This window comes from Coffea arabica, chromosome 11c (assembly GCF_036785885.1).
Source record: "Coffea arabica cultivar ET-39 chromosome 11c, Coffea Arabica ET-39 HiFi, whole genome shotgun sequence".
In the NCBI taxonomy this organism is placed as follows: domain Eukaryota; kingdom Viridiplantae; phylum Streptophyta; class Magnoliopsida; order Gentianales; family Rubiaceae; genus Coffea; species Coffea arabica.
Window position 1 is genome coordinate 28492317 of NC_092330.1, and position 71554 is coordinate 28563870.

Here is a 71554-nt window from a genome sequence, read left to right on the forward strand (position 1 = left end):
AAATTTCTGGTTTTCATCTTGGTTTGAAGTGATTTGGTGAAGTTTTTATTTTATTGATGATTTTTCTGGTTTAATTGGATTATGATGGTGTGGTTGTTTATGATGATTGGCAATGGCCTATAATGACACTAGTAGGTGTGAATTGTTGATATTTGCAATCAATTTTGGGTTTGGAATGAATTGTGAAAAGTTAGGGTTCATAAACCCCTAATTTTGTCCGGTTTTAGATCATAGGGTTAGAGGCCGAATTGGACTTTGCTCAAAACATGAAAGTTGTAGGTATTGATGAGTTTGAAGTGCCTGCAAAATTTCAGGTCATTTGGATTAGTGTAGAGTGAGATATGTCGATTTTACTGTTGCTGATCTGGGTTGCTCAGAATGTGAAAACTGCGCTTGTAATCGTTTGTTTTGACTGGAATTGGTTTGGATTTTGTTGTTGGTGTCTTCTGAGGAAATGTATCTGGATGTCTTAGCTAACATATGCCTTTGGAATTTCGTCATTTGGACCTGTATAGACTGAGTTGTGTTCATTACAGCATTGTCCGATTTGTAAACCTGTTTTTGGTGGTTCTGGTGTAGTATTTGGCATATTTGACCTAGTTGTGCTAGGATTTGGATTGAGTGGCCTTCTACATTGTTGTAGCCCTGTTTCATAGCTTCGAAACGGTGGGTCTTACACCCCCATCCGATAATCATAGTGAAATTGACACCGTTACCGCAAAATGACGTCAAAACTATTTTTCTGGTTTTGAGCTTAACCTTCATTTCCGGACTTTTTCCTAGCTTGACTTGTACTAGTACTACTTGGAGCTTGCTGAATGGATATTAGATGAACTTATTTGTGTGACTTTGGGACTGGCTGAAGAAATAATGAAGCCATGATGGCTGGGAAAGTAAGCAAATTTAGGGGAAGTGCTATCCGAAGTTTTAAAGGACTTGTTTGCATTGAGTTTGTGATCTAAGACTTGGATTTGAGCAAGGCAATGTTATGTGATGGATGATTTCTGAGCCGTGGAGGTGAGTGACCTCAAACTACTTCTAAAGTTATTTATGAACCGTTTCTTACATTATTTACTTTTGAACTGTTTCCAAAGTTACTTTTGAAATATTTTCTTGCATATCATGCGTGCTGGCATGTGAGTGTGCCTTGTTTGCTATATTTCTTGACTTCATGACTTGTATTTTGGTTGATAACGTGTTAAGCGCTTATAATGATTTCCAAAACGAGTTTTCGAGGCGAGTGTGTACTTTATCGCACTCGACCTCGATAAATGTGAAATTTTCGATTGAAATGTTACTTGCGCATGAATGTAAGCCTTTTGGGCTGAACTGGCCATTGCCCCTTGTTACCGGTCGTCTTGAGCCAGAAGCGGACTCGGTCAGGCGATTAGGAACTTGGGTGAACGTTTGGTATACTCGAATATTACCTATGTAGGTTGGTGGAGCCTGACCAAAAGCCAGGGACGGGGTGAATGAAATGAAATGAATGATCAAATGAGCGAGGAAATGTCAGGAGAATGAATGTATCCTTTCATGAATGTTACTATCGCTTTCCATTGTACATGTTTCTTGAATTATTGATACTCCATATTTAATGTTTTGCAAATGATGTAATCGTTTCTGGACTTATCATTTGATTTATGACATCATTGAAAAGAAATATTGTTAAACCAATTTGATTACTGATTTTCTGGTTACTCGCTGAGCTTCTAGCTCACCCCAAAAACTATTTTATTTCCCCCCCCACAGGGCTCAAGGTGAAGAAAAGCTTGGAGTGCTTATTCACGTGACTAGATGGCTTATATCGTGTACAGTTTAAGTTTGGATCTATTTTATGTATGAGTTGGTCTTGTGTAAATATTTGAAATTGATATGGATGTAAGTATACGTTCCACGATTGGAATCAGTTTCCGCTGCATTTGTAATATGTAATCATTGGAGAATTTGATGTAATTTTGAGATTTATATTGTAATTGGGTTGAGAACTGTAGTGAGCGACTGAGTCCCGGCGAGAGTTGGGCAGGCGGTCCGCCGAACCCTCTGGTTCGCCTTAGGGGGAGGTGGGGCCGTCACATAGCATCTGGGCCTCTATAACATAAAAACTTCTGAAACACGTGACCTTTTAATTGAATATTAAAATTCAAATACAAGTTACCTCTCACCTACTTTACACATGGCTCAATCATGTGCTTTCTAAGGGTTCACGTGGCAACAATCCAAACAAACACAGAATAATTGAATTGAGTTACATCTTTTGTGACTGATTAGTCAGTTAGCACAATATTTTTTTTAAGATGTTGGAAACGTACACGATTTTTTTTTAGTATCTTTTCTTCAGTTACGACATCGGTTAATTGGCAATACAGTTCTGTGTGGTATTTCGCTGCATGTAACATTTTTAAAAAAAACACATTTGCATTTTAACTAAACTAGAAAAGAAATTTTTTAATGGACATCTGTTGCTGCACAAGAGATATGTTTCTTTTTTATAATCTCGGTTGCCGCACCAAGCATGTGTGACAACAGAGCGTCTTTTTTATCTACACTCTGTTGCTACATGAAGCATGTGTAGTAACAGAGTTTTTTTTTTTCAAATTTGTCCCATTAAAATTTATTTGCATATTTGGTCTTAGTTGCCATGCACCTAGTGCAGCAACATTGTATCACTAAAAAATTAAAAAAAAAAAAAAACAAACGTGTCTATTTACTACACTTGACCTGTGTGGCAACCATGGATACAAAAGCCAAGTCAGAAAATCCACACTCGACAGATAAACATATTTTTAATATTAAACTAAGAAATTTGCCCTACTCATTGGCAAGTGGATTGTTCTCGGAGTTGGGCCTATGAAATTCTCTTCTTGATGGTGGACTGAAGTGTTGAGGAGTTTGGTTGGTATTCAACTAGGTGCACTAGAGCTTTGGTAGGATGCCTGGTTAGCGTTAGACCAAAGAGCCTCTGATTTGGATGTTGAAGAAGAGTGAATCCATAATTGAGAGAAGAAGTAGCATTAGGTGTTAAGATGGACTTGTATTGAATATTACAATGGACTCAAAGAAGAGCCTATAAAGAATTCAATATGAAAGGCAATTCATGAAGGGGAAGATTGTTAGGTTCATGAGTAGGGGATTGCATTCCACATTGGTTCAAAAGATGGAGAAAGAGTGGTTCATCTATACGTAAAGACCTAAGATCTAATAACTTAAATTTTTGGGTCAATGTTATATCGCTAACATACATATTAGGTCTCTCTAATGAGCTCTCTCAGGTTTTTTCCTCCCTAACAAGCATGTGTGATGTTTGAAAAGATGAAATAAAAAGTGAAGGTTTGGAGGCCACATATATTTCCAGGACAAAATAGTATACCATTTCACTGCCAAATTTAAGTCAAAATTTAAGTTTGAATTGGCTAATAAGATATTTATATTTATAATTCTTGATGTAAAGTTTATTTTGGAATTTAATTGTCTTAAAGGACATATACGGCATCCTCCTAGGGTTTCTCATTGGCCATGGCCATTCCTTAAAATTTTGGGGGAAACCCACGGCCTCTGGACTTTCATGGGACTAAATCCTTTGTTTCGATTCTAGCTGGTTCAACTTCAGCTCCACCAGGATCGCAGTATGGCAAGTTATCAACTTTCAAGGGGGAATCAGTGTTTATGATCTCCAGACAAGAACTGCAACTGATTGCGAAACCTTTCTAGAATGCACTAGTGGAGAAGTTCTCGATAGGGAGGCCTTCTATGGCCATGATACATAAGTTTGTGACTGTGTTAGGGCTAAAAGGAGACTGTCTAGTCGACTTATTGAATGACAGACATATTCTTATCAGGCCGATGATGGAAAAGGACTTCACAAGATTATGGTGCAAGCACGTGTGGTATCTCATGAATAAGCCAATGACTCTGTCAAAGTGGATAATTGATTTACGTCCAAATCAGGAATCATCTCTCACTCCTATTTGGGTGACATTTCCCGACTTTCCTCTACCTTTTTTTGACAAGGAATATTTGTACAACCTAAGCAATTTGATTGGCCACCTTTATAGGTAGATGAAGCTACTACTCAGCTGAAAAGGCCGTCGGTTACAAGGGTACTCATGGAGTTGAATGTGGCGGCTCAGCCTAAGTCTCCTATCTGGATTGGGGACGAGAATTATGGGTTCTAACAAAAAGTTGAATATGAAACATGGCCGCATTACTGTAAGTTTTGCTAAAGATTAGGACATTCTGAGGAGTTGTGCTTCAACAAAAATTTAGAGTTGTGTCCTTCTTCTAGGGCCAAAGACACGGGCAAGAGACAAGATATGATTAAGAAAAATAAGATTTAGCAAGCTTGTATTCCCAAAGCACATCAAGGATGGGTCACAAATATGGGAAAGGACCCGAGGTTGCAAACTTTAACAGAATGTGGTGGTGAGAATACCGATGGCATTAAGAGAGATGATGAGGTTGCTGTCTTGTCACATAACCATATGCTAGATGATGCTGCAATGGTGTGCAAAGCTAATCGTTTTGACCCTTTGATGCTGGGGGATAGCCTGGCCAGTATATCTCGACAGTAACAAGGTATAGATTCCTCGCAAAATGAGGGAAAAAGGGCTGAGGTGATTTTAGCTCCAGTTAAGGACAGCACGGCTCAAACCTCTGACTTGGGAAACGGCTTATTGCTAGAGTCCATGGAGCTTCACCAGCCTATATGGTCTGGGTTTTTTGCGGAGGCGGAAGGAGTGCTCAAGGATATTGTTCAACAGCTCAAGCGTTAGAAGTAAATCGTTTGATAACAAAAGTAGGAGATCAGTTGATTTGATAGATTTGCTAATGTTTCAGAAGCGACTAGAGAAATGGATGAAGGATGGTCCAACTAAAAGAAATATCTATAATGATAGGTGTGCAAGTGTCAAGTCAGGGGGCATAAGTAGACACTGAGAAGGTACAGCAGGAGCTTATGCAAGTGATAAAGAAGAAAATGAAAAGGAGGCTATGGAAGAATCCTAAGGCTACTATAGCACAGGTGAGTGATGCAACAACTGCATTTTCTATGGATAATTAATGTGTACACCACTCATTTATCTGGTTTGGAACATTCGTGGGATTTCCAGGAGTGATTCCTTCAGTTACTTCAAAAGTATATACCATGATTATGATATTGGCTTTCTGGTTCTTATCGAACCAATAACATCTAATCAACAACTTGATATCATTAGAATTAGGTTGGGTTTTGATTCAGCTGGGTCATTCATTGATGATAAAATTTGGATTTTTGGAACAATGAACTTGCATGTTCTTTCGTACCATTAGTGAATCAATTGTTTTATGTATCGGTCACTTTTTCTTCGGGGACAAACATTTGATTGTGCATAGTCTACGCTAAGCACTCTCAAGTGGCCAGACGCCTCTTGTGGGCTGCACTGGAGATGCTAGTAGGTTCGATAACCCAACCATGGGCAATCGTCGGGGATTTCAATGTTGTAGCTTTGGCTGACGAACGTAAAGGAGGTGCCGCTCCAAGAGTTGGGGAGATGGACAAGTTTAGGGAGGCTATTTTCTAGATGGGGGTAGACTCTTTAGACTTCGATGGCTTATCATATACATGGACCAATGGGCATTTGTGGCAAAGGCTGGACCTAGTATTAGTTAACCTGCAATGGATGCAATTCTTTGGCTCTTCTCATGTATCTTATTTGGGTTGTGGTCGTTCTGACCATTGCCCGTTATTAGTGAAATGCGCAGTGGATGCACGAGCAAGAGGGATATTTTCAGTTTCTAAATGTTTACGTAAAGCACCATGACTTTTTAAATGTGGTTCATGAGTTCTGGGCTCAACCGATTCAGGCGGTGGGAATGCAAGGATTTTTTAGGAAACTAATGAGGTTATGAAAGGTTCTGCGGGAATGGAATGCCAGAATTTTCGGTGAAGTGGGGACTGCGGTGAAAAGGGCGGAGGCCGAGATGATAGAATGCCAAAATGCATTTGATATGCATGGGTAGTTAAAGTGCGACTTAACCTGAGCGAAGCCACCGCAAGACATGCGAGGCAATTGGCTATTAAAACAGAATTTTGGAGACAAAAGTTCTCAATCAAATGGATTCAAGTCGGGGATGCAAATACAGCTTTTTTCCCATGCTACAGTGAAGGCAAAGAGAAGCAAAAATTTCATTGCTACAATTCGAGGTGAGGATGGTGCGTGGTTGGAAAATCCAGCAGAGATTTCGCGCTCGAGAGTAAAATACTTCACTACTTTTTTTGGCTACGACCCAGCAGATCAACGTCATGGATACCACAACTACAACTTCCCTAAAATCCCTCCAACTTCTATGGCATCCCTAGAGGTTTGTCCATTGGAACAAGAAATTAAGAATGCAGTTTTTCAGATTGATAAGAATACTGCTGTTGGGCCTGACGATTTTTCATCGTTGTTTTATCAAAGCTGTTGGAATATCATTAAAGACGATTTATGTCAGGCTATTTAGGAATTTTTCCAAGGTGTAGCATAGCCCAGAGGTTTCACCAACACGGCGATAGTTTTAATTCCTAAGAAACAAGGGGCGACTCATTAGAGAGATTCCCATCCTATCAGTTTGTGTAATGTTAACTTAAAGATTTATCTAAAATCTTGGCTAACCATATTAATGTAGTGTTTCTATCGTTAATTGTGCCTTATCAAACGGGGTATATTTCGGTCCGCAATATATCTAAAAACATTCTAATAGCTCAGGAACTAGTGTTGGAAATTGACAAAAAATTGAAAGAGCCCAATCTTACCTTAAAACTAGACATGGAGAAAGCCTAAGATAGAGTTGATTGGACCTTTCTCATGCACATGTTGAGGGAATTCAGTTTTTCTACTGTATTTATTGACTTGGTATTTAGAACTTTCTCTAATAATTTGTTTTCAGTGGTTATCAATGGCGTGACTAGTGATTTCTTTAAGTCGTTTAGAGGTGTTAAACAGGGAGATCCTTTATCTCCTGCTCTATTTGCCATGGTAGCGGAATATTTAGGCAAGGGATTGCAAATATGGGTGCAGAATAGTCCCAGATTTGCATACAATTCTTCAAGCGGGGCGATATCGTATCTATCCTTCGCAAATGATACAATAATTTTCACATGCTTGTCTAGAAGGTCAGTAGTGGGGATTAAGAAAATATTGGATCACTATCAAGTGGTAGCAGGACAAAAAATCAATATGGGGGAGAGCTCTTTCTTATGTTCGAACAAAGTATCTCTAGCCAAGATTAGGTTGGTGGTCGACGTCATAGGATTTCAATAGAAGTAGCTTCCATTTAAATATCTTGGCATGTCTTTGTCCAAGGGTCGGCATAAGCGGGCTACATTCGACGGGATTTTAGGGAAAATACAAGCATGGATAATGGTCTGGAATAATTATTTTTTGTCGACTAGTGGTAAATTGATTTTAATAAAGCATGTGTTGAACTCGATCCATGTATACCTATTCCAAGTGATACAGCCTCCAAAGTCAATTGTCCAACAAATGGGCAGGTTATTCAATAAGGTTTTTGTGGGATAAATGGGGTGATACACGGATGCACTAGAAGTCCTGGGATGATCTGTGCTTTTCGGTTCATGAAGGAGGTTTGGATTTTAGATCTTTTACTAACGTAGTGGACTCGTTTAGTATGAAGTTATGATGGAAACTGAGGTGCAATGATTCCTTTTAGACATCGTTCATGTATCAGAAGTATATTACGTACTCTCACCCAATGGAGAACTTTTCTAGGGTCGGATCTCCCACTTGAAGGTGGCTACTCCGTGTTCAGGATAAGGCAGAGGAGCACATCTTCTAGCAGTTCGGTTACGGAATGGTTGACTTCTGATGGGATAAATGGGTGATGGATGAACCTTTGTATTTGGTATGCAGGAAAGATAGTCCACCCTTTGAGTTGGTGGGTGAGTTTTTCTTGCAAGACTCCTGGAATAGGGATAAATTATCCTTGGCTGTTCTAGACTTTCTAGTAGGATTGATCTGCCAGTTGGCTTTCAATCCGATAGAAGGGGATGTTGCGGTATGGAATCTGTCCTCTTCAGGCAACTTCACAAATTCATCAGCTTACAACTCCCTAAGGAAGAGGAAGATGAGATCTTTGGTGTCTCGTATTATTTGGTCCCTGCTTGTTCCTAGGAAGATGGCTTTTTATCATGAAGAATCTTAAACAAATGTTTGCCAATAGATGATGTATTGATGCATAAGGGCTTTGCTATTGCCTCACGATGTGTTTGTTGCTCGGCAGATGAAACCATAAGGTATATTTTTTTTACAGCCAAGGTGCTCGGCAAGTTTGGGAAAACTATGGTAGAATTGTTGGGTTGCTGGAAACTTCGTCGACGTGTCTATCTACTATCTTGATGACTTGGTATTTGTTTGAAGGTTCAGGGAGGGTAGATCATATTAGGTGTGTAGTTCCACTGATCATTCTATGGTTCCTCTAGTGTGCCAGGAATGAGAGTAAGTTCTATGGTATTACTTTCTCTCCAGCGCAAATCATCTTCAAAATTGATTGCTTTCTAGTTCTATTGGGTTCGTCTACTGCTATCAACACTGCTCAGTTGAAAGGCAATGAAAGTTCAGCAATAGCAGTTTGGTTTAGAGTTAATCCTCCTAAGCCTACAAGGATTCTCCCTATTTATTGGACTCCGCCATCCGTTGGGTTCAAGTTGAACACGGATGCAAGTTTTAGAGACGAATTGGCAACGGGAGCTGGTTTAGTGTGGGGCCATCACGGGGAGGTTGTCTTCATGTTTTACAAGGAATTTAGAGATTTGAATGTGTTGTAGGCAGAGGCAAATGCATTATTATTTGGCTTGACTCAATACTCGACCCGTGGCTTTCACATCTCATCGATGGAGGTGGATTCTTGAATTCTGGCACACCTCATCAATTCATCTTCTTCGGCGCCTTAGCCTTTATGTTTGGTTCTTCAGCGTATCCATAACCTTCTACAATAACTGTCAACTTGTGCAGTTCACGTGTTTAGGGAGGTAAATACGGCAGCTGACTCACTTGCCTCTTTAGGGAAGGATCTCCAACAATTTTTTATGTCTCAAGCGGACTTGCTCAGAAAATGTAGAGCGCTAGTTAGATTAGATATGCAAGGATCCTTGTTTTGATTTGGCCATGTATTGGAGGTGTTGGTTCGATCCCCCTCCACTTTTTTAGTTCTTTGGTATCAAATAAAACAGGGCTGGCATCCCTCTCCCGTGTATGTGGTTTGCCAAAAAAAAATGTAAAGTTTATTTTTATTTTTAAAGTGTATTCAAGATGTGTTATATTTATTGATAAAGTACAACATAAGTTTGACATATCTTTCATAAAATTTTCAAGAGGAAAGAGTGCATACCATATCTAGACTAACAATTTCTTATTCGCGAAAAAAAAGGTTCCATCACGCTTCCATACCTTATATTTGATTTTTGACCGACAAAACTCCAGCTACCTCCTCGAAGACTTCTTATTTGGGCATTGCAATCTCCAATCACTAGGGTGACTTCATTTAAGAGCCATTTCAGAGTTTAGCCGCACAATTTAGTTTCCTTTCCTATCTCTAAGCGTATTCAGATGTAAAGGATTGAAAGTTATGAACAAACTTTCTTCTTTTATTAATGAGAAAATTGTAATACAAGATAGGATAGTGCACACCACTCTTTTTCTCTCTTCTTAACTATACATGAGAGAAATATTTCAAAACAAATTGGCTTCTTTGTGGGTTCAAAGCCCTTCTTCACAAGCCATCTCCCTATTTATAGAGGTTACAAACTTTATTGCTGGATTATTTTGATAAATATGCTTTATCCCATCTTGAATCTACTTAGGGAGTTTGGAAATTTCAGGAAAATTAAAAGTAGTTGATTACTCCAAAATTATATCATTTTTGAATGAAAATGCTATCACATCCCTGCACGCAATTCATCCGGAGATAGATTCCTGTGAAATCCAGATAATAGATTTTCGTATTTTAGAAACTATATTATTTTCTCATAAGAGAATTGTATTCAGAGACAAGCAGATGCTCATCATTTATATTATCAAATATGGGTATCCTTTAAGATGCCTGTTTTCGGTTAAAATTTGGTCTCAAAGATATTCCATCATTGAGAGAATTTATTTTAGATCTCTCAATCTGTTGACAATCTTCTTGTCCAGGTGAAGAGGGAAGATTTTCTATTTTATCCTTTTTGAATAGGCCATATAATAATGATTCAACCTTATTGAAAAGGCTGATTGTATTCTGGTCTTGTTTGGCATGCTTGATAAGAAGTTTATAAACTTCTTTATTCATATCTTGATAATTCACAATATTCATTACGTCATTGAATGACATTTGTAGTTGAGAAATTTGATCAGATAACTCCAAGATTTATCCAGGAGTATAGCTTGCTTATTCATTACGCCTTCCATCTTTAGTGAGAAAATCTACAACATAATTTTCGTTAGATTTTATTAGTTCAATTTCAATTATGAATTCAAATAATGCCATTTGCCATCTAATTAATCTTTTATTTTGAAGCCAAGGTTTAATATTATTTTTAATAAACGCTCTTACTTAAGAATTATCCATTCATAATTTAAATTTCTTAGATAGTAAAAGGTAGTAAAATTTATGACATCCTTTTATTATCACAATCAATTCTTTTTTGTATACGTGGTATCTTTTTTCTATTTTTGAAAACATTCCTAATGCATATCTACATAATAGATTATTTTTCATTTTTAGAACCACACTCCATATTTCTTCGAAAGTATCAGTTTCTAATATGAGATTATCTTCATCAGATTGTAAGGTTAAAAATGGTAAATTTTTACATTACTTTTTTATTGTCTTTATTAGAGCAATATGATTTTCAGAGAACTTATGTTTATTATTTTTCTTTAGCAATTTTTGTAGTTTTTTTCTTTTGTTTGCTAAGTTACAGATAAAATCTCAGGCATAATTTAATGGTTTTAAAAATCTTTACATTTATTTTTTATCTTCTAATTTATCAAGAAATGCTTGCATTTTTTCTAAAATATGTGATTGCATTTTTATTCATTCACCATTTATTTCTAGTAGGGGTGGGGCAAGAATCCGTCAACCCAAAAATCTGAGCAATCTGATCCGACCCACACAAAAATTAGGATATTCAATCTGATTTCTATTAGCGAAGTAGATGAGGGTCAGGTACCCGTAAAATTCTGATACGGATATGGGTCATAAGAATAAAAATCCGCAGGTACCCGATCTGGATATATTATATAAATATTAAAAAATATAGGAGCAATTTTATAATTTCCTTAAGTTATTAACCCCAAAGCCTAAATTCATCGACTTTCACTTTCCAAAAGTTTGTCTCTGTACTCTTCAGCTGACACTCAAATATCTCATCTCCTTCTCTTCAATTCTCACCTCAAGCCTCAAGTAGAAACTACAGAATGTCGAACCTTCAATCAAGTTTTCTACACACTCAAAACCAACCTCAAAGTAGGTGATCATCTACCTAGCAAGTAGACCCTAAATTCTTTATTTATGATTATGTATTTTCGATGAATCGGTGATGCCCAGATTCTTGACAGGAGATATGGGTTTTTTAATGGATTAAATTAGAGAAAATAGGGGGGAATCGCATCTTTGCTAGGTGACAAAAAGATGAAGTTGCAATGTGCAGAACTCACACAATCCAATGAAGCTACTAGTGACAAAAGCCAATAGAGAACTAGCTTTGCTTATTTGGGTCTATTGAATTCTTTTGTGGAATGGTGGTGGAAATAGCTTTGCTTACTTTGGGTCTATCAAATTCTTTTTTGAAGAAATGAATGCATTGATTTTCACATTCGGTTCTTATAAGCTTGGGGTATGATTCATATGAAATCTTATCTTTTCACACTTTACTGTGTCTTTACATAAAGTTTTACTATTTGCTATTGATATCTAATTTCTGTTCTTTGTTTTTTTTCCATATGCCTAGTGCCATTGAGAATATTTAACTAGATTGTTATTGCTTTTATTACATATTGATTTTGTTAAATTATCTTTCGAAACACTATAACTATATAGATTTGGTGGTCTTACCTGGACCTCAACTATTTTATAGTGGTGAGTATTCTTTTATCTCTTTCTTGCAAAAATTTTGTGGATTGTTAGCATCAAGGATTCTTTTTTTTTTTTTTTTGAAATCTTTAGTTGTCCAGTACAAAGATGGGTTTACGAGTGCATGGGGCTGGTCTTTGGATAGTTCTTTTACGCAGGAGACAAAGTTAAGCCATTTGTTGTCAGACTAGGATTTTATACAAGAACTCAAGTCCTTAAGTGAAAAAAAATTCTAAGTTGAACTTATTTCCAAGTGATTCAGGTTTTTTCCTTAGACATTAAACATGTTAACATTCCATACCTACTGTCTCGAGTTGATGTAGTGAAGTTGATGTGGAAGCACATGAAGGAAAACCAAGGTGCAAGTTTGTTCCTGTTTTTGATAAGTGTTTGTTATAAAGATGTTGAAGCCTTGAATCTAATAGAAATATTTTTGATGAATTTGATAATATTAATGTCATTGGCATGGTCTAAGTATGTGTACAGTCAAAATTGATCTCATAATGTTAGTCTGTTGGTCACAATTAAATTTGTTTCTAGAGAAGTGACATTTAGAAGTGGGTACCCTATGACCTGTCTCTTTTTTCGGGTATCCGGAGACAAGTGAAGCGGATTAGGGTCAAAAGGATGCTGATCCAATAAGTTAGGGTAGGGTCAGCCAAATTACGTTCAAAGTGAGTACCCAACCCGTGCCCACCTCTAGTTTCTAGACCTAAAAATTCAATTTTTTTAATCTTATTTTTGCTTTCTTCTCTAATAATCCGATTATATGTTTTAGACAAAGATGAGAAAATATATTTAAATATTCTAAATATTCTTCTATTGAATTTGATGCTATTAAGATATCATCAACATATTATACATATAAGAAATGATAATTCTTAAAGATTTTATCCGTTTTTTGTTGATATATTTGGGGGCATTTTTTTAATCCAAATGGCATAACTAACCATTCATATTATCCTTGAGCAATATTAAATGTTGTATATTTAATAATATCAGGATGTATTTTTATTTGCCAAAACCCACTTTTACAATCAAATTTATAATATTTTCTTTCTTTTACTCATATTTATGAGAGTTTCTTTATGTGGTAAAAAGTATCCATCAAATATAATTTTGTTATTTAATTGTTTATAATTAACAATCATTCTAGATTCATTTCTTATTATTTTAGCATGATTTGTTACCATAAATTTGGGTGAAGAATGGGGAGAATTACTTTCTCTTACTAAAGGTATTTCTAACAATTCTTTAATTTATTTTTTGAATTCATCTTAATCAATTAGATTATATCTCTAGGCTTAATTCTAATTATTTATTTTCATCTTTTAGTTTTATATCAGCATAATCTTGGTTTCTATCCCAAAATTTAAGCGGATTTTCTGTGTCACTTAATTGGAACTTTTCTTTTATGTCTTCTAGGGTAGTAGCTATGTTTTTTAATTGTAGTTGTTTTAAATGTAGTTATCTTTCAAATTTTAACATAGGACTTCTTTTAAGAATTTTTGGGTGTTCTGTATATTCAATATCACCACACAAACTTGCACGAGGATGAAAGGTAATAGGAATTTTTTGAAGTATATGCATGTTTAAGGCGGGAAACTATGATCCAATGGCCACAAGAATTTTTAAAATGTATTTGAGATTGTAAAGTATCAAAAATAAAACTTTATGAAATAATTGAAGAAAATTATTTTCTAAGAGTATATTGAGTTATGTATCAAAGAAGTAAAATGTAGGACATTTAATAAGGAATGAACTAAGTAATATTTGTGATTTATCTGTTCTAGAATTTAAAGTAATAGGGTTATTAGAGATATCGATCATGTTCGATCAAATAAATTTTCATGATGTTGTGGTGGAAAATTTGTTAGATTACATAAATATGTTCCTGACCCACTAGCAATATATGTTGCAAAATATTCAATTTTGTAATCTTTATAAATTATTCCAATAGACATATAAATACTATGTTGACTCATTATTTTCGTTCGACATATATCTTTTTAACATTATATGTAAGAAGAATACCATTAGTATTTATAGAATAAGGAGATATTGTTTCTAAGAAATTAGTTCCTAACATTATTTCAAAAGTCTCATTGAATCCTTCATTTTCAACTAGAAGTTGAATAGGAATTCAATTACCGGTTAATTCTATTTCTATTTCTATAGCCTCTCTTATTTAAATGGGTTTCTCCATTAAAATTAGTATATTGATAAGGATCTTGTAATTGATAAATAGATAAGTGTTCAACGAATCAGTGAGATATATAATTTCCATTAGTACCTTTATTTGTGAAAATATTACAATTTTTCATGTTTTTTTCCATTCCAATATATAACTTCTATTTTATAACGTCTTGTTATTTTTTGGTCTATATTCATATTTGAAAAATGATGAGAACTACTTCTATATTTGATAATTTTGGTAAAAATATACTTGGCTTATCTAGTAGAGGTTTTTGGCTTATATCTAAATCGAATTCCTCATCCAATTCTATGTTAATAATTTCTGGAGGATTAATTTAGAGAGATCTAGGAATTCAACATTTGAAAAGTTTTCACTATGATGAGTATTTACTAAGGCATAAAAAATCATATATATAATAGAATATAGTCTATTTTCATTGAAAAAGAAATCCTTTCTTTTGAAATCTTGTATTAAGAAAAGTGTTTTATCAAAATCTTTATCATGTATATTATAAGGAATTTTTTGGATATATATTAAAAATTAGCTTTTGATATTTAAAATTTCCTCTAAGAAAACCAAGGGTAGTTTCTTTCCTATTTTTTATCTTGTTATCAACTACAAGAGTATTTAGTCCTTCTCTAAATATGGACATATTAATCATTTGGATAGAATCTATATGAATCCATCCTATAGAGTTTCTTATTTTTTCTAGTATTTTTTTCTAATTTATGATAATATCTTTTTTTAGATATTAATGAAATAATTATTTTATTAGTAGTAAGGCAATATTCTAGCACTTTTTCTTTGAGCTTTATTTCATAAAACATATGGTGTTTTCTTAAATACAATTTTATCTTTTCTAGTGCAAGTACTTGAATCCATTCGAAGAGTTTATTGAAAAATTACTTTTCTGAATTTTTACTAATATTTTCTATCTATAAGTATCTTTTGACTTTTTTGAATGAATATCTATTATTTCAAAAGAATTATTTTTCTCTTCTTCTATCTTATTCATCTTTATCGCTTATTTCATATTCTGTGTCTGTACAGATAAAGATACTTTTATCTGAGGAAATTTCTTCTATTTCTGTAAATTTATTAACTTTTATTAATTCATTAACATTAATTAGTTCTTCAATATCATCATCTAATTCAAATCTCTTTTTATTAAATTTTTTAGGTATTGATTTGCTAAATATGCTTTGTCTTTACAAAAATAATATTGTCATATATCTTCTTTTAAAGTATTTACACTTCTTATATCTATTTTTCATTTAATAATAATAATAATAAGGAGTGTTGCATCCTATTTGAGTAGGCATACTTATTTTATTACAACATAATCCTAATTGATTTTTTAATTTTCAAGTTTTTCTATAAAGATTGTTTATTCACACCATTTACTTAATTTTTCTAATGTATAAAATATTCTCTTTCCCAATGTATCTTTAGTACCTAGATTATATTCTTCTCTTAAATTTTTACCCCAAGGGATTGGTATTTTTGAGAAAAACAGCTCTAAATATATTTCCCTTTTCTTCGCATCTATTCTATAATAATAATTTTGAAAGATACAGATATACTTATCTATATCACACATATCACATAGTGTTAACTTATGTAAAGCATCTGTATATTTTTTAACTGAATTGATATCTTTAAAATAACTTCCTTCATCTACAAATTCAAGGAAAATTAATTCACGTGCTCTAGTTATCATACCATTTGTATCTTGATCATTTCCATAAATTACCATTTTTGTTTCATCAGGGAGTGTTTTCCAATATCGTGATACATTATTTACAAGGGGATTTTTCTAAAAATTCTTTTGCATCTTCATATGTTAACTTATTTATTGAAGTTGCTAACTTCAATCCAATTGTTCTATTTTTAAATTTCTAGGTTCTAATAGTATTGTTCCGAACTCAGGTATATGTTCTTATTAAATGTAAAATTCTTTCTCGTACAACTTTTTCCAAATTTTGATTTTCTATCTCTAACAATATATTTAATGCTTCTATTATAATTTCTTCAAAGGGTTTTTATTTATAAGATTCATTACTTTATTTATTTTGGTTTTTATTGCCAAATCTCTACTAATATATTTTTGACATTCTTGGTAATATGTTATCCTTTCTGGCTTATTCATTGTTTATCTAAATGATCATTTCTATAGTGGTCTATAAATTCTTTGTTTATTTGTGAATACTTATTGTTTAATAAATATCTTTCATTTTCTAATTCTCTTAATTCTTTATATCTATTATGACAAGTAGCAGGGTGACAATTATTTAAAGTTACATGTATCCATCTGCTTTCATAATAAAATTCTTTCTTTTAATTCCTGTAATTGAGAGTCATATTCTTTAATAAGAAATATCATAACATCACATATTAAACATTCTTCCATTTTAAGGAGAAGGATAGTGCCAATTCGAATCATCAAATTCTATTATACTATCAAAATATCTAACAGGGACTGGGTTTGCATCATATTTTTCATCAAAAAGATAATTATCTTCATTATTTAATGGAATATGTGGATCACTATTGGGCTCTAAAACCATGTAGGTAAATTTTGATCAGATAAATTATTTACTTGTTCGATAAGGTAAATTTTCATAATATTGTAGTGGAAAACATGTAGGTTTACATAAATGTAAGTTTCTGTTTATCCATATGCCACTTATCCCTCATATCAAGTACCTAGGGTTGTCAACCTGTCGTGTTGTTTCGTGTTCTATTGTAATCATGTTTATGTTAAATGAGTTTAAAACAATGCATGACATTGTTATCTTTCATGCCAGTTTTGTATCATAACCTGTTCATTAACATGTATTGTCGTGTTTTAATTCGATTGACCCATTTAATTTGTAAGTTGAAATTACTAAGAAACATCACAAATCAACACTTAGAACCTAAAATATTGGCCCCTAAATAAGAAATAAAGTGACGACAACCATTAGAGGCCAAGTATGGAATCAAAATTCTTAGTCCAAAAGTTGAGAGAGAGTAAAACCAAATTTAACTCTTTAAGTCATAAACCTTCAAGAGCTGCACTTCAAACATTACAAGCTTTTTTGCATATGACATAAAACTCCAGATTACTTGGTCAAAAAGTAAGTTAGCATACCTCTTTTTACTACAAATGAAGGAAAGCTTTGAATGTACAAGCCTCTAATATATTTCCAAGATAATAATTTATGTTACTTGAAGGATGTAAAACATAATCATCAATATTAAAATTGTTAAAAGTTTTAAGTCAAGTTTCTAAGTAGTCTTGTTTTTATATGTTTACTGTTTGAAGTAGATATTGGGCTTTCAATGATCATATTCAAAACTTACTTTTAACTTTTAGAGGTTTTTTCCTATGACCTTTGGCTCCATTTAGTGATGCTCTCAATTAATTTAGAAGGGAATCAATGTTTATAAAAATAAGGAGGAAATTAAACTAATTTTCCAAGTAAATTGAGAGGGAATCCAAAAGTAATTTGCTCAAGATTATTTTGATTATGACGAGGTTTCTTCTTTGATCTTGGCTCCAATATGCAATATTCTTCGCTAATTAAGGAGGGAATTAATCTTTACCTAAAAGGAAGAAGGGGTTTTAGTTATCTTCTCAAAATATTGGTAGCAAATCCAAAACAAAATTTGATCTAACTGAATTATAAAATGTAAGACTAATTTTGGATCCAATTCTCTATTTAGGAGTGATTAAAACTATTTTTACGATAGGTTGTAATCCCATATATTTGGTGTCAATAAATATAGGAGAGAATTAAGTACAAGTTTTTTTGGTTCAATTTTTTAAAAATTTTGTTGTAAATTTTCAAGGTTCTTTGCCTTTAACTTTTGGTTCCAATAATCTATTTAGGAGAGAATCAAATAATTTTTATGAAAAAGTTCACAAAAGACTCCTAAGAATTTGGTATCAATAAATACTACAAGATTTTACTCTGATATAATGTTTTGGAAGGAAATAAATTATTTTTATAGTGACTTTAAGTGGTAATCCAACAAAATTTGGTGTAAATAAATGTTAAATGGAACTATTATTTTTTCTTTTAAAGAAAATTCATTTTTGTTTGAAAGATTTGGTGTGAATTCTCAAAGGGTTTTGTCTTTACATTTGGCTCTATTACTCCAAGTATGAGGGAACACGTTTAATTCACACCAGGAAATCCAAATAAATATGGTATAAATAATTATAAGACATTTATGTTCAATATTCTACTTATGAGAAACTAAACTATTTTCACAATAACTTTAGGAGGGAATAGAAAAATGTGGTGTAAATATATATATGCAAGGGAAACTAGTTAGTGTTTTATTTAAAATATATTAAATTTATCTAAAAAAAAAGTAGTGTCATTTCTTGATTCTTAAAGAGTCTTCACCTTTAACATTCAGCTCTTATATTGTTAAAGGGAACTAAATTTTTTAGTTGTAAATTTAGTAGGGAATCTAAAAAATTTTGCATAGATAGAGGATGGAACAAAGTAGTGTGTTTTAAAGCTATACAATTTTTCTTTGAAATTTTCGTTATAAATTCTGAATGGAACACAAAAAAATAAGAATCCCTAACTAATTATTCGTGTTATAAATATGTCATGTCACACAGATTACTCATGTCAACCAATGGATTGACTTAATACAACCCATTCTCTGTACTTGTCGTAGTCAGTTGACCCAATTGTGACACAAATGTTTCCATATCATGTTTTGATCATGGTTCTTTTTTGTGAATCGTGTTTGAAATTGCCGCCTCTAAGATGGCAAAGATGATTAATAGCAAACCCACATTGGCTTTTTTTGTTTTTTGGTCTTGTGGTTTTATGTTTTCTTTCTCACTTTTTTGTTTAGTTTAGGACATATTTTTCTTAATCTTTTTACTTCGTTTTTTTTATCTTAGGAATTATGTCTCTCTCTTTTGTCCGCCTTTTGTTTTCTTTTTGCTTTAAAAATGCTCCTTTATTGGCTTACTAGGCCTTTTTTTGTCATTCCGCAATATTCATTAATGGTTAAGTTAATGTCATTAACATGTGGGTTAAACGTTATATTGCCATATCACAAGATTCTTTTCAAAATATGGACAAACTTTAGGAGAGATAAATATAATTAATTCAAAAATTTGTTAATCAACTTTTTGCACATAATGAGAGATTTCTAGACAAAAGTTATTTTGTCAAACTAAAAGGTTCTTTTTCTAATATGGGTAAAGCTCTGGGAGAGCTAAATATAATTACCCAAAATTATTTGACCACTTTTGCAAATATTGAGAAATTGCTAGACAAAAGTTGGAAACATAAATAAACCTTATGGGTGATAAACATAATTAATCCAGTTTATGTATCAAGTTTTTATAATCTAACATTTTGACCCATGCTATGCACAGGTTCACATTTTGAAAGTAAAATAATATTATCATTTTATAAAAATAAGCTATATGAAAAGAAAATTTTAAAATGAATAAAAGAGTTTCATATTAGTGTAAATTTCTACCAAAATATCTTATGTTAAAAATCCAAAATAGATTGAAATATTTTCAAAAATGCACAAAAGTACCTTAAGAAATACCCAAAGTTAAAGCATACTAAACAAATATATGATCTCATCTCTCTAATTTCTCCCCATTCTCACCAGTTCCCACCCATGACATTACTTATAATTGCCTCTTAGACCACCCTGTCTTCGTCCGGAGGTCCCATCTTTCCTATAGCGACCCTTCCCTCCTCGTAAGTCTTACCTTTTTTGTCCTTGACTGGCTAATAGCTCCCTTCCCACCTATTCCCATAGCTTTATTCATCTCTTATTCTACCACTCTTTTCTTCGATTATTCTATCACTCTTCCTCCCATCCTATAGCTGAAATTTTGCCTTGGTGATAGTTTGTCCTTTCCTAACCCTGTGGTCCCATAATTCATCTTTTCACTATTCATGATTTGTTTTCTCATTTTTCAAGCATTTTTTTACCAATCAAAAGATTGGAATTATGGTTTTGAAGAAAAACTAAATTTGGATTATAAATTTTGTGAAATTTTATTGACTTTGTTGTTTTTCGATGAACAATCATTTGAAATTGTTTTAGATAAACATTTGCAATAAAAAAAAATTTGAAAAAAGGCTTCCAAAAAATAACCATTAAAGTGCACATTTATTTATTTATATCCGTATATGACTATTGTTTATACATCCTTTTAAATATAGTTGTGTTATATGAAAAATATCGCAATACTTAGATGATATTTATAATAAGTTTAAATAAAGTGCAACTAACGAATATATATATATATATATATATATATATATATATATATATATATATATATATATGTAGTTTGATCAAAACTAAGAATGTATACATATCCAGATAAGAAGATGAAATCCGCATTCGATCATGTTCGGAGTCCATGTTTAGTTATGCTAATTTCTTTATTGTTGCAAAATGCATAAGGAAGTAGTGGTGAATTCAAATTGTAAAATTAAAACATAAATGCCAATCCACTGAAAACGTGGAGGGTCTGCAATGTTTGGTGTGCTACATTGTGGAAGCCTTTGAAGTAATTAAAAAAATTGAAAGGAAATGTATTTAAAAATTTTTGAAATCAAATGCATTTGATTGTAATGAATAGATTTTGTGGATTTAAATAAATCAGAAATTTACAAAAAAAAAAAAAAAGAGAATGGTGAGTTTGGAGGTCTAGAAAGCCTTTACACTAAAAATTCCTTCTGAAATTAATATAGATATAGATTTCTATTCAAACCATACAGTTCTTTTAGAATCTCAGGGAGGCAATCAAAAATTTATTAGTAACAAAATTTTTGCATATAGTGGGAAACTTCAAGGCATGAGAATTGTAGATACGGTTAAGCGTTGTTTCCATTTGCAAAGACTTGTGGCCTGGCACGATAGACACTTGCAATTTTCAAAATCGCGATTTCATACCAGTAAAATCGATCCGGATCGTACATAGAATTGAAAATTGCCCTAATATACATAGGATCGTTAGAATCGTTCATGAGATCGTATCTAGGATCGTGCGATCCTACGATCCCATTGTGATCCTATGAATTTTTGAGAATTTTGTAAATGTGGGGCAAAATTTTGAAACTAAATGGAAACATTTTGAATAGGTTTGTAACTTATCAAAGAATTAGATTCTTTAATTATAATTTTGCAACAATTTTTGTCTCAAAAATAAAAGGAACAACAAAAAAGGATTTGGGAACAAATGAATGCAACAAAAAGAGACAAAGTCAAAGAGGATGAAGAGAGAGAAAGCTTCTTTGGTTCTTCCTAATCTCCATTCCAAACTTTTTCCCCATTTAGATTTCAATAAAATTTCATAAAATTTTGCCAATCTCCCATCTCTAATTCCTATTGTCTTTGTATCCTTGTCAATGCTCAAGGAATTTTCGGCAAAAAAAGTCGCTCGATGAAAACAACCGCGATTACCCGTAATTCCTAATTTGATTGTTTCTTTTAATTATGCCTATTAGCTATATATGTGTACTAAATGCTTTTACTATCAATTGTTAAGATAAGTTATATTCTTATTTTTAATTAGACAAGACACTCGGACCTTTTCTTTTCATTTTGGGGTTCCGTTGCTTTATTTCTTGTCAAACTATAGGTAAAAAATACTATATGTTTATAAATAATTTACTTATTTGATTTTTTTTTTAAGTTGTACAAAACTGTATATGAACTTTAAATTAATTAATTTAGTTAATTTTATTTAGGATCTGATTTTACAAACCTTGCTTGCAAAATAGTTGAATACAAATTTCTGAACAAAATTGTTGGAGATGCGGGGTATCGATCCCCGTACCTCTCGCATGCTAAGCGAGCGCTCTACCATCTGAGCTACATCCCCGGATGTAGAAGGGGCGAGCTACAATTATATTTATTGTTTTACACAAGAATATTGATTTTATCCCATCCGTCCGTTCGAGATTTCATTTTCGGCCACGCTTCAAACCTCCCGCGAAGCCGTTAACTAACCAAACTACCCTTCTGGATAAGAGAGAAAAAGAGAAGACTGAAAAACCGATTGCAAGAAAAGAAGAAGAAAAAATGGTGACTCTACAGCTACTTCACAAGCCATCTCTGCATACTCTCTTCTCCATTTCCTCACCACAACACTACCAGCAGCAGCCATCTCCTCTACCTTTTCATCCCCGGCTCTATAATGTCCCCAGAGCTTCAGCATCCTCCTCGCAGAAGGGTCCTTCTACTGGTCGCAGGCAGTTGATTGCTGAAACAGCAGCAGCAGCAGCAGTAACAGCATCTGGTTTTTTGATTGGTGGTGGAAATAAGGCATTTGCAGCAGCTGAAGAAGGCCTTTCGGAATGGGAGAGAGTTTACTTGCCAATCGACCCTGGTGTGGTTCTTTTGGACATTGCTTTCGTCCCTAATGACCCCTCTCACGGTTAGTCTTAGTCCTCTCTCTGTTTTTTTTTTTGAACCCTCAGTTGGTTATTGAATTTGGTAAATCTGTCACTTATATCTTTCCATTAAAATACAAAAACTGTGCTAAGGGACCAATTTTGTTTTTTAGTTGTATGCATTTATTGGGACATGACACTCTCCACGATTAATTAGTACTTTTCCCTATCCATGTCTTTTTAAGTAGGGTTGGAGGCCTTTACCATTGCCAGAACAATTGCTCCATACAATAGGTTTTATTGAATTTGGATGGATGGGATTGAGTGTGGGACATAATTTTCAATGTGACAAAGATTATTGTGTTGTTTCAAGTTATTGTCTTCTGTTGCCATATGCACTACATTGTATGGAGCAATTGGCATTAATAATCGTTGAAGCTCGGATCCATGATAGGGCACGTGGCACCTAAATTTTAATGATATATGCTGCAGATATGCTGAGAAATGGATCCATTCGATTGTTTAGTTGTGCGAGTCTTGTCATGGCACTCGCTTCTCTATAATTGATAATTTAACTTGGAGAAGTCATTGGTTACAATACGTATCATGTCATATGTGATACTAGCACGTCACTTTTAGTTATGACTTGTGTCTTCTGTATACAAGACTAATTAGGTGGCCTGATTTGTTGTTTACTTGTGTGCATTTGTTGGCATTTAAGTGCAACATGTTGTACATGACATGACTCTTGACGCTGGTATATGGTACTTTCTTTTTAATTTATGCCATTCTTTAAAATTTTAGATGATATAGTGAAACGTCTGTGGAGGTATGTGTAATCTTGTGTAATTTTTGAGATTAGGGGCTTATTATGCTTAATCTTAGGAATACTATTTGTCTTAAATATGCTGTTGACACTTGAAAAGATATCTACATTTACAGTGCAAAGTCGGGATATTGATGGTGTAATGTTCCTGAACATTGCTAAAGTAGATAATACGTGATTCATTCAGGAGGTAGGGGAAAACTATATAAGCAAAAGCAAGCAAATTTTTGCCTAAAGCAGATAATACTTCTCTTGTGATTGGTCTATCGGAGCTTGAAAGCAAATTTCTTGTGATTACATAAATGCCACAGAAAAAAGCAACTGAGTAGATGAGAATTAGCATCTGGCTTCCTTTTCAAGCTCTTGCATCTGCTCTCATGCACGGCATACATTTGAACCAGTTTACATGATTTCAGAATACCAGAACTTCAGTCCAAGTACTGACTTTACAAGAACCTATCTGAGGACTTGTTCCTCTTGACTGAAGTGCAAAACTCCACTCTTTAGTTTAAAAGAATTGAAGACATCAGGATTGGAAGAGTGGACAACCACAATCCTGTTTTTTACCTAATCTTTCAACCTAGAATGCCAAATCTTGATATAGCAAGCATCTCCCAAGTCATAGATAGAAAACCTTAATGGGGAACCATATCCCTTCTTCCTCCTAATTTTGCTGATGGAGTGTAAATTCCTCCCTTTCTTAGCCCTATCTCCATTCCATATTCTGTCAAACACTGTTGCTGCTTTTGTGCAGGTATGCTCAGCTAAACTAACTGATGTCCTGTAGGTGGTGACTGACTGAAACCAAAGGAATCCAAACTAAATAGGTTAAAAAGAGCAACAGAAAGCAGAAAGTGTTTTTGTTTCCCGAAATGTAAATTATGATGTTTTGCTATTTTCTTCTGTTCTGTGTATTTGTATCAAGTGAATAAATTTTGGTGGGGAATGGATTTGATAGGTTTCCTACTGGGGACTAGACAAACTATTTTGGAGACAAAAGATGGAGGAAACACATGGGCACCACGTTCCATACCCTCTGCTGAGGAGGAGGATTTCAACTACAGATTTAACTCCATCAGCTTCAAAGGCAACGAAGGTTGGATTGTTGGAAAACCAGCTATCCTGTTGTACACTTCAGATGCTGGAGAAAACTGGAAAAGAATTCCATTGAGTTCTCAACTACCTGGCGATATTGTAAGTATGGAAGCCTCTGCTCAAATGTCCCTCATCATCTTAAGATCTATTATTGACCTTTATGCATTCAAAACCCATGGAACTCTTACATTGGATTAAGGATTTCCAAATAATAGCACTCTGTTAGATTTTTTCCTTCTAATGGTGGTTGCTATAAACTTTGTAAATTTCTTTAGAATTTGCTCAAGGTGAAGTGCCCAACTATTTCTCTATCAGAATATTTGATTTTTATCATTATGTTTGGAAAATTTTGGACCATTGACAGGCTGAAGAGCCATATGTGTTTTTTGTGTAAATTAGGATTTGTTGATAAGCTAGTCAGTAGTCCTAAATTATTATCGTCTTATCTTATGGTCACTGGATTCTCATAAGACAAAGAGAAAATCTTTTTAGTCCTCAAAATATCTAAAGAATAAGTACTAGAGATGGTTGATCCATAGTTTTTCTTTCAGGCCTCTTATTTATTGAGGAAGTGATACAAAGAACAAAGGCTATTAGCTGGACACTGAGCTGCATAATGATTAAGAACCAATTACAAACATGACCAAACTTATTAGGGAACTCTAATAAATCATAGACAATAAAGTTAGTCCCTCAGTCCAAGATAATTTATCAGTTTTCAGGAATCCAACTTTTTTTAACAGTGTTATGTTGACAGTGATAGTTGTTCAAATTCTTCAAACTTTACCCTCTACAAAGACAAGGGACAAGAGTTGGAAAAAGATTTAAATTTATACTTTGACCTTTTATGAGAAGTATGACACTATCAATGGGTGGAATGAGTACTTAAAATGAAGGGAAATAATGCTATTTCTTCCGATATTGAACACCAGGAGGAAGCACATATTCAAGAATTAGAAAGGTTTATCAGTGGTGTGCATAGTTGTATGTCTTACAGGCAAGAGGAGATAAGTTGAAGGACCCTGAAATATTTGATAGTCCAAATCTCCCCTGCTATCTTAAAGTTTGGGAATCTGCTAAGTTTCTGTTCAAACTTGAGGCAGCTAGTGAAGGTAAAACTATCTAGTTAATCAAAGGAATGCCACTGTTGAGTGTTTATGACCCAATACCTCTCTTTTGCAAATGATTTCGTGCTGGCAATTTTGTTAGATCAAATAGTAGTTCTTGCACCACATACTCCTTTTACTATATGCCATATAAATTGTTGAACTGAATCCACAGAACATGAATAAGAATAATGTTTTGGGTTGATGTTGTTTGAAATACTAAACGAAAACTTGATAGGGCTCAGGCTTCTCACAAGTATTTGAAATGTGAAATGGTCTTGGTGGCTTTTAGTTAAATAATTTTAGCATTTTGACCATCATCCTCTAAGTTGCACTTGTTAGATTGCCTTCGATGAATTAAAAGCATGCCAGTGAAGTTATACTTATGAGAGTTGGAATACAGGTTATCGAAACTCTGACAAGGTTAACACGGATCTTTGATAAGTAGGTGATTAATCAATAGTAGGTGGATATATAGTTGCTTCCATGGATCTTTGATAAGTTCATTAATTTAGTCAACTTACGTCTAAATTTTTTAGGTGAGGTTGGTTTTGTGCACATGGGCTATGTAAACCTGGTTACTTTTTTAATAGAATTTTTGACTGGGAGTAAACATTTAATCTTTCTCAGATGAAGGAAGTTGATGTAGTACCTAGAAAACAATAATCAGCTGTCGTCTAATTACTGAAGCAGGATGATGTACACGAGCCAACTGTAAACATGTTCCTTTGGTGGGATAAATTGTGAGAATCTATTACTGAGCTTGAGAAAATTATTGCAGATTAAGTAATAAAAGAGCTGACCTCAAGGCAAGATATTATGGTAGAAGCTAGGACGTTATTGGAATCTCACATAGAAATACATTTGATTCACTACCGGAAGACGGGTTGTAGTCATTATGCGTGGGATACATACACAAGCATATGATCAAATATTTTCTTGCTGTCTTAAGCATTTGACCAAAGGATAAACTTTGCCCTATCCCTGAGCACAAGAAGCCTGCTAGTCCAACCATAGATGCTGATTTTAGCTGAAGTCTAATTCATTGTTTACTCTTTCCCGTTGAAATGGATATCCTTGGCTATGTCAATAATTCTTCTGTTTTGATGTGGAGAAATGGGTCTGCACATCATACCTGGTTGAAGAAGCAACTTCCTCATTTCTGACACCAAACTAGTCCACTCTATGAGAGATCCCACGAGTTGCTTGTATAGCCCTCTGGTGTAATTCATATTACCAGATCCAAGCACCTCAGGCTTTTGCCTCACTTGCCAAATGGATGTCCCCACTTCTGCATGGATACTTAGCATAACACTTTTAACCCATAAAATGCTATTATCCTGATGTGGCATAAATGTGTCTGACAAACCCATTACAACATTAGAACTAGTACATGTAGTATGAAGATTGCTTGGGCACTAAGTTGACCTGGAGATTAAGCAAACTTTAATGAACAATGATACTTCGAGAACAACCCAACAAAAGAATGAAGTATCTTCAAGTACTAAGACAAATTACTAGGATAAACCTTTCCATTAGAATCTTAGAACAGATATAATTTTGGTAATCTAACAAAAACAAAACTAGACGTCACTATACAACTCATCTAAAGGATTTGTAAGGCCAGAAGATTTATCCTCACAGGGAATGCCTTATATACGTTGCATCACATCTTAAGGTATACCAGCTTCGTTTCCCAGGTATATGAAATGGTATTATTGCTCAAATGCTAACTATCAACAGTTATTTGAAACTGCATGCTAGCGTAGTTTAAATCTCTCATGTTTAAATATATTCTAAAAGGGTCTGCTTTCACCCTTAAGTCAGATGCCCTTTCCTAGATTTGTTATTCTGTCCCTTCTCTTTATGATAAAGTTGACTGATCCTGTATACTCAGCATCATCGAGGTAGTGGAACTCGAACTATCAGAGAAGAGGAAAGGCCAAGGTTCTTTGACTCAAAAGCAAAACAATTGTGCTGGGATAATGCAGAGACCGTCCCAGGACGGCATCCTCAGAGATGGCGCAAAGATGCTGCTGGCAACATAGTTTTGAAGCGCTTCCATGGTTGTCAGGGCTGTCTTTGTTTTGAATTTGACCACATACTGCCCTTTTCAAAAGGCGGTCAATCTGTAGTAGAGAATTGTCAAATCCTTCAAACTCGAGTGAACAGATTCAAATCAGATAAGCAAGATCTTAAAAAAAATCAGCTAAAAGGATACTCTTGTGACATCAGTTTTGGTGACAATGAGCTGGACATAATAGAAATGGCTGTTTATGGTGATGTTATTCGGCTGGGAAAGGAATCTCGTTGCAGAACTATCAATGAAATGCCTGACAAGAACAAATCTATGGACCAAATAGCTGCCTGAAAATTGCCTTAGGATGATATCATTTTCCATTTGGCTGATGAATGTCAGTTTTTGAAAACTTTAGGATGACAGTTGTATGGACTCCACCATTAAACTTTGTATTATGCTATTCTTGCACATAATTAAATTTGGTTATTTTGTGTTCTCATCCACTTGATTTATGAAGACAATTAAATGGTAGAAGTAAACTCATCGTCATTTGCACATTAAAGTCCAATATCATCGGTATACTATTGACAAGAGTTTGCATTTCTTACACTACTAGAGTCTTGAGGGATTGCCATCAACAGTCTGTTAAATATGGCAGGTATACATAAAAGCAACAGGAGAAAAGAGTGCAGAAATGGTAACTGACGAAGGTGCAATCTATGTAACATCAAACGGAGGGTACAATTGGCGTGCTGCTGTACAGGAGACTGTTTCAGCTACTCTTAATAGGTGAGCAAGATTTTTTTTTTAAATTTGTCTCTAGTGTCTTTGATGATAAGGTGAGTGGGTCTTATGTTTGAGTACTGTTAGCAACCTACATCATCACGTCGGCTACTTCTTTGCATTTTTGCTGGTGTAACCATATTCTATGACTACCTTATTATATTTTCATATGAAAATTATCTCTTTGGCTTGAGTGCTGTCCTGGACCTTGTATCCTCCCTCTTCAAAATCTCGTGAAGCTATATTTTTATTTTGGTTTATATTGGGATTCTTCTCTTCCTTTACCCTATTTTTGGCATATTGCTGAGTAGTATTTTATTGTTTAAGCATGTGCGTATTTATTGAATCCCATTTTTCCAAGCCAAGTTGCATGATACAATGAATAGGCAATTAATGCATTAGACAAATCTCATAATTTGTAGAACAGTATAACTTCATTCTGCATTACTTAAATTAACTGCCAAATACAACTTCCATATCTACATGAAACCAATAACCTTGCAGAAATATCTAATTTTCCAGCCTGACATAAAATGCTTGTTATTTCAAGCCTAAGTGTTAAAGATCTTCAGAAAACATTCACTTGTCTCAATCCATATTTACAATGAATAGGCAATTAATGCATTAGACAAATCTCATAATTTGTAGAACAGTATAACTTCATTCTGCATTACTTAAATTAACTGCCAAATACAACTTCCATATTTACATGAAACCAATAACCTTGCAGAAATATCTAATTTTCCAGCCTGACATAAAATGCTTGTTATTTCAAGCCTAAGTGTTAAAGATCTTCAGAAAACATTCACTTGTCTCAATCCATATTTACACATTGAAAAGTGTCAAAAATTTTCTACTCATATGGCTTGAAATAATCATTTACCTAACTGACCTCATTTATATACTAGGTAGAAAAGTAAAAGCATACTTTTGAACTGCATTTCTTAGATAGCATGTAATGCAGATTATAAATTTCCATTGGGAGTTAACTAAAGGCCTATTGTAATGTCAAATCAGATACTGTTTTCCTGTTGGGACGCAATAGATAATGCATGTGCACATTTCTAAACTTTGGTTTTCAATGCAAAATCTTCCACGATCTGTAGGGGCAAATTTTAATTCTAAAGGACTTTTTTATGTTCTTAATTGTTGATTCTTAAGGGACAATACATAAGCCTTTAGATCTTGCGCTCTTGGGCCGTTATATAACCATCTCATGTTAAGAGAACTATTTATTGTTTGATTAAAGGTTTCTTATGAACAACAGTCAGAAGGTTTGCATTTTATTATTATTATTATTAGTATTATTATTATTATTGTCTCTTTGACTAGAATGCTATGCTGTACCTAAGGTGCTGTGAAGGAGGCAAAGAATGCTCTCAATTTCACTGAGGAAATGCAGATTAAAAATGTTATGAAGTAGGGCAGGACATTTTATGTTGTTTTCCAGAATTAGTATTTTCGATCTGATCATTGTGAATATAGTGTGACATCGGTTGTTTAGGCCAACAAGTAAGCATGTTTGCCGATCCTATTGCAATTGCAGAACAGTATCCAGTGGTATTAGTGGTGCAAGCTACTATACAGGCACGTTTAGTACGGTGAATCGCTCCCCAGAAGGAAATTATGTTGCTGTTTCAAGCCGTGGCAACTTCTACTTGACTTGGCAACCAGGGCAGGTAATATCAACTTTTCTTTCTTTCTTGGCATCAATTTTCAAATTATGACAGGTTCATCCTTTTGCTTTCTGGCTCTTATCTATGTTTTCTTACGCTTTTCCTTTTGCATTGAAGAATCAATTTTTAACTAAGACGTGACTCTAAGAATACTTTCTCAGATGTTTCTCATATCTATGTGATGCTCCAGCCATATTGGCAGCCACATAACAGGAATATTGCCAGAAGAATACAAAGCATGGGTTGGAGAGCAGATGGTGGACTATGGCTTCTGGTCCGTGGTGGGGGACTTTATCTCAGCAAGGGTACAGGGGTAAGCACATATGAGGTTATCTTCTTTGCACCCATCTGATACGATACATGTTCATATTTATGTTCTTTTCTATACGTGGGATGCAAGATTAATAGATTTAATGTTGATCAATCATTCACCAAAGAACCAAGTTAAGATATCAGCACATATTAATGCCTATGAGCTTGTGGTCTTCCATGAAACTGTACTTGAATACAAAGGCTTCAAAAACCGTATACTATTCTAGGATTTCTTGATGCTTGACAAAAGAACTCTTCTAGTGACAAGTCATTGTTAAACTTAGTCTTATCCTCCACCTAAATTTAAATTTTTTTAATAGAGCAAGTGGGAGGGCTCGAACCTGGGACCTCTCACTCACACTCCCTCCTGCCCGCCCCCCTCCCACCTAAATTTAATTCTTATGAATGCATTTGTACCTTGTCATAACTCGTTAGCTCCTCATGGACCGGAAAATGCTTTTTAGTCGAGTTAAAAACTTATTGTCAATACAAGTATAATATTATATTGCCTTAGGCGTTAATTATTGTGATGACTATATTGTTTAAATTAAAATGGTTGAATCTTTTTTTTCCTCCAAGAAGTGACGTTTACATTTGATCTAAAATAGATCCAATACTTTTGTAGAAATTATTTATTACAAATATTTCTTTTGGAAGGAGACAATGCTATGTAATTTAAAAGGAAATATAGACAAAGAATGAACTATTTAAAATTTAAAGGGGTGCAATGTAGTATAGGAAAGAAATTCTATAAAATTGAGGTGGATTAAATAAGGTGCAAAACTGAAAATATTATTTTATATCAAGGTTATTATGCAATTTTGCAAATGCGCACCCTCAAGTGTGAATAGCTCCGTGCTGCAAATATATGACCCTTCATGGACCATACACAGACTCATACCAAGAGAAGGAAGAGGGAAAAAAAAAAAAACCAAGTTCTTTGTAAACCTCACTGTCAAGCATGTTTGTCAGATTCTTCGAACTGAAATTTCTTTTGGGAGTTGGTTGGCAGTAATGATGAGTCTTTTACTGCTTTAGATTCTCTTTCCCATTTTAAGTTGTGTTTTTCTTGTTGATTTTCTGGACTTCCTTGCTTGATACTTGTGAGGGGGAGTCATCCTTTTATCCAAAAGCAGCTGAAAGGAACATTATATTGGATGGCAATTATTTGGCCAAAAATTATTTGCTTGCATCACAAACACATTTCTCAACACACTTTTTTATCTTCCCAATCATCTTTTTATCTCACATACATCACATAAAAAAAAGTGCTACAATAATTATTCAAAAAAATATTTCAAATAATCTCCTATCCAAACTTCACCAAACACTACACTGTTAATATGCTTAGCATTGAACAACTCAATCTTGTTTGTACGCGTGCCTATTGCTGTCTAAGAAACCAAAAACAAAACTCCTTTAGTGCTTTTTGTCACTAAACACTTTCTTGAACAGACGAATGCTATGGCATGGTGGTGGCGTTTCAGCTCTTTATTCCCTCTCTTTCTCCCCCCTCCTCTCTCTCTCTCTCTCTCTCTCCCCCCCCCCCCCCCACTTCATGCTGAGAGTTTTGGTATCTGGATATGAGCTCATGGTTCTCCCAAATCTTAGGCCCCACTGAAGTAACTCTAAATAGAATTGTATGCTTGCCCTGCACTGTGGAATTGTTGATAAAATTCAATATTCTTGATTCACCTGGTTGCATATCTGTTTTTGCAATTTCATTGGGTTTGCTGTACAGTACAAATGATTTATTTGTTTAAAGTAAGTCCAATTTCGAAAGGACAGTCTACATGCACATTTAAACAAGTAGTTGAATATTCTTGATTCACCAGGTTGCATATCTATTTTTGCAGTTTCATTGAGTTTGTCATACAATACAAATGATTTATTTGTTTAAAGTCCAATTTCGAAAGGACAATCTACATGCACATTTAAACAAGTAGTTGAATGGATTCTTCAAATTAGTACTGTAAACTCCTACAATATAATGTGGAAAACCCTTCCACATGCTAACTTGAATTCTTTTTCTTAAGGTTAAACAGAATACAACAAATTCAATAATTTCAATGAGGAACAATGATTTGGACCATTATAATGCTCTCAATTCAGCCATTTCCAAATGAACTAAGATTCAGTAGTTTAACTAGTGGCATATCCTCATCTTGATACTAAACCATATCTTTCTTAAAATGAACAGACATACTTCTTCTGTAGTACATTGGTCCACTTTTGTGCTTGTTCTTTTTTTCTGTCTCTCCCAGTAATTGTCCTGCTGAACAGATAAGTTGCTCAATGCTTTCCAGATAACTGAGGAGTTTGACGAAATTCCAGTGCAGAGTCGTGGTTTTGGTATTCTTGATGTTGGGTACCGCTCTCAGGTAATATCACCAGGATAGAATGTAGCAACACGGTTGCACATTTACCTCTTTAGGGAGTATTCTAGTTTTATTGATGCGGCTTCAATTGGATGTCGTGTTCTGGGTTTCATATGCTAAGGATGCAAATGGTCTTTGCATAGTAGGGGTGAGATAAGGGGCTGTACAGTCTACTTAACAATTAAAAATCTGTATCATGTTTTGCAGCTCTTAAGTGAAATACAAAAATTTGCGTGGATATAATGCTGGTTTATTTGAGGCTACTTACTTTAGACAGCAGTCATCAAGATATTATGGTGAATAGCAGTTAATTGTTTGTATGACAACCCAGGATGCAATTAGAACCTTCATATGTATGCTTCATGATTGACCAAAGCCTGCCTAGTTGCCTTATTTTTCTTGGTGATTCTCCAGGTATAAGCTCTACTTGGAAGAATTAAAGGAAAATCAACATTGTGATTAAGGAAATAAGATACTGAAGAAAAAGAAATATAAAATTCAGCACTAAAAGTAATTCTATCTTCTTTTGTGATTATAAATGATTTTCATCATAAATAACATTACTTTGTAGATGAGGATTTTTTATCTGGGCTAACTGTTGTTACTGATAATTCAGAACAAACCTTGAGTTTTATAGGTCACTGATAGTTACCAGCTCCAGAGGAAATCTTGGATCCATATACATTATTTTATATTATTTTGTAAAGTTGAATTTATGTGAAACTCGGAATGAAAACATCTTCTCTCTCTCTCTCTCTCTGAAATGATAACCTTTTCTTCTTCTTCTTCTTCTTCTTCTCCTCCTCTCCTCCTCCTCCTCCTCCTCCTCCTTCATCCTCTTATCTATTACTGCTTGTTTTGACCATCACCCTGTTTTGAGATATTTTTGTTCCAGTACTTCATACCATGGTTGACTTTTGAGAGGGGGTAGAGCTTGTCATTATTTTGTTCAAGCAGAATTCTCAAATGTTTTTCTATTTAAGTTTAGATTTGTTTTCCTTGTTGATTGGTTATAGTATTCATCTTTGCTTCCTTTTTCCTCATATTCCTATATCCTTGAGAATTGCCAATGGGTTCATGGAAGTTTGCATGAAGCAAGGATAATAGTAAATGAGTGAAGCAAGAACAATAGTTAATGAGACAGATTGAACAAGACTTGCATGGATAAGTTGGGTCTCTTCCACCTCTTTAACCCGTTTTATATCCTCTTGCAGAAGGTGAAATTTACAATGTGATGGTAATTGGAATGTGTTTTGCCATACGATTAAAAAAAGAGGGTAATAGTGGATCACCCTTTAATTTGCTCCCTGTTGTGTTGGAGGGAGCGACTCTTCATTCCAAATTACCTCAACTGATTGTGGTCAGCGACTCTCAGCAGTTTCACAATGAGGTAATTTGGAATGAAGAAGAGCTCTAGTGCTTACATCATGAAAGTTCTACAAAGCATGATCTACCAATGCCCTGTTTTTGTTTATTACATCGAGAAGCACATCCTAATTACATCAACCATTTAGCTTCAGTTTACGGTAGGTAACAGCCCCTTCTTATCCCAAACTCCTTATTGATCCTGTTGCTAGCTTTTCTTGTCGCTGTAGATCCTTCTGTCTTGTTGGGAAATACAAATTTACAGGACTTCTCATTTCTCTTTTGACAGTCAATCCCTTTATGGATTTCATGTTTAAAGAACTTCTTGTTAGGTAACCATGCTTTCCTTTTTACCCTGATTGGTGAGTGGTTGATGTGGAACTATTTTTAGGGTAAGTTTTGTGGCCAACAATTACAGACTTCAGAACATAGGCCTCAAATGAAATGCTCAGTGAAAGGAAAGATGGGCTGTAATATTATTGTCCAATCTAAATGATAATTTTGAAGATAGCAAAACGGAAGCAAATTCAGTTTGGTAAACTGGAATGGCAACTTGTCATAAAATTCTTTCATTTTGTGTTGCTTCTTTGCGAGCAACTTGCTCATACTGATGCTCGATTCCACTAGCTATTTCATCCAATTTGTTATCGTCAACTTGTAGGCTAATGGAGAAGTTGATTGAGGTTGGCAGTTTGCATGTAAAGAGCCATACAAGTAACGTCAGTAACTGCTAGGGGTGTGGAACACTTTATCTGCTATTCCCTGATGAAAGGGATATCAAGCACTCTAAGATTTTTTGTGTATATCCTGTTATCGGCAACACATACAAGCACATTAACTTTATATCTGAATTGTGGTGATGTTTACTGAGAGGAACTTTGGTACAGACTAATATGCTAAAGGCAACTGTTTCTGCCCTGATTTTATTAAAATCCTCTATGATGTGAAATATTTAGTATGAGTTTTTTGCTTTTTATTTGGTTTGATGTTGTATAAGAAGATGAAAATATGAGCATTTATGTGGACAGCATGTACCCATACTTTTCAAGTCCTCTGTGTGTACAATTTTTATAATCTAAATCATTTCATTGATCTTTTAGGATGAAGCCTGGGCTGCTGGTGGTAGTGGGATTCTGTTGAAGACCACCAACAGTGGGAAGACATGGGTTCGAGACAAAACAGCTGACAACATTGCCGCCAATCTGTATTCAGTAAAGTAAGCTCAGTACCTCTATAAGTCCATTGTTCCCCTATTTGCCTTCGTAATCTGGATCAATCCACATTGAAAACTTTCCTAATCTGAAGCATGGACCTCTTTATGCAACTTACAATCTCTCTCTCTGTCTCCCTCCCTCCCTCTCTCTCTCTCTCTCTCTCTCCAACTGTGCATCTGTTTATCTGCTGGTTTCTTAATGGCAACACATCGTTTTATTTGCAGGTTTATTAATGACAAACAGGGTTTCGTCTTAGGAAATGATGGAGTCTTGCTAAAGTATCTCGGCTAATTCAACCTCCTGAACACGGTGAATTCTTTATACTTCCTTAAGATTTCAGGGTTGCATTGTGATATCTTAGCTGTTATGAAAAGGTGAAAAACACATACAAGTTAGATTTATTACAGTAGAAGGGAAACTAGGAAAAAGTTCACTAAAAAAAAAATTTATTCTGGCAAACATCGTGGCAACTTTGTTGAAAAGTTTTTCGCAGAGCACCAATCCTTTGATCTTAAGGATTGAGTTAATGCTTGTCAATGTTTCAGCAAAATGGATGATTGAAGCATGTGCAGATTGCCTTGCAGGAATTTTAAATGCTTGCTTTTCTGCAATGCGGAAGTGGGGTTGAGGCTGGGTATCTCCACAAGTGACTACAAAAGTACATACTTCAAATTCATTGATATGTATTTGTGATTTCAAAGAAACGCTTATCATATGGCACTACATTTTTGTCCTTTGAGTTTTACCTGCAAAAGAAGAGTCCTCATTATGCTGAAGGTTCTTTTTCCTTCTCCTGATCAAGAGTTTAGACGTAGGGTAATATAGCTTGCTATCCAGATGAACCAACAGCCTCTTTCTTTGTAGAAATTGATCCAAGATATTGTGCTCCATGTTCCCAAAAAAGGGTATCTGATTAAAGCTTAGAGCTCAGATATTGCAGATGCCACCCATTGCTTACTGTATGAAGGAAATAGACCTCAAAAAGAAAGGATTTTTGTCATTCATGCAAAAGAAAATAATCCAGGTATCAAGTCAAGAGCACGACATTCGCCTTTTTTTTCCCTCTCTAAAAGCGAAATGGATTCTAGGAGGACTAGGGATCAGGTATTTCATGTTAGAAGATTCATATTAGGAGAAGAGAAGACTTAAAGGAAGAGGAAAAGGATGTCAAGGAAACAAAAGTAAATGTTTCTTTAGAAGAAATCACCAAATCGTATCTTTCTTACAAATTTTTCTAAAATCAACAAAAATACAACATAGGAATGACATCTACTGAGTTGTCCTTTTCATAAAAGTTAATATATCATATACATGATTATCCTTGGTCCTAATTAACAATCTGTATTTCATGTAGTTGAGCATGGTTTGGGCTAATTAACACATATGCTTTTGGATATTGATCTTACTTTCAAAGATGGATCTTATACCTTAATGGATTTATTTGTTAAGAGATTGTCAATCACTGAAAGCTTCCTTTGCTGGTTTTGTACAATTAGAAGACAAAAAAGCTATCTTTTTTTTTTAAATAGGATTGTGTCTTGTTGCAACAGGTGCCTGTAAGATTCAGTGTTACAGCATCTGGGATGTAAGATTGGTCCTTTGTTTAAATATTATTTATTGTTAAAGTCCCTAAATCTTTGATATCTCTATTTTGACCCTCTGGATATTCTTCTTTTGATTTTGATCATCCCTCAAAGATTTCATGAGATTTTGATAGTCCGATAGAAAAAATCTGCGAATTCAACACTTGAGTGACCATTTTGACTAAAGAAAAATTTAGTAACACCATTGCAATAAATTTTAAATACTTTAGTGACTATTTAGATCATTTGCTCATACATAAATAAAAAAAAAAAAATTTTATTCATTAGCATGTCCAATAGAGGCGGCATAATTGTGGTGTCGTTATCCAACACAATTACAACACCACAAGTAGCATCTACTTTATTTTTAGTGAAAAATGCTCCTCTTTGCTTAATAGTCACTGAATTGCTTTGATGTGGCTAGTGGTGTTCCTGCTAAGAATGCCTTGAATATTGTAAGGGCTTGTTTAGGCTTATGTAGAGGCACCTCGATCATGACCAGCACCGTTAAGTGCAACAAAGGTTAGCCCTTCATATTGCTGAGTCCATCCTCCCACCTGTTTGAAAAATGGCAAGATTATAAAAAATTAAACCTCACAATTTATGCAACTTTTACTTGAGACTTCACAGCTTAATTTCAACTTTTTTTTCTTTTAATTTTAACCACTAATTGGCAACTTTGCAACCTTTTAATCGCATAACATCGATTTGCAACTTGAATCTCACTTGTCACTAGAGCAAAATTTATATTTTTGTTGAAATATTAGGATTTATAACGAGTTCTTAATGCATTTTTAAATGCAAATTTCAAATTCTATGTGTATAACATTATTTGCCAATTTGAAGTTCTTTTGTAGCCTTTTTTTCTAAGTACTTATAAAAGGAATGTTTCAGAAATGGCCTAGATATAATTATGACATTTACGTTTTTAGACTGAAAAAGCGATTTAGGATTTCTATGTTTGTTCCCATAAAAAAGGATTGCAACATAATTTAATGTCCAATATAAGAAATAAGTAAAATGAAATTATAAGCTATAAAGCAATGTTTGTAGCCCCAGGATTCTCACAAAGATTTGGATTTGATTATGATGAAAACTATTCACCTGTAGTGGATGTGATTACATTTAGATATCTTGTGAGTGACTACATATGTGTCTAATGGACGTAATCACTATGTATTTATATGAGAATCTTGATAATGATATTACATGAAAATTCCTGAAGAATTCAACATGCCTAAAGTATATAAATCAAATCCTAAAGATATTTATTCTGTTAAATTGCAAAAGTTAATGTATGAGTTCAAGTAATCTAGATGTATACAGTATAACCATCTCAATGAATGCTTGATTAAAGAAAGTTATACTAATGACCCAATATGCCCATACATTTTTATAAAGAAAAAATGGGTCAAACTTTATAATTATTACAGTATATATTGATGATTTTAATTTGATTAGAACTCTTGAAGAGTTCCAAAAGTTGTTGAATAGTTGAAGATAGAATTTGAGATCATGGATTTTGGAAAAATAAAATTTTGTCTTAATTTATAAATTGAGCATCTGGAAGATGATTTTTATTATCATAGTACTTATACTCAAAAGGTATTGAAATGGTTTTATATACGTAAAACACATCTATTAATTACCCCAATGGTCCTCATGTCAATTGATCCCAATAAAAATTCTTTCAGACCATGAGAGATAAATGAAGAGATACTTGATCCTAAAGTACCATATCTCAGTACAATTAATGCACTAATATATCTTGCTAATTGTACAAGATTGGATATATCATTTGCAGTGAATTTATTAACAAAATTTTTAGTTCTTTTCCTACAAGACGACATTGGAATGGTATCAAACAAATTTTTCGCTATTTCGATGGAGTAATTGATCTTGACTTATTTTATTCATATAATTCGCTATTTCCTTGTCTCTATTATACTTGACTTACAATATAGACAATAAAAGTAGACAATTGTTGTTTATATGCCTTCTATTTATAAACAATACAAGATCAAACGTATATGAACTCTATTATACATGAATTTAGTATTTCATATAATTCGCTATATGAACTCTATTCAATACAATATAATTCGCTATTTCCTTGTCTCTACGAGGTGAGATGGTCCTTTGTTTTAATATTATTTATTGTTAAAGTCCCTATTTCTCTGATGTTTCTATTTTGACCCTCAAGATTTCTTCTTTTAATTTTAATCACCCCTCACAGATTTTTCATGAGATTTTGATGGCGTGATAAAAAATGTACGTATTCAACACTTGAGTGACCATTTTGGCTAAAGAAAAGTTTCGTGGCACTATTGCAAGGAATTTAAATACTTTAATGACTATTTACACACAGAAATTATTCATTAGCATCCAATAGAGGTGGAATAATTATTGTTTCCAACACAATTACAACACCACAAGCATCATCTGCGCTGCACTACTTTATTCATAGTGAAACATGCACCCTCTGCGCTGTATTAGACATTAATGGTCACTGAATTGTTTAGACGTGGCTAGTGGTGTGCCTGCTAAGAAGGCCTTGAATATTGTGAGGGCATGTTTAGGCTTGTGTAGAGGCACTTCATGACCTGCAGCGTTAACTGCAACAAAGGTTAGCCCTTCATATTGCTGAGTCCATCCTCCCACCTGTTTGAAAAATGGCAAGATTATCAAAACCAAGCCTCACAATTTATGCAACTTTTAACTTGAGACTTCACAGCTTAATTTCAACTTTTATCTTTTAACTCTTAACTAATAATTGGCAACTTTGCAAGCTTTTAATTGCACAACATCAATTTGCAACTTGAATTTCACCTGTCACTGGAGCAAAATTTATATAGTTGTTGAAATATTAGGATTTATAACGAGTTCTTAATACATTTTTAAAATGCAAATTTCAAATTCCATGTGTGTAACATTATTTGCCAAGCTGAAGTTCTTTTCTAGTTTTTTATTTTTAAGTATTTTTTAGAAATGTGACTAGATATAATTGTGACATTTATGTTTTTAGACGGAAAAAGCGATTTAGGGTTTCTATGTTAGTTCCCAAAGAAAAGGATTGCAACATAATTTTCTATCCAATATTCTTCTGTAACGTACTAAAATGACATTCAACTGGGCTAGAATATAGTTTGGAATGCTTGAAACTTATGTCAAGGACTGCAATTTTTTTTTTTTTTTTGGGTCAAGATCAAGGATAGCTACTTAACTGTAAAAAAAAAAAAAAAAGATAAGGCTGCAAAGTGCCATTGTTATCTTCTTTTGGGAAAGTAGGCACCAAATATTAAAGACAGTTGTATATTTAAAGAAAACAAAGATTTATACAGCATTGGAAATAGATATAGTGTACCTGGCCATCTTCATACCAAGGTAGGTATGAACCTACAGTTGGAAGATTAAGAGCTCGCAGGCTATATCGAGTGGATGTAATAGGGATCACAGCATCAGTATTTCCACTGCAACCATAAAAAATTTATCATAAAAATTAGGAAAAATTAGGCAGATAATTTCATGTATCATCTCTTAATTCAATTGATTTTATTGAATTAATTAGCCCTTGCTAAGAATTTTCCATTGTCAAGAAGAAAAACATTTTTTCCGTGGTGATTTTTTGAAATAAATAGGAAATAAACAAAGTACCACCAGGATTAACAAACAATGGCTTGAATCTGGAAAACAGTCATTTTGCTACCATATCATTTGATACAGATTTGAAAATCTTTAAACTTTAAACCTTGTTATACTCCCCTAAGCGTGCAGTTGATAGGAAAAGAAATTTAAAATGGGAGAAGAAAATACAATATGAATTTAATTAGAAAACAGATAGCATTATATAAGCATATATGAAGGTGAACCTGTAAATCCAAATGCGAATTCCAGAAGTTGTGAGTTCTTTTATGGTGTTTAAGAGAGATCTGGCGGAATCCTTCCAAGCATAATGCACGGTCAGGCTGAAAAGAAAACCAAGAATTCGAAATTTCTCAAGTTAATTAGTTGAAATATTTTTCAATAAAATCTATTGTAAACAATGCCAAATAGGGGGGAAAAAGCATCTACATCAACTTTATGAAAATAGTGTTTGATGAAAAAGGAAAATTCATTATTTTCCCCAACTCAACAACCCACGACTATATATTTTGGAACTCATTATCTCTCCCCTACTTCTATTCATTTCTCATTTGGATTAGTTTTTTCACAGTATCAGTATAAATATATTTTTACAATAGCAAAATTAAATGTGTGATAGATAATATTCATTCGAATTTAAATGTCTTTTTTTTTCTTTTTTCTTTTTTTGCAATGGGGCGTGCATCAAGGTTACAAGCAAAACTCTTTTTTTTTTTTTTTACACTGACAGTATAGGAAACATTAATCAATTTTCCTTTCTTCCTAAATACATCAGAACTTTCATTGGTAAAACTAAAAATATATTTTATCCCACTGGGCAAGATGAAGTTAAAGTACCCGCAAGTTTCCCATTTTACTGGTGATCCTCTTACATGAAGAGCTTGTTGAACCTCAGGGAGATTGAAGTAAATAATTGAATGTGCCTCTGTACATGGATCGTAGCTTTGGCTCCTCAAGAGTGTCTATACATCAAATGATATCCATAATTAAAAGATTTTCAGAATCATAAGTTTCTCCAAGTATAAATGCAACAACAAAGAAAACAGAACAAGATATCTCTACGGAAAAAGTAAAACAAGCTAGAATTCATGTAACAAAATAAATTTATACGCAACTCAAGAAACTAAAAATTTTTGAACCGGAGAACATTTTTTAAAATGCGACACACATAACAAGGTTTCTTCTTATATTTTTAATTGGAAGGAATTCTCAAGAAATTAAAGATAAAAAATTGATGTAATAGAGTATGCTTTTCCCCAAATAGAATGGCAAATGACGATAACTAAACAAGATTGGTTTATCTGCCTAGGAACTAGTTAATTAAGGTTACTTTATTGTAATTAACGAAGAAAGCAAAGAGAAATATAGGTTTTTATGAAGCTGGAGGACTCGGTGACAGCAAAATTTCAAGCTACTACCATAAATTTCTGTTCCCTTTTTTTTTTGAAGCAGATGGGGTGGGAATTGAAAGTCCCATATATTTCAAGGAGAGAGAGAGAGAACTAGATATAGTAATTTAATTTTGGTTAATCTAACGGATGTATAATTGGATATTCATTAGGATGGGATTTAGACATAAACTTTTTGAAAAAAAAATTGAAGTTAAATCGGAAAAATGCCTAAGTAAAAGAGGAGCAATAAAAGTGAACTAAAATGGTAAGTTGAATGTAATTTTTATGTGCTAACAAGGGTCAGGAAAATCAAATTAATTTCTTTACGACGTCAATTTACTATTTGTAGACACCAAATTTTTGGTGTAATTTCATTTACTGTTTATTTTTAGTAATTTTTGGTGTAATTTCATTTACTGTTTATTTTTAGTTTTTTATTTGTCGTGTTAGTTTTATTCGATTTTTAGTTTTTAGTTTATAGTTTTATTTTTATTTTTAAGTTTTTAGCATAGAATTTCTTGGAAAAAGAAAAAAAAGAGAAAAAGGAAAAATGAATAAAAAAAGAGAAAAAGGAAAATCATGAAAAAATGAAAAAATAGAGAAAAAAGGAAAAGAAAAAATAGCAATTTTGTTTTATTTGGTTTTATTTATCTATTTTAGTCATTGGATTTTATATTTTGTTGTTTCTAGTTTATTTGTTTTATCCAAGGTTAATTAAATTATTTTATTATCCATTTTTAACTATTTAAAAAAAAAAAAAAAAACTGCCGTAGCATGCAAGCTGCAATTTTTTGCAGCTTGCAAAAGAAGGGCTCGAGCAGCCCTTGGCTGCAAATAGAGTAGAAATTGTTTGAGGGTTTAGGGGAGGCTCCCATATAAATAGCAATCGGTTTTTGACAGCCGCAACTGGGGGGGGGGGGGCAAAAACAAAAGAGAGGAAGCTACGTAGAGGGAGAGTTGGGTTTTGACAAAGGGCAGAGGAGGAAAGGATACGGCTGGGTTGTAGAGGAGGATCGAAGAGGAACAACGGCGAGGGAAACAGAAAACTCTAGAGGTTCTGGCGACTGGAGTTGGAGAAAGAATCAGAGGAAGGCGTGACGGCTAAGGCTGGAGAGGAAAAGTGAGTGACGGCTGGGGGCCAGACAAGAAAAACTGAGGGAGAGCGAGGTTTTAGAACGATCGGAGGAAACAGAAACAAACAAGACAGAAGCAAAAGAGAGAACGAGAGAGAGAGCTGGGAGGAGGACTTCGGCTGGGCAGTAGGAATCTGAAAGAGGAAAAGAAAAAGGATTAACGGCGAGGGTTCTGGGCAGAAAAGAAAAGGAAACTGAAGGAAGAGAGCCCAGAAGCAGGAAAGATAGCATCTTTGGGTTCAACAAAGGCCCTTTTGTCGATCATTTCAGCCCTTGTTCGGCACTTGAAAGGGATAAAGGTACCATTTTTCTTTCTCTTACATGTTCTTAGCTGTTTAACTTATGAAGTACCGAAGTTCCCTTCCCTTTATACTTGTTTCTGTGATAATCTGGTTAGGAGGAAAGGGTAGGGGTTCTGATGAGGTGAACTAGTTTTTGTTGAGGTAGAAACTTAGATCATATATGGGTTTGTTTTCAGATCATCTTGATTAAGATTCGTGGTTACAGAAAGATCACAGTTTTGATGGTTTGTTCACGGCTGTTGTGTATGTTGTTTGTCGATGTTAGTTTCTTAGCAATGACAAGTATAAAGTGTGTATATCTTGCTAGTTTGGAATTGATTTGCATCATGGGAGTGTTTGGTAATGGAACCCGTAAGTGAAAATGAATACACCAAGCGGTAAAACAAATTTCCAGATTGGCAAATTTCTGTGTTTTGATCTTTTTGTGCTTAAATTCCAGTTTTTATGTTCAAAAAAACTTCTTGCTGATGCCATGGCTTAGATTCAGCGTATGTTGGTTGAGGTTTAAGAGCACAACAGTTGCTGCAACGAGCATGAAGCTCTCGGCTCGTTGCAGCCGTGCGTGCGGACAGTTTGTGTGTCTTTCGGGTTTGCTGAAATGGCTGCTCAATAAGTAGCATGTTTGACCTGGTGTTGAAAGGAAGAAATTAGATAAGTAGTGTTTGAGTTTGCATGCCTAGGGTCTAAAACACATGAATCATGATCGAACACCTTGCTGAAATGCAAACAAGCTCGCTGCCTATTCTTTCTTTGTTGCTGTCCACTTGCTGCGATAATGTTGTTCCGTGCCTTTTGTTGCATTGTAAAGCAAGTAGATCAGGTGGTGGTTTGTTGTCTTGTGCGAATTACATTCAATTTAGGCTGTCAAATGTGTAGAGTTTGTTTGAGTTCTCACACACGAATATATCTATGCTGAAATTTTAAAAATAAAAGCTGCTGCACTTTTCTTGTTGTTTCCTCTCTGCTCACCGAGTTTTGTACATAAAGTGCTGTTTAATCTTATGTTGAAGGAAGAAAATGAAATGTTTTGGTGTTGAATCTGCAGTCTTTGAATCCAAGGAAACATAAACTAGCTTGAATGTTGGCCAAGTAAGATAGATCTCCCTAAAAATCCTGAATAGTAGGAGAGTTTTGTTTTGTTTATTGAATGAAGCTAAGGTCGGCAGTTTGCTTTTAATTCCAAATTTCTTTCCTTCCTTTGTATACATGAAATGGCATCTTGAGATTGAGTTTACGACATTTTAGTGGGTGCTAGGAGGTTGGATCCTTTTCTTTGTTAAGTTTTTTGTTTGCCGCATAAGGTTGCTCAAGTTTCCAAAGCTTGGGTCAGCTGTCAAAAATCTCCTCTTGTTGCAGAAATGTTTTGTAAGTTTTGCATGAACTTGTTTGAGTTGTTCAAATTTGCATGTCTGCTGTCCGACTTTTGGTGCCTAAATCTACAAGTTTTCATGATGCAAAGTGAGAGGATTGTGTGATTGTTTGCTTGGATTTAATGTTTGAAAGCTGATTTTGGTGAAGTGAGGATTGCAGAAGCTTTGTCTAAATGAAGTTGCAGAAACTTAATTCTTTTTTCTCGTGTGCATGCATGGAGAGTCAACAGAAATATTTGCATTCCAACCCCTCAAGTCCCCTTTGACTCACTATGGCCCAAATAGTTGGAATATCAATCAATTGGGTCCCTGTGACTTTTGCAGCAATGCATTATGACCCAATTACATTCCATTTTCTTGCAATTAGGTTCTAAGGTGGATGCAAGTTGAGTCGTTATTTGACTTTTTATTATCTTTTGAAGCTTTTAAATGTTTCAATGGGCTTTGTTTGTTTGATTAATGGTTGCTTTTGGGATCCTAAAATGCAAGTGAAACCACTCATGGACCTTTCTTTGCCCCTGGACCCTTGAAGTTCCTTAAAGTGTTTGATTTGGCTTGAATGTTTGATTAGCGTTCACAATGGAGCCTTTGGCCGCATTAATGTTTCAATTCATTTTGCTTGTTTGTCTTCATTGGTTACCATGTTTTGTATAGGCGGTACTTAATACAAGAGTTTAAGAACTTCGTGTCCAAATGAGCTTGTGTTCGCCTATCTTCTTGAATTTTCTGAAATAAATTGACTTTGGCCTTTTCTTGCTCTTGGACTTGCAAAGTTTCTAAAATGTTTCAATTGGCTTTGAATAGTTGATTAATGCTTGCAATTGGGTCTTTGGTGAATCCCTTTATTGGAAACTATGTATTATTTGATTCCATTTAAATTACAATTAGGAGAGATTTGGTGACTTTGTTATACTTTACTATTTGAGGTACCTTGACCTTTTTATTGTTTTGAAGCCATTTTTCTTTCATTTGGACACCATTCAAAGGGGCGGTATAATTTCTTTTATCCCTTTTGTTTCTCTCCTATGTGACCCAACGTGTTAAGTGAATTGCATGCCTACTTTGCTTTCCTAGCTTTTCTTTAATTCCTTTTACTTATGTCATTTACTTTTTGTTTTCATTAAGTTATTCTTTTAATGGGGTATGTGTACACCTCTTGACTTGTAATAGATAGGGCTGTGGCGAGCAATTTGGTCCATTTTCCCTTTCCCCTTTTGTTTTAGTTAGTGAATGTAATAGGTTCATTAGCTTGGTTGCATGCCTACGTGTTAAGTGTTAATTTGCGTTGTTAGGGCCTTGCATCTAGTCGAGCATGCTAAATGTTATGTGCTATGTGTTTATGAGTGTTTGGCATGTCTACTCGCTTTTCATAGCCATGAATGAATGTGATGGATGAATGTACGTTTCCGCTAGTCCAACGCTAGTCGGAATTCATAGAATGGGCTAGTCCAACGCTAGACCCTTAGGGATTTCCCCTCGTTAGTACATGTTTGCATGTTCATTACATGCCATGCATTCTTTTTAGTTTTATCATTTTGCATGCCCCTCGAACCCCTTTTCCCTCCATTTTAGGATTTTTGCATTTCATGCTAGTTATAGGGTTCATTTGCTTGAGAGTCCCCTTAAATATGGGATATAGACGAGTGTGGCTTTTTCTAAACCTTAGCACGCTTGTATTCCCTCTATAAAAGGGCAAATTGAGTCACGATCTAGGTTTTTCCGTACCCAATGTGCATGAATTCCCTAAACTCATGCATTTTTAAACCCACTCTACCATTTTATACCCTCATCACACTTTCATTTTTCCTCCCATTTTGCACACGTGCACCTTTATGTTTCTTCACTTGCACACGAACACTTTTATCATCACTTGCACACATGCACTTCATATTATCATTTCACATACCGTACCTTGCCCACTCACGTGCACATTTTCATTTACATATTTATTGTTTTTTATACTTTTTCAAACTCATGTCCTCACATTGCATACATGCATTCCATTCATTTGCATCCCACTCGCATTATTCGTGACTTCTTCAAAGGATCGTCATTGGGTTTCACAATTAATGTGATTGGCACCACTCAACCTTTGAAGAGAAATTTCTCCCAATACCCCTAGGTCTAGGGTTTGCATTCATGTAGTGCATCCAAATGTAATAAATTCTTTGGTTAAAACAAGAAAATCTTTGATTAAATCATGCAACTAGCCTTGGCTAGGTTAAAGGGGTGCCTTGAATTTTATCCTTGCCTTCCCCTTTGTCAAATGTGACTCCCGAACCTTTTTCTTTGGTTTACGTGGATTAGGAGTCGTTTAAAAGGGGTTTCTTACTACTTTTTCCTATTTTTCTTTAAAAATTCATTTTTAGGTGACTTGGTACACCTTAACTTATTACCAAGTGGCGACTCCGATTTTGATTTCAAAAACCCTTTTTAAACTATATTTTGGGTCAAATCGTCGCATTCTCAAAACCCCATTTAGACCCATTTTTCTTTTAAATCACAATTCATTTTCCAAATACATTTTTTAAACCATTTATTTATTTATCAAAAAATGGGGCGCGACAGTTGGCGACTCCACTGGGGACATTCGAGAGTCCGAGCAAATTTGATTTAATCAACCTTTTTCTTCTTTTAATCTTTTCATATATCACATTTGGGTGTTTAGGATTGCATTTTTCCCTTTTTAGGATTTTTGCATTTCACGCGTATCCAACTACTCCCTCGCTCGCGAATGTATGTTTGGTTGATTGGATGTATGTTTACTTGCTTATCTCGCGCTTGCACTGCATTTGGGTGGGGGACATCACCTTAGAGCCTCACGTTGGTTCTTGATCCCTCCTCTCCAAACGAGCACTAGCATACGTGCATACGCTTTAATTATTTTTACCCCTCATTTATTTTTCTTTTAGTGGCTTGTCACGCCACTCCACCCTATTAGGATTTTAGGCGACCCACTTGGACATGTGATCACGACACGATGTGTGTGTAGCATGATCCAATGGGTCACTTAATCTTCCGCTTTAAGCTATGGGTTGATAGCCTTTAACTTTTAGTCGAAGGTTGAGGATTTTGATAGATTCACTCAAACACGTAGTCGCGACACGATGTGTGCGTAGCGGTGTTTGGGGAATCGCTCGAGCCACCGACAAAGAATCTTGGGATTGATGACCCTTGGTTTCCAAGTCTGAAGGCTCGGGGACCTGAGCTTATCGAGTCTAGATGCATTAGTGAACCCCAGCCTCATGCATCCATATTAGAATTGCCTAGGGTAGAGTCGACCTTACCCTATTAGGGACACTATTCACGAGGGGAGGGATCCAACCCCCTTTTCCCCTTTTATTGCTTTGTATTGATTGCTTTATCTCGTTGCTACAATGTGTTATGTGTATTTATCTGCCCGAACTAACTTTTCTTGGTTTTGTGTCCCCATTGCATTCACAAACCCTAGCAAATAAGAGGTCTGGCATGACCTTCTTTTAGAACCTACCCTCGTAGATAGGTTATTGCACGTTTAAAGATTTTGGGTATATTGCATTCATAGATTAATAATTGCATAGCATTCTAAGCCTACCTTGGCGTATAAAAGGTCCTTTTAGGTCATGATTTCATTTCAAATTGCATGTTTTACTGCTTTAATAAAATGGCATCATGCATAAAACCCTAGAAAGGGAATGCCATTTAGGGGATCCCGTGTTAGGAATAAATCACCTTGTGTCTCGGATACTTAATCCAAAGAGACTTGCACGTTTACATTTTGTACCATCCAAAGGGGTAGTGCACAAGGTAAGGTAGGATCCGATCGTCTTCATAATAGCGATTTTTGGAATATGAGCGTCTAATAATCACTTTTTGGCCATTTTTATCAAAGTTGGTAAAAATCCCTTGCGCAAAGGACATTAATTTGAAGAAATTCACAAATGATTCTTCCTATTGAGACGATGAATAAATTGAGGTCAAATCGTGATTTTAGAAGGCTCATAGACTAATTTTCTGAAACCACCAATGGCCGGCCGATTCAATCGATCCATTTTGTCAATTCATAATCAATCTTGAATAAACCATCATTTGGCCAATTTACCCATTTTAGGGTCATCCGGTCGATTTTTGCATAAATCGTCAATTCATTTGACCAATTTACCCTTTTTAGGGTCATCCGGTCGATTTTTGCATAAATCGTCAATTCATTTGACCAATTTACCCTTTTTAGGGTCATTTGACCAATTTACCCATTTTAGGGTCGTCCGGTCGATTTTTGAATAAATCATCAATTCATTTGACCAATTTACCCTTTTTAGGGTCACCTAGTCGATTTTGCATAAATCGTCAATTCATTTGACCAATTTACCCTTTTTAGGGTCATCCGGTCGATTTTTGCATAAATCGTCAATTCATTTGATCAATTTATCCTTTTTAGGATCATTTGACCAATTTACCCATTTTAGGGTCGTCCGGTCGATTTTTGAATAAATCATCAATTCATTTGACCAATTTACCCTTTTTAGGGTCACCTAGTCGATTTTGCATAAATCGTCAATTCATTTGACCAATTTACCCTTTTTAAGGTCATCCGGTCGATTTTTGCATAAATCGTCAATTCATTTGACCAATTTACCCTTTTTAGGGTCATTTGACCAATTTACCCATTTTAGGGTCGTCCGGTCGATTTTTGAATAAATCATCAATTCATTTGACCAATTTACCCTTTTTAGGGTCACCTAGTCGATTTTGCACAAATCGTCAATTCATTTGACCAATTTACCCTTTTTAGGGTCATCCGGTCGATTTTTGCACAAATCGTCAATTCATTTGACCAATTTACCCTTTTTAGGGTCATTCGGCCGATTTTTAAATAAATCACTAATTCCATTTCATTCATTTGGCCAATTTACCCATTTTTAGGACAACCGAGCCGATTTTGAATAAATCAAGTTTTCGTTCAATCTATTTGATCAATTTACCCTTTTAGGACGATCTGATCAATTTTGAATGAATCTTCGATTTCATTCAATTCATTTGACCAATTTCAGTTTTTAGGATGAGCCGGTTCATTTTGAATAAGATTCTCAATTTCATGCGATCAAATTCCTTTTTTAAGATGATCCGGCCAATTTTGAGTAAGTTTTTAAACTTCATTTAAGTCATTTGACCTGTTTCCCTTTTTAGGGTAATCCGCTCGATTTTTGTCAATTTCACTCAACCCATTTGACCAATTAGGGTTTCAATGTCAATTTCAAATTGGGAAACTTAGTCGATTTTTGAGAAAAGCATCCAACCATTTGATCAGTTGGAGTTTTGACCCGTGCTTCACTAAGAAAAATTGTCAAAACAAATTCCGGTCTCTTCGATAGGAATTTCGTCAAAGTCAAACCTGTACATTTTTGCAAATTCTTGTATCGATCAAAAGTGATCAATCCATTCAGATGTTTACCTCATTTTGACAAGTGTCTCTCGTCAATCCAATTGACCAAATTTTCAAAATTATTTTTTACTCAATGAGTTGATCAGATCCATCAGGTATGGTATAGTGCCTACCTCAGAGGATTGCATTTTCATTCTAGGCCTACCCTTGGCACAAGAAGAGTTCCCCCATAGGACATGCATCTGAATTACTTTAATTGTTGCTAACTCCTGTCTTTTCCTTTTTCCTTTTTCTTTTCTTTTTGACAGCAGTCAATCAAGAAGGGTATCTAATAAGGGTTTTCTTACATTCTCAGGTAGTATATAGCTACCCGAAAAAGTCCCATTATCACCCGATCGCATAACCGAGCTTCAAGAGATAGTGTAAACATGAGTACCCATCCAGAATCATCTGATAGGCCCGCAACTACATCACCGACTGACTTGACAAATCTGGGAGCTCAACTGCGTGAAGTTCTAAACCGATTTAATGAGCTGAGCGTTGGAATGATGGCCCAACGGCGAGTAATCGATCAATTGGTAGCTAGTGGTGCTAGCGGTGCTAGCGGTGAACAACATGAGCCCCTACCTCCTGGCCACTCTGAACCTCAACCCATATTTTTACCTTATATTCAAACCTCTGTTACTTCACAAGTTATAAACCCACCTGAGGAAGTCTTTACTTATCCCACTCATGGCCCACAACCTGCTTATGCACCTTACATCCAAACTAACCCTCCTCATGTCCAAATTCCCCAAAATTATCCGCCAATTACTATGAGCATGTCATTCGATCCACAGGGACCTTATTATTACTCTACCGCTGAGCCATTCACCCTAGATACCGCTGTCCAAGGGAAAGTTGAAGCCGGGGAGTCATCCGCACCAGTGGATAAGAATTTGGTAAAGCGATTGGATCGGTTTGAGGAGTTCACAAGGAAAAGCCAAGGCTTGAACAAACAAGGAGGGTTAGACTACAACGATCTGTGCCTATTTCCGGATATGCAATTGCCAATGGGATTCAAAGAACCCAAATTTAGCAAGTACGATGGAATTGGCAATCCCAAAACACACCTTCGGATGTTCGCAAACAAACTTGGAAAACCGATAGATGATGAGAATTTACCTGTACGTTTATTTCCCGAGAGCCTAGAAGGCGACGCGTTGGATTGGTATTCCAATTTGAAGACTGAGGATATGAGATCTTGGATAGATTTGTCAACTGCTTTTATGAGGCAGTACGAATATAATTGCGAGCTTGCTCCAACGAGGGCCACACTTGAGGGGACTAAAAGAAAACCATCTGAGGACCACAAGACGTACGCGAAGAGATGGAGGAAATTGGCCGCCAAGGTGGAGCCTCCTATGATTGAAAACAAGATTGTTCGCACGTTCATCAAAGCTCATGACCCGCCCTATTTTGAGGAAATTTTTCGAATGACTGGGTGTTCCTTTGCTGAAATTATCAATAAATTGGAAGAATTTGATGAGTTTGTGAAGGCCGGAAAAATTGTTAATGTGTCAACATTGAAGATGCAACTAGAGGCTCTGCAAGGCCAGAATAACAGTGGGAAGAAATCCCAATTTAAAGGAAAAGAAGAGGAAGCTGTTTTTGTTGGGGATCAGGGCCCCTCGGCCAGACCTAGATTTTCAAACCGCCTTGTTTATTCATCACCCTATCCATACTACCCAAACTCCCGTCCTATCCACCATACTACCATTAACTATTCTCGACTTCGACCAAATTTACTCACACCACCCTTTCAAAATCCTCAACCAAATCTCAAAACTAGACCTCGCCCTCCTTTTAACCCAAGACCTATTCCACCCCCTAGCCCAAATTACTACTACCAACAAACCAGTGACACCTAAAATTCAACGTCACACCGAACCTTCACCAATCTAGGTCGGCCTGTTGACCAATTATATGAGCAATTGAAAGCTGCCGGGAAAATTGGCGTTATACCTCCTAAGATCTATTCTAAGCGCTTTCCATCTGACTATGACCCTTAAACAGTCTGCACTTATCATTCTGGAGCTCCCGGGCATTCCACCAACGATTGTCGGGCATTGAAACATAAAATCCAGGATATGATCGAAGTCGGAGAAATAGTGCTAAGGAAAAAGGGTGAACAAGAACCGAGCATAAATACAAATCCCTTTCCCGAACACAAGGACGTCTTTGAGGCATCCAACCCCAATGAAGAAATCTGAAAATCCTGGAAATGGCTGAATTAGTGAGGTTCCTTTTGAAGGGAAGTTTTGATAAATTTGGGGAGTTGTTTTTGTTAAAACAAATGAAAATCGTACATACATGTGTCTTTTGTTTAAATATGTTTTTTGTAAATAGTTTTCAATCAAGTGACTGCTAAAGACACGTTCCATGATATTAAGTCTGGTTTTTCAATAAAATGTACAGTCTTATATATTGTGACTTACACATTCTTTTCAGATGGCCCAGAATAAAACCGTCTGACCCTTTGGATATCACTGTTCAGAAATTTGATGGCAGTGATCTCATAAATATGAATGTGAATTTCAAAAATGAGATGAGTAGGGAAGAGGCATCCGAAAATGTTTCAAAGAAGCCCGAATGGAATAAAAGAAGTCCAAGCCGAATCGGGATCAAGATTAGGAATAAGAAGCAGTCGAACACAGTCCATCGTGGTCAATATGATCAAGAGGATTGGTCTGTGGTTACCACTAAAGGGTCAAATCATGACCATTCAGACGAGAAGGCAAAATGAAGCCAAAAGGAGAGTTTGCCGCAAATTGTTGAGGTGCTCTTATCGTCAAAAAGGTATCGCCTGGTGGAGCACTTGTTCCCTCAGCCAATCAATTCGGAGATGTGTAAGAAATTTTCAACTGATAAACGAAAGTTTTCTTTTAGAGTTAATGCGAAGAACGGAATGAAAGTCAGGCCCTCTTCTTTTCCCATTAAAACATTATATCCTTAGTTATCCCTTTTGAACCTTCAAAATAAAATACTTCATTTGGCAACCCCTGAGAATCGCAAACCCCACACTGGGGCAAGTTTGAGTTGAACAGAAAAAGAAAAGTCCCAAGAAGTGAAAAGCGATACAGCAGCAAAACCAAAAACCTCGGTTGAGCATAAACTGAGGCAAATTTTGTGAAAAATTCCAAAGAATGGCAGAAGGCCGAAAAATCAAAAGAAGAAAGAAAATGAAAGAGAAAAGCCTCCATTGAGCATAAACTGGGGCAAATTTTCGAAAGATGGATGAAAAAGGGAGAAAAAGAAAGAACAAAGAATCTCAGTTGAAAATAGACTGGGGCAAGTTTTGGTTTCATCCTAAAATAGGGTTAATATGAAAATGCGATTTCAGATTATTTGAACTACTTTTTGAAATCTGCCTTCAAGCCTTAACATTTCGTAGCACCTCACCAAACCCCATTACAAAAGCCAAAAAGTCCTGGCTTCCGTTCTTGGCATTACCTCTTTCAAGGAAATTTTCTAAGTCACATGGCAAATGATGTCAATACACCTTCACTCATGTTGTAAGGGAAGGGGTTGTCGCATTGATGCCATTATTTCTTAAAACACATTTTTTGAGTTGATAAAGGTTGTTTGCAAGATTTGTTCATCAGGTAAAAATCCGAAAGGGCACCTTTGAAAAGAAAAGGAAAAGAGAAGAAGAAAAAAAAAAAAGAAAAGAAAGAAAAGCAAAAAGAATGAAAAATGAAAGAAAAATAAAAAAAGAAGAAGAAAAAAGAAGGAAAAAGAAGTGGGAATAGCCTTAGTGAAAACCTAGAAGGGCGCTAAGGTAGAGTTTCATGAGAAAAGTGAGATTGGAATTAGAAAGTTGGTGATTTGATTCATTTGGGATTCCTCCTCGCATTATGATTTTTCTATTGCCGATATTGAACTCAGGGCAGATGATATCTAAAGGGTCAAGCGTGGCATTTGTTTGAAGTCGGAATACTTTGGTTTTTCAAGCGTAAATTGTCAAATTATAGATTCATTTCTTTAAAATTAATTTTCTTTCAATAAATGATTGTTACAAAAATTTTTTGTCACTTTGTTGTGTAAATAGACTATTCTTTCATCAGTTTGATCTTATTTATCTCTTTAGTCTCATCGGCTGACAATCCCCCTGATTTATCGAAAATCTCTGGATATCAAGGGCCTTATTAACATTGGAAGTCAATGGCATTTAATCAGATCACAGAGCAAAGTTGAGTTTTCGAAGTATCAAGGAGGAAAACATCAAAGTACTCATGTTTACACATTTCTTGAAGGAGGAATTGATCGAATGGTAGTGGCATTATTTGTTCTTTCTTTTGCAGATTCAACGCGTTTCAAAGGACGAAACTAGGGCAAGCTTTTGAATTGAGAAATGTCGCCCAAGAATTTTTATATGACTGAGGGTTTCAGACCAAAGAAGAAGTGAATCAAAGTTTTAAGGAGGAGCAACCATGCCATAATGCAAATCAAGTGATCAGTTGCACAATAATCGGTGGAGACTGGGGCAAAATTATTTCTTGAAAAGTTTAAAAAAAAAAATCAATCAATCACTCAAAAAAATTAGGTTTAACTTCTTATTTCTTGAAGAAATCAATTTCAAATCTCAACCTTTTAAATTCTTGTTGTCTTTTTTGGCGAAATTTCAGCGTCTGCCGCGCAGCCTCCTATTCCCCATTTTCGTGACAATCACACTCAATTTTTTGATCAATTGAATGGCAGGATTGGGTTTTATCGCCAACATTCCAAATATCCCGTTGGGCCTGAGTTTCGTGTCGCCAACATTCCAAAAGTCAAGTTGGGCCTGAGTTTCGTGCCGCCAACATTCTAAAAGTCAAGTTGGGCCTGGACTTTGTGCCGCCAACATTCCAAACATCACGTTGGGTCTGGACTTTGTGCCGCCAACATTCCAAACATCACGTTGGGCTTGGACTTTGTGCCGCCAACATTCCAAAAGTCAAGTTGGGCCTGGACTTCGTGCCGCCAACATTCCAAATATCCCGTGGGTCTATCCCAATTTTATATTTCTGTCCGGGTCTATCCCGTGGGTCTATCCCAATTTTAAATTTCTGTTCGGGTCTATCCCGTGGGTCTATCCCAATTTTACATTTCTGTTCGGGTCTATCCCGCGGGTCTATCCCAATTTTACATTTCTGTCCGGATCTATCCCGTGGGTCTATCCCAATTTTACATTTCTGTTCGGGTCTATCCCGCGGGTCTATCCCAATTTTACATTTCTGTCCGAGTCTATCCCGTGGGTCTATCCCAATTTTAAATTTCTGTTTGGGACTATCCCGTAGGTCTATCCCAATTTTAAATTCCTGTTCGGGTCAGTCCCGATTTCCATTTCCTGTCAGGGGTCAGTCCCCATCGTTTGAGTAATTCGTAGCCGAATAACGCAGGTAAGTATTTGGTGTCTACTTCTTTGTCTCAAGTTTTTCCAAAACTCAGACAAAGAGGGGCAAACTGTAGACACCAAATTTTTGGTGTAATTTCATTTACTGTTTATTTTTAGTAATTTTTGGTGTAATTTCATTTACTGTTTATTTTTAGTTTTTTATTTGTCGTGTTAGTTTTATTCGATTTTTAGTTTTTAGTTTATAGTTTTATTTTTATTTTTAAGTTTTTAGCATAGAATTTCTTGGAAAAAGAAAAAAAAGAGAAAAATGAAAAATGAATAGAAAAAGAGAAAAAGGAAAATCATGAAAAAATGAAAAAATAGAGAAAAAAGGAAAAGAAAAAATAGCAATTTTGTTTTATTTGGTTTTATTTATCTATTTTAGTCATTGGATTTTATATTTTGTTGTTTCTAGTTTATTTGTTTTATCCAAGGTTAATTAAATTATTTTATTATCCATTTTTAACTATTTAAAAAAAAAAAACTGCCGTAGCATGCAAGCTGCAATTTTTTGCAGCTTGCAAAAGAAGGGCTCGAGCAGCCCTTGGCTGCAAATAGAGTAGAAATTGTTTGAGGGTTTAGGGGAGGCTCCCATATAAATAGCAATAGGTTTTTGACAGCCGCAACTGGGGGGGGGCAAAAACAAAAGAGAGGAAGCTACGTAGAGGGAGAGTTGGGTTTTGACAAAGGGCAGAGGAGGAAAGGATACGGCTGGGTTGTAGAGGAGGATCGAAGAGGAACAACGGCGAGGGAAACAGAAAACTCTAGAGGTTCTGGCGACTGGAGTTGGAGAAAGAATCAGAGGAAGGCGTGACGGCTAAGGCTGGAGAGGAAAAGTGAGTGACGGCTGGGGGCCAGACAAGAAAAACTGAGGGAGAGCGAGGTTTTAGAACGATCGGAGGAAACAGAAACAAACAAGACAGAAGCAAAAGAGAGAACGAGAGAGAGAGCTGGGAGGAGGACTTCGGCTGGGCAGTAGGAATCTGAAAGAGGAAAAGAAAAAGGATTAACGGCGAGGGGTCTGGGCAGAAAAGAAAAGGAAACTGAAGGAAGAGAGCCCAGAAGCAGGAAAGATAGCATCTTTGGGTTCAACAAAGGCCCTTTTGTCGATCATTTCAGCCCTTGTTCGGCACTTGAAAGGGATAAAGGTACCATTTTTCTTTCTCTTACATGTTCTTAGCTGTTTAACTTATGAAGTACCGAAGTTCCCTTCCCTTTATACTTGTTTCTGTGATAATCTGGTTAGGAGGAAAGGGTAGGGGTTCTGATGAGGTGAACTAGTTTTTGTTGAGGTAGAAACTTAGATCATCTATGGGTTTGTTTTCAGATCATCTTGATTAAGATTCGTGGTTACAGAAAGATCACAGTTTTGATGGTTTGTTCACGGCTGTTGTGTATGTTGTTTGTCGATGTTAGTTTCTTAGCAATGACAAGTATAAAGTGTGTATATCTTGCTAGTTTGGAATTGATTTGCATCATGGGAGTGTTTGATAATGGAACCCGTAAGTGAAAATGAATACACCAAGCGGTAAAACAAATTTCCAGATTGGAAAATTTCTGTGTTTTGATCTTTTTGTGCTTAAATTCCAGTTTTTATGTTCAAAAAAACTTCTTGCTGATGCCATGGCTTAGATTCAGCGTATGTTGGTTGAGGTTTAAGAGCACAACAGTTGCTGCAACGAGCATGAAGCTCTCGGCTCGTTGCAGCCGTGCGTGCGGACAGTTTGTGTGTCTTTCGGGTTTGCTGAAATGGCTGCTCAATAAGTAGCATGTTTGACCTGGTGTTGAAAGGAAGAAATTAGATAAGTAGTGTTTGAGTTTGCATGCCTAGGGTCTAAAACACATGAATCATGATCGAACACCTTGCTGAAATGCAAACAAGCTCGCTGCCTATTCTTTCTTTGTTGCTGTCCACTTGCTACGATAATGTTGTTCCGTGCCTTTTGTTGCATTGTAAAGCAAGTAGATCAGGTGGTGGTTTGTTGTCTTGTGCGAATTACATTCAGTTTAGGCTGTCAAATGTGTAGAGTTTGTTTGAGTTCTCACACACGAATATATCTATGCTGAAATTTTAAAAATAAAAGCTGCTGCACTTTTCTTGTTGTTTCCTCTCTGCTCACCGAGTTTTGTACATAAAGTGCTATTTAATCTTATGTTGAAGGAAGAAAATGAAATGTTTTGGTGTTGAATCTGCAGTCTTTGAATCCAAGGAAACATAAACTAGCTTGAATGTTGGCCAAGTAAGATAGATCTCCCTAAAAATCCTGAATAGTGGGAGAGTTTTGTTTTGTTTATTGAATGAAGCTAAGGTCGGCAGTTTGCTTCTAATTCCAAATTTCTTTCCTTCCTTTGTATACATGAAATGGCATCTTGAGATTGAGTTTACGACATTTTAGTGGGTGCTAGGAGGTTGGATCCTTTTCTTTGTTAAGTTTTTTGTTTGCCGCATAAGGTTGCTCAAGTTTCCAAAGCTTGGGTCAGCTGTCGAAAATTCTCCTCTTGTTGCAGAAATGTTTTGTAAGTTTTGCATGAACTTGTTTGAGTTGTTCAAATTTGCATGTCTGCTGTCCGACTTTTGGTGCCTAAATCTACAAGTTTTCATGATGCAAAGTGAGAGGATTGTGTGATTGTTTGCTTGGATTTAATGTTTGAAAGCTGATTTTGGTGAAGTGAGGATTGCAGAAGCTTTGTCTAAATGAAGTTGCAGAAACTTAATTCTTTTTTCTCGTGTGCATGCATGGAGAGTCAACAGAAATATTTGCATTCCAACCCCTCAAGTCCCCTTTGACTCACTATGGCCCAAATAGTTGGAATATCAATCAATTGGGTCCCTGTGACTTTTGCAGCAATGCATTATGACCCAATTACATTCCATTTTCTTGCAATTAGGTTCTAAGGTGGATGCAAGTTGAGTCGTTATTTGACTTTTTATTATCTTTTGAAGCTTTTAAATGTTTCAATGGGCTTTGTTTGTTTGATTAATGGTTGCTTTTGGGATCCTAAAATGCAAGTGAAACCACTCATGGACCTTTCTTTGCCCCTGGACCCTTGAAGTTCCTTAAAGTGTTTGATTTGGCTTGAATGTTTGATTAGCGTTCACAATGGAGCCTTTGGCCGCATTAATGTTTCAATTCATTTTGCTTGTTTGTCTTCATTGGTTACCATGTTTTGTATAGGCGGTACTTAATACAAGAGTTTAAGAACTTCGTGTCCAAATGAGCTTGTGTTCGCCTATCTTCTTGAATTTTCTGAAATAAATTGACTTTGGCCTTTTCTTGCTCTTGGACTTGCAAAGTTTCTAAAATGTTTCAATTGGCTTTGAATGGTTGATTAATGCTTGCAATTGGGTCTTTGGTGAATCCCTTTATTGGAAACTATGTATTATTTGATTCCATTTAAATTACAATTAGGAGAGATTTGGTGACTTTGATATATTTTACTATTTGACGTACCTTGACCTTTTTATTGTTTTGAAGCCATTTTTCTTTCATTTGGACACCATTCAAAGGGGCGGTATAATTTCTTTTATCCCTTTTGTTTCTCTCCTATGTGACCCAACGTGTTAAGTGAATTGCATGCCTACTTTGCTTTCCTAGCTTTTCTTTAATTCCTTTTACTTATGTCATTTACTTTTTGTTTTCATTAAGTTATTCTTTTAATGGGGTATGTGTACACCTCTTGGCTTGTAATAGATAGGGCTGTGGCGAGCAATTTGGTCCATTTTCCCTTTCCCCTTTTGTTTTAGTTAGTGAATGTAATAGGTTCATTAGCTTGGTTGCATGCCTACGTGTTAAGTGTTAATTTGCGTTGTTAGGGCCTTGCATCTAGTCGAACATGCTAAATGTTATGTGCTATGTGTTTATGAGTGTTTGGCATGTCTACTCGCTTTTCATAACCATGAATGAATGTGATGGATGAATGTACGTTTTCGCTAGTCCAACGCTAGTCGAAATTCATAGAATGGGCTAGTCCAACGCTAGACCTTTAGGGATTTCCCCTCGTTAGTACATATTTGCATGTTCATTACATGTCATGCATTCTTTTTAGTTTTATCATTTTGCATGCCCCTCGAACCCCTTTTCCCTCCATTTTAGAATTTTTGCATTTCATGCTAGTTATAGGGTTCATTTGCTTGAGAGTCCCCTTAAATATGGGATATAGACGAGTGTGGCTTTTTCTAAACCTTAGCACGCTTGTATTCCCTCTATAAAAGGGCAAATTGAGTCACGATCTAGGTTTTCCCGTACCCAATGTGCATGAATTCCCTAAGCTCATGCATTTTTAAATCCACTCACGTGCACATTTTCATTTACATATTTATTATTTTTTATACTTTGTCAAACTCATGTCCTCACATTGCATACATGCATTCCATTCATTTGCATCCCACTCGCATTATTCGTGACTTCTTCAAAAGATCGTCATTGGGCTTCACAATTAATGTGATTGGCACCACTCAACCTTTGAAGAGAAATTTCCCCCAATACCCCTAGGTCTAGGGTTTGCATTCATGTAGTGCATCCAAATGTAATAAATTCTTTGGTTAAAACAAGAAAATCTTTGATTAAATCATGCAACTAGCCTTGGCTAGGTTAAAGGGGTGCCTTGGATTTTATCATTGCCTTCCCCTTTGTCAAATGTGACTCCCGAACCTTTTTCTTTGGTTTACGTGGATTAGAAGTCGTTTAAAAGGGGTTTCTTACTACTTTTTCCTATTTTTCTTTAAAAATTCATTTTTAGGTGACTTGGTACACCTTAACTCATTACCAAGTGGCGACTCCGATTTTGATTTCAAAAACCCTTTTTAAACTACATTTTGGGTCAAATCGTCGCATTCTCAAAACCCCATTTAGACCCATTTTTCTTTTAAATCACAATTCATTTTCCAAATACATTTTTTAAACCATTTATTTATTTATCAAAAAATGGGGCGCGACACTATTCCAACCTAGTTATTAGTGGATAAAATGACAAGGTACATTTAGAGCAATAAGAATTAGCTAGGGAGGATAGTGTTCACTCACAGGCCATCTTTTTGATAACAAGTTTGATGTGGTTGATGAAGAAGAAGTGCATTTTGGAGTATAAAGACTGTAGTAATCAATACTTCCAATCTCATTTGCAGCAAAATTATGTGCATTTCCACATTCGGATGAGGCATTCAAGTAGGGTTCGCGGGCACAATTTTCTTTAAGCATCTTCAGTGCTGTATCAGAAATCAAACCCACTGTCCACAAGAAATCAAAAATTCCCAACTGGTCATGGTAATCATCAATCAACACATTTCCAATCTGCAGTTAACATTAGAGGTGTCAAAATGGGTGATTTTGGCGGGTTTGGGTTGGTAAAATGAGTAATGGGTAGAAGTGAGTCAATCCATTTATATCCATTTAATTAGATGAGTATAAATGGGTAAGTCAAAAAATGAATTAGGTAACCTTTATAACCAATTTATTTTAACTTTTTGTAAATTCATTTAAATTCATTTTTGCAAACTAAGTTATCAATTTATACCGCTCTTTGTACCCATCATTAGTTTTAAATATTTACCTATAATGCTCAATAAGCCTAATTACCAATTTTTTTTTCATTTATTCTCTATGTCGGAAAATTACATATTATTTAATAGTTAAATAATAAGAATATAAAAATGTGAACTAAGTACTATTAAAGTTAATATAAAAACTTAATCCAAAAAATTTGAATCCCTAATATTTTTTTCATATATAAATTTAAATTTTCATTTTAGAAAGATAAGAAAAGAGGTTAACTTATCATAAATTGGTAATGCTGAAAAATGAGCAAGTTAACAAACTAAGACAAAATAAAATAACAAGATAAAACCAACAAATAATAATAATAATGAAACAAAAATAGTTAACATCATAACAAAATGAAAAATTTGAAAAAAAAATGGGTGGGGGAAGAGAAGAGACTTGGGAGAAGAGAATTCTAAATGGGTTAATTGGGTAACCAATTTATACCCATATATAAAAATTTAAAATACCCATACCCATCTATTCATGGGCGGGTATGAATAAATTTAGTTAAGTGGGTTGGTTTGCCACCTATAGTTAACATGAATGTTGGCTGGTTAATATATTTAATTTTTGGCTGAAAAAAATTCAAACATATAAATGGTAGATAAATACAAGTAACTTATTACTCGCTTAATCAATTTTTTTTATTGTCACACTTTCAAAGTTTTCGGATTTTTCATAAATATCAAAATGGTCATTAACATACAAGTTTTCAAATGGCAAACAAATACAAGGAACTAATTCCTATCGTCATCCCTATTTTTTTGATAAAAAATGAATTTTATTAACAAAATTATAGAAAATCGTCCAACAAAATTTGATTTACATCATAGAGATCTGCAATAATGATAGAATAAACATGCATTAGAAATGACAGATCTAATACAATTTAACAAAATATTTATACTATCGTCCTTGATTAATATATTGAATTGTTATGCTTTGTCATCTCTTATTCAATTTTGTGGATATTCGTTAAACAATTCTGATCTCAATTCATGTCTAAACTATCATACTATCAAAATCTGAATAATTAATCAAGAGAAGAATTGGTACCAGGATGCCCTTGAAATTGATCTTTTCAGCAGCTGCTTTGTTATGCCGTATGATAAGTGTGCTAAGCTGTGGTACAAAATGTCCTGCAAAGCCAAAGTCATCCATGAATCTAAGGACGTAGTCTTGCAGTAATTAAGGACTTGATGAACCTAATTTACTTCCTCACCTGAATACTTTCCCTTCTAGACAAAAGTTGTATTTTTTCCTAAGGTTTATTTCCAAAATACCCCTCCAAACATACCTTTTCCCATGAATTGGTACAATCATTATACAGGCCTAATTTCTCTTTAAATTATTCATGTGAGATGCACCCAAAATATCCCTAATCAGTTTCATGAATTTACACACATATAACTATTACAATTGTCATTCATCTTGTCAGTGTAGGAAAAATTAATCCTAACTATTATATCTATGACAAGGGAAAAAAAAAAAAGAACAAGAACAAGAAGAGGTAGCACGTGCAAATTTCATACACGATTTAAAGAGAAATTGCAGAAAAAAATCCATTACCATGGTGGGAATTAATCAAATTAACATCCCATGGGGTCAATTGAGGAAAAAAATATTTTTCGAAAGGGTATTTGAAATTGACTTTTTCTATTTCATGCCCTTAGAGCATATAATAGACACACAAAATATAGTGGGGGGAGCCAATCATAAATTTCAAACTTTATTATCCACTCGTGGATATAGAAATGTTAGCAAAGAAAATTTAAACTTTTGCAGCAACTAAATACCAAACACACTTGTTGATGATTGAGTTTTTCTAAATTAAAAACGATAAAAGACACAAGTTGAGAAGAATTCATAAATTCTACTATCCACTTCTAATCGTTAGGATGAATGCATTACCTCCATAGCTCTCCCCTAAGAGATAGAAGTCTCTTCCTTTGTATTGAGGGAAACGTTCCAACCATCCCAAAATAAATGCTAAGTTGTCCTTAGCTGGATTGAGTGTTGAAAATAACCAGAAAAATTAAAATAAAATAAAAGGAACAAAATAAAAAGACAGGAAAATGCTACTAGTATCTTCTGTATATGGACGAGTTGGAAAACATACCAGTACCTCTATCTCCAGTGTTATAAAGATCGGAGGAAGTATTTGAATATGAAAAACCAGCTCCAGCGGGAGACTCCACGAATATTATATTAGCAACTGCAAAATAATAACAGTAATAATAATAATAATAATGTAATAATTTAGTATAATTTTTCATATGATTAAAAAAAAGACTTTCTATCAAAATTGAATTTCAGTAAAATTTCTACAAGAATTATACAATTGCTCATGTGCATAATTGAAGTTGAGATAATCTTTTTGTTTGGCAATTCTTTTCTGTATAATTAATCAAAAATATGAAATTATTGAAAGAAATGCACCTTGATTCCAAGCATAAGGATTCAAGTAAACTGATTTTCCATCTGCGGTAGGATGAAAGGGTCCAATTTCCTCTGCCTCCCCAAAAGCAATGGATGAGCATGCAGGTCCTATTGAAACACTTGAAAACGTCAAAATAAAAACATGCACATTTAACAGAAATTCTATAATTTATGAAAAAAAAATTTTGCTGTTAATTGCTGTTTGGAGACCGCTTTACTGTGTGTTAAAATACTTGAAAAAGTTTTTGTACAAAAATTTGGTTTATCCTTCTGATGTCATGAAGAATGTAGAAGATAATAAGCTTTCTTATTAAGGAAGATTTGGAAAACAAAGAGAATAGTAAACTAGGATTTTTTTTTTTTAAAGGGAGATTTATATCTTACAAGATGAAAGGGGAGCTATAGTAGCTTTGTTTTTTTTCCCTCCCTCCTCTTTCACGTACATGATGGTTTTTATTCAAAAAATTAAAGGCCAAGAAAGAAGTATATCTCATAATTTAGTCGACCCGAAAATTTTAAATAAAAAATTGTGTAGAACCTAACATATATCTTTGAAAGAAAAGCAGCAGAAGAAAACTAATTTGAAGTGACATAGGCAAAAATGAACCACAAGGTCTTTATCCAATAAAAATAAAAATTTTATTGAATTGCTGCAAGATGCCTCTCATATGAAATTATTTTAGACCCATCTAATCTATACAAATTACCGTTGGATGTAGACAAATTACCGTTGGATAGTGATTTTGTGGAATTGTGTTTATTGCACCCTGTGACATATGAAATTATTTTAAAAGGACTCTTACTCTTGTGTCTATAAGAATTTTTAGACCCAACTAATCTATACAGGGTTATTAATTGTGATTTGGCTACCAAAAAATAGGTTTGAAAGCATGTACTTTGAAAGCAACGTAAGGGATGAAATGAGAGAGAGAGAGAGAAGGAACCTCCATTGAGCCAAAGAGCAAGAGGCTTCGAAGAAGGGTCCTCAGCAGACTCTACGAACCAGTAGAAAAAAGCTTTACCGGCTGAAGCATTGACCGTGATATAACCAGAGTAATGTGCAAAGCTGAGGTTGAATGTGCAAAGCTGAGGTTGAAGTTTTGGCCTGGCAGCTTCAACACTTGGTCAAGCTTTTGCTCTATTATTTTGTCTGCAGGAATATCTGAACTTGCTAAGCAACTAGATATAATTAGATGATGCTTAGAACAAGTGATTAAAAGAAGAATGCAAAAGGCGAAAAGTCTTTCTAAGTTTGTCATCTTTGCAATGGTTTTCTTCGTTGTTAGATGCATGGTTCTTTTATAGGAAACAAGAATGATTGAGGCAATTATGATGTGGCCATTATTTGATGAAGTAGGGTAATGGACCTAAATGAATTATTGGGATATTATCTTGACATATCCTTTTAGGGCACGCGGATTTATCAACTAGATGACTCTGGATTGTAGCAAGCCATATCCTACACTACATAAACCGTGGAAGGGCGATGAACAGTGATTTGTGCTGGTTATTTTGTAATTTATTTCACATTTGTTCCCTTTCTTATCTTTTTTCAGCTGCAGTCTTGTATGGGTTCTATTTTTGTCCGATTCATTTTCCCTCGTTGACTTTTTTTTGGACTATTTTGTCCTTTGTCCTGGTTATGCTGTTATTTATATATGCATTTTGGACATCATCGTCTTTTTAATGCTTTGGGAGGCATGAGATATCACATGTTTCTTATCATTCTATTCCCTGCAAGATCACCGTTATCTTCAACCGAAATCCATTTCTATCCATATTTGCCTGCCATCATTCTTACTCTGGCTTTGCGCATTTTCATCTATATATGAAGTCGGCCACCTCTTCGTATACATGTCATTGCCAGCATACAGTGCATGCATGCCGCGTGTATTTTCCGTGGATAATCAGCTATTTTAAACTTATCTTTTAGTGTTGTTCGGTTTGAGATTTGAGCCATCTTGTTTCATCTGCATTAGATGTTAATGTCAGGTTTCTCCATTATCTATATTCTGCTCAGTTGTTTATCGGTTTCGCTTTCTTTTTCCAGCTATCTCTGTGCCTCTTCTGTTTGTCTTCCACTCGGTTCCTCAGCAACTCCACTCTTGTTGCATTAGCGTCATTAATGTTATATATATTTTGCATGCATGCCGCGTGTGCTTTGCATGGATAGCCAGCTATCTTCAGCTAACCTTTCATTCTTAATACCTTAGACATTTAAGCCATCTTATTTCATCTGTGCTCCTCATTGATTTGAAGTTTCTCCATTATTGTCGTTCTCTTTTTTTTTCCCTATCTTCTATTTCTTCTCTGTTTTGCAAAAATTCTACAAGTCTTCTGTGCTTTTGCTTCGTTTGCCTCTTCCGTTTTGTCTTCCTTTGTGTTACTGGTGAGTTACCATATCCTTTCTGTTACTGGTCAGTTACCATCTTGATTTATCTGTCCTTTGTCTTGCTTTTTTCTGTCCTCATGCTTTTTCGTTGTGATGAGTTTTTCCGTGCATGTTGTGTGCATTTTTCCCCTTTCTCTCTTTTAACTAGCTTTCTGAGTTGTCGCGGGTTTTTTCCTTTGCCATTTTTAAATTTTTTTGTTGTGTACTATTTCTTGTCGCTTTCTATTTGTGTCAAAAATATTGACATTCCTTTATTTTATGTGTTTTTGTATCAGCTGCCTTCTCTCTAATTTACACTCTGGACTTTTGTTGCAGCGTTTTGGAGGTACGAACATTTGTTTTAAACTCAAATTTTGCATCTCCATCGACTATGTCCATAGTTTACTCTAACTGTGTGTTTTGTTGCATAACTTACTCTGATTCTGTGGCTTTGTTTGTGTTTCGTTTAAATGCGATCATTGTTTACAATTTCTTTTAGCTATGATATTTCTACTTTTTTCCTCCTCCTATAAATTCTCTTCTTTAGAGTTATTATTTCTCCTATACTACAAGAAACTTCCTATCACGTCTATTATGCCCTGTACGGTTTTTCCTATGAAGAGCCATCTTGTAATATGGGTCGAAAACGCAAGTATACATCTGAGGATGAATGTCGTATACAAGCTAATGGGCGCCGGCGAGAAAGATATGCTAAAAAAGTAGCAGAGAAACAGAACCACATACAAGATAGTGGTGAACGTCAAAACAACGACAGCTGCAACACAGATGTTATGCCTGTTTCACCAACAGACCATACCGTTGTTGATGTGCCTGTTGACAATCATGTATCACTTTCAGCTTTATTGAAAGCTAAGTGTATGTGCTATGAAATTCCTGTCGTTGATATTTCTGATAAGCCAATCGTCCAATGGAGCTCCACAAATGATGCTATTGATCAAAGTATTTTGCACCCTCCTGAATTTATATCCTATACTGGCTATTAAATTTCATGATAAGCAACAACGTATCATTATTTGTTTTTGCTATATGAACTGCTATTACAACAATTGACCATGTGGTTTCTGATAACACCGTTTCTTCCACTACTTTTGAAACAAATAGCCTGAGCCATTCTTCACCTCTGCTACCAACTCTTCTACATGAAGGCTCCTCGTCCACCAGGAATCCACAACATTCAAATGGTACCTATATACTTTAAGTTCCTGCATGAAAATCTCTGTGTGCTCCTGTTTTGGATGTTTTACATCCTGTCTATTCTTTCAATTTGTTAAAAGGACTTGTATTTCATATGGTATAGGTGTTCATCACAGACGAAGGAAGATACCATTATTAGAACAAATACCATCTGAGCCAAATGTTTTGCCAAAAGTTCCAGATTGCATGTTTTGTCGTGCTAAGCGCTTTTATATGGAACCACCGCGATTCTGTTGCTCCGCAGGTGAAATTCGTTTAGTCGAAACTGAAATGCCAGATAAATTAATTCATTATCACCTTTATAAGGCAAATACTCCTGAAGCTAGAGAGTTTCGATTGTGCATCCGTAGTTACAACAATATGTTTGCCTTTACATCCTTGGGGGTTCATTACGACAAAGAGTTAAGCAGAAGGAATAATGGTATATACACATTCAGATTGCAAGGCCAAGTTTATCACTTCATCAATCCATTGGTTCCTTCTGAGGGTGAGAGAGCAACAAATCTGCAATTATATTTCTATGATACACAGCATAAGATAGCAAATCGCATGGCAATTTCTAGCAAGTTCAAAGAATCCATTGTGGAACAACTTAAGGATATTCTACATGATAATCCTTACTCCACTTTTATAAGAAGTTTGGTTGACCTTCATGATGCTGAACACTATAAGATTTCCCTCAAATTAGATCCAAGTATGGATCAAAGAGTCTACAATCTTCCTGCAGTATCTCAAGTAGCAGCAATATGGAATGAAAATGATTATAACACTGGTGATGGCATTAGAGATATCCAGATCTTCACAAGAGCAGGAAATAAACGTATACTAAAACAGTACTATGGATGCTGTGATACCCTCCAATATCCTCTTATATTTGCAAGAGGTGAGACCGGATGGCACAAAGGCATACTCTGAATACCAAAATCAGATATTCTGAACCAAGCATTCGGAACATGTCAGAAGGAAAATATTGTGTCACTCCAGAATTGCTCACACATAGATGAAGTGATATCTGCTGAAGAAAAAAGGTATAAATAACATTACCTATAGTACCAAAACACTGACTTATCATTACCTATAGTACCAAAACACTGACTTAGATTTATTTCTATTCTGCTATATTGCATTGAATTGCAGCTTTATATTATTGTTCCTTATAGCTAATCAAGACTGGAAAATTCAGATACATATTCTCTTATATTTCAAATATGCCTATATAATTTCTGTCTATTTATTCTCTAATTACAATTCCAAGCTACTCATACAAATTTACTTATATTTTATTTTTTCACATCTAATTTGTATTTCATATTTTCATCTGCTTTCCACAGCAACAAAAAAAATAAAGACCAAGAGACCAACGGTCTCTTGCCATGAATACTATGCATACAAATTCCAAATAAGGGACCGTGATAGATCACATATATTACACATAGGGAGATTGCTGCAGCAATATTTAGTGGAAACATATATTAAACTAGAGACATCACGATTGAATTTCACAAACATAGGCAGCAACACTTGAGAACTGAAGTTTATAAAGGACTGATAGATACTGTGATTGGTGGTGAAACTTTTGCATCAAACATTGGAAAGCGAATTATTCTTCCAGCAAGTTTTATAGGAGGTTCGAGAGATATGCGTCGAAGATACATGGATGCTATGTCACTTGTTCAACGGTATGGAAAACCTGATATCTTCCTTACAATGACGTGCAATCCATCTTGGCCAGAGACATCACGATTGAATTTCACAAACATAGGCAGCAACACTTGAGAACTGAAGTTTATAAAGGACTGATAGATACTGTGATTGGTGGTGAAACTTCTGCATCAAACATTGGAAAGCGAATTATTCTTCCAGCAAGTTTTATAGGAGGTTCGAGAGATATGCGTCGAAGATACATGGATGCTATGTCACTTGTTCAACGGTATGGAAAACCTGATATCTTCCTTACAATGACGTGCAATCCATCTTGGCTAGAGATTAAAAAACATTTAGCAGATGAAGATGAAATCCAAAATAGACCAGATTTGGTTTCTCGAGTATTCCGAGTAAAAATTGAGCAATTAAAGGATGATTTGTTCAAGAAGAATCTGTTTGGTGAAGTTGCAGCTTATACTTATGTGATTAAATTCCAGAAACGAGGATTATCACATGCTCATTTTCTAATTATCCTCAAACAAAGATCGAAGATGTTTTCTCCTGAAGCATATGATAGGATTGTTTCTGCAGAGCTACCAGATCCAAAAGAGTCACCTTATTTACATTCATTGGTGCTAAAACATATGGTTCATGGACCATGTGGTGTTCTGAATCCCAATTGTCCATGTATGCGTCAAAATCGCAAGTGTAGAAATAACTATCCAAAAGATTTTTCTGCATACACTAAACATGGAAGAAACTCTTATCCTATTTACAAAAGGCGTAATGATGGAAAAAGTGTTGTTATCAGAAATCACACACTTGATAATCGATGGATTGTTCCATACAATCCATATTTCCTTGCAAAATTTGATTGCCACATTAATGTAGAGATATGCTCTGGTATTGAAGCAGTGAAGTACATTTACAAGTATATTTACAAAGGACACGATAAAGTTATGTATCAGATCAGTTCTCAACAAACTGAAAATATCATTGATGAGATTCGCAATTTCCAATCTGCTAGATGGATTTGTGCTCCTGAAGCCATGTGGAGAATATTTGCATTCGATTTAACCAATATTCATCCATCAGTAATGACAATGCACTTGCATTTACAAAATCATTAGTCGATATCATTTGCTGAGAATCAAACATTGGACGATGTTCTTGCTAATGAAAGAAATTCAAGGACAATGTTAACAGAATTCTTCTCTATGAATCGAACAAATAAGAGAGCACAGGATCTGAATTGTCTCTACAAAGAATTTCCCAAATATTTCACTTGGGATGAAGGTGATCGAATATGGACGGACAGAAAACGTGGAGAAGTCATTGGCCGTGTTAACACAGCCCACCCCATTGAAGGAGAAAGATACTACCTCAGAATGTTACTCATGCACGTAAGAAAACCAACTTCCTTTGATGACTTAAAATGTGTTGATGGTTATATATCATCTACATACAAAGAGGCAGCAGAAGTTCGTGGACTGCTTCAAGTAAACAATGGTTTTGATGAATGCTTATCTGAGGCACTTGTGTACAACATGCCAAGTTCATTAAGAGAGCTTTTTGCTGTGTTGCTTGTGCATTCTCCACCAACAAATCCAAGAGCTCTTTGGTTGAAATATAGAAATCATCTATCAAAAGACATTCAAAAGAATTTGGCATTATCAAAGGAACAAGTGCAAATTCAAGCGCTCAGACTCATTGATCAATATATGCAAATTATGGGAAAAAATATAGCTGACTACAACTTGACAGACATTCTTTACCGTCTCTTGTGCTCAGATAGCTGCACTAAAGATATTGAAACTGAGTACCAAATACCTGTTTCCGATGAAGATTTGGCTTCAGTTTCAATGTTGAACAAAGCGCAAAAGTCTGCATTTGACAGAATAACCGAAAAGCTGAATAGAAATATCCCTGGTGTTTTTTTTATTGATGGTCCTGGTGGAACTGGCAAATCATTCTTATATAAAGCATTACTTGCAACTGTAAGATCAAGGGGTCATATTGCACTAGCAACAGCGACTTCTAGTGCTGCAGCATCATTGTTACCTGGAGGACGGACGGCGCACTCTCGCTTCAAGATTCCACTTCACCAAGACAATAGCCAAACCTGTAACATTTCAAAGCAAAGTAACATCGGTAAGCTTCTAAAACTTGCAAAGTTAATTATATGGGATGAAGCAGCAATGGCTAGAAAACATGCAATTGAATCGTTTGATACGATGCTTCGTGATATTCTAGATTCTGATGTTATATTCGGTGGCAAAACTATTGTCTTTGGTGGTGATTTTTGACAAACTCTCCTAGTTGTTCAAAAAGGTCAGAAAGAAGATTATATATCTGCATCACTGATCAACTCTTATTTTTGGCCTTATCTAGAAAAAATACAGCTAACTGAAAATATGCGAGCACGATTGAACCCTCAATTTTCTGATTTGCTGCTTAGAATTGGGAATGGCACACAACCAACAGTTGGAGATAGCAGAATTCAATTGCCATCATCTATCCTGATACCTTTTCTTGACGATGCTGCTTCTCTCGATGAATTGATAAGTGCTGTCTATCCTTCACTTACTGATTTCATTCACAATACTTCTGCTGTTATCAATAGAGCCATTCTTACTACAACAAATGAGTTTGTCCATCATATAAACAACCTTTTGATTGAAAGATTTCCTGGTCAAGAAA

The 71554-nt window shown here is 35.0% G+C and overlaps 5 protein-coding genes, 1 long non-coding RNA gene and 1 other non-coding gene across 13 annotated transcripts; 4 read left to right on the forward strand and 3 right to left on the reverse strand.

The window, feature by feature from the left end:
• Positions 1-22087: 22087 nt before the first annotated feature.
• On the reverse strand, positions 22088-22160 carry TRNAA-AGC (transfer RNA alanine (anticodon AGC)). The gene has a single exon. It is a non-coding gene; the product is annotated as a tRNA-Ala (tRNA).
• Positions 22161-22263: 103 nt separating this feature from the next.
• Positions 22264-36392, forward strand: LOC113717386 (photosystem II stability/assembly factor HCF136, chloroplastic). 6 transcript variants are annotated; one of them, XM_027242210.2, is made up of 9 exons: positions 22278-22715; positions 24456-24691; positions 28377-28507; positions 30048-30180; positions 30368-30505; positions 32796-32870; positions 35333-35448; positions 35671-35755; positions 35992-36392. In XM_027242210.2, the coding sequence occupies exons 1-8, from the start codon at positions 22361-22363 to the stop codon at positions 35735-35737; spliced, it is 1251 nt and encodes a 416-aa protein (XP_027098011.1). In that variant the 5' UTR covers positions 22278-22360; the 3' UTR covers positions 35738-35755; positions 35992-36392. The 6 variants fall into 6 exon arrangements, with proteins under 6 accessions (XP_027098014.1, XP_027098011.1, XP_027098010.1 ...); XM_027242209.2 differs by having other exon boundaries at positions 36019-36392; XM_027242208.2 differs by having other exon boundaries at positions 36031-36392.
• A 2994-nt stretch (positions 36393-39386) lies between these two features.
• Positions 39387-41645, reverse strand: LOC140017020 (uncharacterized). The gene is made up of 4 exons (XR_011823310.1): positions 41509-41645; positions 40899-40994; positions 40394-40499; positions 39387-39690 (listed from the first exon to the last, which is right to left on the reverse strand). It is a non-coding gene; the product is annotated as an uncharacterized lncRNA (long non-coding RNA).
• Positions 41646-60645: 19000 nt separating this feature from the next.
• LOC140016523 (serine carboxypeptidase-like 29) lies at positions 60646-65507 on the reverse strand. Its single transcript, XM_072070060.1, has 6 exons — positions 65426-65507; positions 64569-64649; positions 63625-63732; positions 63305-63400; positions 62242-62324; positions 60646-60936 (listed from the first exon to the last, which is right to left on the reverse strand). The coding sequence occupies exons 1-6, from the start codon at positions 65505-65507 to the stop codon at positions 60646-60648; spliced, it is 741 nt and encodes a 246-aa protein (XP_071926161.1).
• A 102-nt stretch (positions 65508-65609) lies between these two features.
• Positions 65610-68396, forward strand: LOC140004415 (uncharacterized). 2 transcript variants are annotated; one of them, XM_072070224.1, is made up of 4 exons: positions 65610-66013; positions 66292-66341; positions 66617-66955; positions 67314-68396. In XM_072070224.1, exons 3-4 carry the CDS (start codon positions 66631-66633, stop codon positions 68123-68125), a joined length of 1137 nt encoding a protein of 378 aa, XP_071926325.1. In that variant the 5' UTR covers positions 65610-66013; positions 66292-66341; positions 66617-66630; the 3' UTR covers positions 68126-68396. The 2 variants fall into 2 exon arrangements, 1 of the variants encoding a protein (XP_071926325.1); XR_011822858.1 differs by having other exon boundaries at positions 65615-66013; positions 66292-67197.
• A 452-nt stretch (positions 68397-68848) lies between these two features.
• On the forward strand, positions 68849-69984 carry LOC113715976 (uncharacterized). The gene is made up of 2 exons (XM_072070061.1): positions 68849-68889; positions 68973-69984. Exons 1-2 carry the CDS (start codon positions 68849-68851, stop codon positions 69982-69984), a joined length of 1053 nt encoding a protein of 350 aa, XP_071926162.1.
• Positions 69985-70050: 66 nt separating this feature from the next.
• Positions 70051-71160, forward strand: LOC140016524 (uncharacterized). Its single transcript, XM_072070062.1, has one exon. The coding sequence runs from the start codon at positions 70051-70053 to the stop codon at positions 71158-71160; it is 1110 nt and encodes a 369-aa protein (XP_071926163.1).
• The last annotated feature ends 394 nt before the right edge of the window (positions 71161-71554 follow it).

What these genes read in the sequence shown, in the direction of transcription:
- LOC140004415 (XM_072070224.1), top strand. Translation starts at nt 66,631, where the DNA reads ATGGGTCGAAAACGCAAGTATACATCTGAGGATGAATGTCGTATACAA. An exon ending in AAATGATGCTATTGATCAAA is followed by an intron (nt 66,956 to 67,313) that starts GTATTTTGCACC and finishes CATATGGTATAG; the next exon opens with GTGTTCATCACAGACGAAGG.
- LOC140016524 (XM_072070062.1), top strand. Translation starts at nt 70,051, where the DNA reads ATGTTAACAGAATTCTTCTCTATGAATCGAACAAATAAGAGAGCACAG.
- LOC113717386 (XM_027242210.2), top strand. Translation starts at nt 22,361, where the DNA reads ATGGTGACTCTACAGCTACTTCACAAGCCATCTCTGCATACTCTCTTC. An exon ending in CTCAACTACCTGGCGATATT is followed by an intron (nt 24,692 to 28,376) that starts GTAAGTATGGAA and finishes TAAATATGGCAG; the next exon opens with GTATACATAAAAGCAACAGG. An exon ending in GTTTCAGCTACTCTTAATAG is followed by an intron (nt 28,508 to 30,047) that starts GTGAGCAAGATT and finishes TTGCAATTGCAG; the next exon opens with AACAGTATCCAGTGGTATTA.
- LOC113715976 (XM_072070061.1), top strand. Translation starts at nt 68,849, where the DNA reads ATGCGTCGAAGATACATGGATGCTATGTCACTTGTTCAACG. An exon ending in GCTATGTCACTTGTTCAACG is followed by an intron (nt 68,890 to 68,972) that starts GTATGGAAAACC and finishes TCACAAACATAG; the next exon opens with GCAGCAACACTTGAGAACTG.
- LOC140016523 (XM_072070060.1), bottom strand. Translation starts at nt 65,507, where the DNA reads ATGCATGCACTGTATGCTGGCAATGACATGTATACGAAGAGGTGGCCG. An exon ending in TGAAAATGCGCAAAGCCAGA is followed by an intron (nt 64,650 to 65,425) that starts GTAAGAATGATG and finishes TCAATGCTTCAG; the next exon opens with CCGGTAAAGCTTTTTTCTAC. An exon ending in CACTGGAGATAGAGGTACTG is followed by an intron (nt 62,325 to 63,304) that starts GTATGTTTTCCA and finishes TTGGCTTTGCAG; the next exon opens with GACATTTTGTACCACAGCTT.